This window comes from Carcharhinus amblyrhynchos, unplaced genomic scaffold, assembly GCF_965287045.1.
Source record: "Carcharhinus amblyrhynchos unplaced genomic scaffold, sCarAmb.v2.hapA scaffold_37, whole genome shotgun sequence".
Lineage (NCBI taxonomy): Eukaryota > Metazoa > Chordata > Chondrichthyes > Carcharhiniformes > Carcharhinidae > Carcharhinus > Carcharhinus amblyrhynchos.
The window spans coordinates 9046942-9098537 of record NW_027649778.1 but is presented as its reverse complement, the minus strand read 5'-3'; the positions used below and the strand labels follow the sequence as shown (position 1 = coordinate 9098537).

The 51596-nt window shown below is 47.2% G+C and overlaps 3 protein-coding genes across 4 annotated transcripts; 1 reads left to right on the top strand and 2 right to left on the bottom strand.

The window, feature by feature from the left end:
* Positions 1-1939: 1939 nt before the first annotated feature.
* Positions 1940-13610, bottom strand: LOC145362208 (melanoma-derived growth regulatory protein-like). Of its 2 annotated transcripts, none has more exons than XM_080218270.1 (5): positions 13164-13610; positions 10159-10325; positions 5350-5483; positions 4035-4145; positions 1940-2087 (listed from the first exon to the last, which is right to left on the bottom strand). In XM_080218270.1, the coding sequence occupies exons 1-5, from the start codon at positions 13238-13240 to the stop codon at positions 2067-2069; spliced, it is 510 nt and encodes a 169-aa protein (XP_080074396.1). In that variant the 5' UTR covers positions 13241-13610; the 3' UTR covers positions 1940-2066. The 2 variants fall into 2 exon arrangements, with proteins under 2 accessions (XP_080074396.1, XP_080074397.1); XM_080218271.1 differs by lacking the exon at positions 13164-13610 and adding an exon at positions 11419-11813.
* Positions 13611-14989: 1379 nt separating this feature from the next.
* Positions 14990-27439, bottom strand: snrpa (small nuclear ribonucleoprotein polypeptide A). The gene is made up of 7 exons (XM_080218220.1): positions 27352-27439; positions 26180-26265; positions 24021-24193; positions 20431-20598; positions 18706-18879; positions 16969-17057; positions 14990-15727 (listed from the first exon to the last, which is right to left on the bottom strand). The coding sequence occupies exons 2-7, from the start codon at positions 26250-26252 to the stop codon at positions 15568-15570; spliced, it is 837 nt and encodes a 278-aa protein (XP_080074346.1). The 5' UTR covers positions 26253-26265; positions 27352-27439; the 3' UTR covers positions 14990-15567.
* Positions 27212-48285, top strand: actmap (actin maturation protease). Its single transcript, XM_080218219.1, has 7 exons — positions 27212-27227; positions 33012-33374; positions 36421-36489; positions 38530-38654; positions 41547-41676; positions 42885-42955; positions 46414-48285. Exons 2-7 carry the CDS (start codon positions 33136-33138, stop codon positions 46752-46754), a joined length of 975 nt encoding a protein of 324 aa, XP_080074345.1. The 5' UTR covers positions 27212-27227; positions 33012-33135; the 3' UTR covers positions 46755-48285.
* The last annotated feature ends 3311 nt before the right edge of the window (positions 48286-51596 follow it).

Genomic DNA, 51596 nt, shown 5'->3' with positions numbered 1-51596 from the left:
CAGAATGGGGGGCAAGTTATAGAGGACTGAAATACGAAGGAAGCTCTTGCTCAAAGGATATTCATGATGGCACTATGTTGTGGATTTAGCTAGTTAAAACTCTCGTCAGTACCCGGTCAGACCCTCCAGCTCATGCCCCAAGCTCCCTGGATTTGGGTACATCAGGGTAGAGACAGGGTACATCCCTGTAGAAAGCTAACATTCTTACTCCTGTCTGACCCTCTCCAATGCTGTTCAAACAGCTGGACCCAAAACCCCAAGTTAGTGTGAACATCTCTGCCATCTTGTGACACAGTGTAAGTACTACAATGAAGAGACACTACTTCGACCTCCAAGAGTATCCACAAACCTATCACAGCGATCTTCAATTGGAGAGGACAGGCCACCATTGTCCTTGGCAACAATAGTCTGCACTGAAATAACTCGGGGCCAAGAGACTTTGCCTGGGGACATCTGCTATAATTTACTGAAGTGCAGAGTCTGAGAGGGCAGAACAATGAGATAGATTCATAGAACTGTACAGCAGAGAAACAGGCCCTTCAGCTCACAATGTTGTGCCAAACATGATGCCAAATTAAACAAATCCCTTCTGCCTGCCCTTGGTCCATGTCCCTCTATTACTTGCATATCCATGTGCTCACCTAAAAGCTCCTTAAACACCCCTGTCATATCTGCCTCCACCCCCACCCATGGCAGCACGTTCCAGACACCTACCGCTCTGTTTAAAACGTGCCCCTCACATCTCCTTTGAACTTTCCCCCTCTCACCTTAAGTGCATGCTCCTTGGTATTAGACATTTCAACTCTGGGGGAAAAGGATTCTGACTGTCAACCCTATCTATGACCTTCATAATTTTATAGGCTTCTATCAGGTCTCCCCTCAGCCTCTGCCGCTCCAGAGAAAATAACTAATTTATCCAGCCTCTCTTTATAGCCAGTAGCCTGTAATCCAAGCAGCATCCTCGTAAACCTCTTCCGCACCCTGGCCAAAGCCTCCACATTCTTTCTGTAATGTGGCGACCAGAATTGAACGCAAGTGCAGCCTAATCAAAGTTTTCTAAAGCTGCAACTTGATATTCTGATTCTTGTACTCAATGTCCTGACCAATAAAGGCAAGCATGCCATATGCCTTCTTTACCACCTGCTCTACCTGTGTGATCACTTTCACAGAGCTCTGGACCTGAACCCCAAGATCTCTTTGTATATGAATGCTGTTCAGGATCCTGCCATTAACTGTATACTTAGCTTTAACATTTGATCTTCCAAGGTGCAGCCTTGATGACATTTGTCTGGATTAAACTCCATCTGCCACGTTCTCCACTCAAATCCATACCCCACCATATCCTTTGACAACCTTCTACACTATCCACAACTCCACCTACCTTAGTCTCGTCTGCAAACTCACCAACCCACCCATCTGCATTTTCATCCAAGTCATTTATGTATAATCAGTGGGAGGAGGTTGGCTGTTGCTTACGAGGCTCACTCAACTTCCAATATCAATCAAGGACACAACAGCATGGAATACACTGGCTTGGATCATGGGGCAATGCCCTCCAGGTGATTCCCACTGGGATTATGAAGCGATAACCATGGAATTACCACTGGAGCAACATATTTCAGGGATTTCCACTGCGATTATGGAGCTATAGCTCTCCCAGAGAATTCCCATTGCGATTACGGAGCTATGACTCTCCCAGAGAATTTCCACTGGGGTTATGGAGCAGTGGCCCTCCCACAGAATTTGTACTGGAGTAATAACCTCCAGGAATTCCCATTGGGATTATGGAACACAACAGTTACTGCATTCCCTGCGCCTTGAAGTGCTTTGAGACACTGAGTAAGGTGTTCTATAAATACCTCCTTTCGAACAGTTATTAAGAATGTAAACAGAGAAATATTAAATGCAGACGTGAGCAGCCTAGCGATTCTAATCCTATTTATTTGAGCAGTTGTTATCAGTTATTGGCAATGCAGCTTACAGAGTATTCGATTCATAACGCAATTACTCCATAGTTTTTCTCTTGTCGGGAACACGATTCCTCTCTCTCTTCCTCTTCTGATTTCCTAACAGAAGAAATCCCAGTCCTACAAAAACACAGATATTCATTGTCAAACAGTCTGTAATCAACTTAAAAACCCCCCTTTGAGGACAGTGACTCCCACACACTCATCCGTCACCCTCTGTTCACACAGGCTTCATCTTTAGACCAGGAGAAAGTGGAGACAGGAGAGAGATCAGATCAGCCAGGGGTGCTTCTGATCACAGCCCAGTGAAGCCCCAGCTACTGAAGTTTACTTACTAGTGGATTTACATTAACACTGCAATGAAATTACTCAAAATCCCCTAGTCGCCACAATCCGGCGCCTGTTCGGGTAACACTGAGGGAGAATTTAGCACGGCCAATGTACCTAACCAACACGTCTTTTGGACCGTGGAAGGAAAGCAGAGCACCCAGAGGAAACCCATGCAAACACGGGGAGTACGTGCAGACTCCACACAGACAGTGACCTAAGCGAGGAATCGAACCTGGGTCCCTGGTGCTGTGAGGCTCTCCTCTCACCCAAGTAATCATTAATGTACGAGCCCAGATCTGGTGTGGCATTAATATTGAAATGTAAGCACCATCATAATGGACAATGGCCTTGTGGTATTATCACTAGACTATTAACCCAGAGATCCAGCTAATATTCTGGGGACCCGGGTTCGAATCCTGCCACAGCAGATGGTGGTATTTGAATTCACTTAACAAAAAATCTGGAATTAAGAATCTACTGATGATCATTGTCAAATGTCGGAAAAACCCAACTGGTTCACCAATGTCCTTTAGAGAAGGAAATCTGCCGTCTTTACCTGGTCTGGCCTATGTGCACCTCCAGAGCCACAGCAATGTGGTTGACTCTCAACTAAGCCTCTGGAATGGCCTAGCAAGCCACTCAATTCATGAGCAACTAAGGATGGGCAATAAATGTTAACCCAGCCAGCAACACCCATGTCCAATGAATGAATAAAAATAAAATCCAATACTCGGTGGCACAGTGGTTGGCACTGCTGCCTCACAGTGACAGGGACCTGGGTTCGATTCCCAGCTTGGGTCACTGTCTGTGTGGAGTTTGCACATTCTCCCCATGTCTGCACGGGTTTCCTCCGGGTGCTCTTCTTTCTTTCACAGTCTGAAAGACGCGCTGGTTAGGTACACTGGCCGTGCTAAATTCTCCCTCAGTGTACCCAAACAGGCGCCAGAGTGTGGTGACTTAGGGGATTTTCACAGTAACTTCATTGCAGTGTTAATGTAAACCCACTGTGACACTAATAAATAAGCTTTAGTAGCTGGGGCTTCACTGGACTGTGATCAGGAGCACCCCTGGCTGATCCCTTTCCTGCCTCCACTTTCTCCTGGTCTAAAGACTGAGGCCCACTTGTTTGCCACTTACTCGTGCCCTAACAGAGACCAACTTGGATTTAGGGCAGGTCTGGGTGCCTTCCACATCCCTACAGCCCCGTCCCACAATGGGTGTGGCATTAGTGGAGGAAGAACAGACCATGCAACGCAAGAAAGGCCCTTAGGACAGAAATATTAATTTGGGGTGGCATAATGATTAGAACTTCTGCCGCACAGTGCCAGGGACCTGGGTTTGGTTCCCAGCTTGGGTCACTGTCTATGCATGTTCTCCCCGTGTCTGTGTGGGTTTCCTCCGGGTGCTCCGGTTTCCTCCTACACTCCAAAGATGTGTATTGACCATGCCAAATTGACCCGAATATCTGAGGGATTAGCAGGGTATGTGGTTAGGGCCTGGGTGGAATTGTGGTCAGCGCAGGCTCGATGGACCAAATGGCCTCCTTCTGCATTGTAGGGATTCTGTAAATCCAGACAGGAAGCTGATTTCTACATATAAATTGCATTGTACAAGGCTTTGACTCTTCTACAGTGAGATGTATTGCCCCAGTGTGCCATCTCGCACCAACCATGGCAGCAGACATGAATAAGCAATCATAATAAAAGAAATATGTGTAACAAAGACAAATGTCCTTACCACAGTTGGCATTTCCACAAGCTCGGTCCCCAGATGTTGGATCTCCTCCAGAATCGACTTTGGGAAAAATCCAAGTGTTGTCGACTGTTCTCCAAAATAGTCACCTTGAACCTAAACACAGGCACTGGTCAGACTAAGAACACAAGAAATAGGAGCAGGAGTAGGCCATCTAGCCCTTCGAGCCTGCCCCGCCATTCAATAAGATCGTGGCTGATCTGAAGTGGATCAGTTCCACTTTCCCGCTCTCTCCCCATAACCCTTAATTCCCTTGTCTGTCAGAAACCTATCTACCCGTGACTTAAATATATTTAGCGAGTTAGCCTCCACCACTTCAACGGGCAGAGAATTCCAGCGATTCACCACCCTTTGAGTGAAGAAGTTCCTCCTCAACTCTGATCTAAACTGCCCCCCCCCGCATCTTGAGGCTGTGCCCTCTAGTCCTGCTGTCCTTTCTAAGCGGGAAGAATCTCTCTACCTCTACCCTATCCATCCCCTTCATTATCTTATACATCTCTATAAGATCCCCCCTCATCCTTCTAAACTCCAGCGAGTACAGACCCAGTCTATTTAGTCTCTCTTCATAGTCCAACCCCCTCATCTCCGGTATCAGCCTAGTGAACCTCCTCTGCACTCCCTCCAAGGCCAATATATCCTTGCGTAAGTGCAGCGACCAAAACTGCACACAGTACTCCAGCTGTGGCCTCACCTGTACAGTTGCAGCAAGACCTCCCTGCTTTTATATTCTATCCCCCTCGCGATAAAGGCCAGCATCCCATTCGCCTTTTTGATCACCTGCTGCACCTGCAGACTGGGTTTTTGCGACTCATGCACAAGGACCCCCAGGTCCCTCTGCACCGTAGCATGCTGCAGCTTTTCGCCCTTTAAATAGTAATCCCACGGACACTGGTCAGACTCACACAGGCACTGGTCAGACCCACACGGACACTGGTCAGAGTGAAATAGGAACTGGTCAGTGTGACCTAGACGCTGGTTAGAGTGGTCAGTCTCAATCTCACACAGGACTTAATTCGGATTCACGTGGACATAGGTCCGACTCACATGGACACGGGTCAGACACACTTGGACACAGTCGGACTCACGGACATGGGTCAAATTCTTATGGACACAGGTCAGACTCACAAAGGACACGGGTCGGATTCACTAAAACCAGACAGACAAACAGTCCAAACACTGAGGACGGGAATCCAGAGCGCAGTGGTCAGTCCCAGAGCCAAAAGCCGGTGAGGGGGCAGCACTCAATCTCAGCACAGAACACCCAAAGCAAACATTGTGGGGAGCGGTGTCTCAGACTCACAGTCCCTTGCCAGTAGTTGCGTCCCCTTCCTTTGAGCTTTCCGTAAATATAAACGATCTGTCCTTGGCGGATGTTGATGAACCTGCAGTCAGGAGCTATGTAATCAGCCAGAGCCCGAGCCATAGAAATTGGATCTGCAGGGAAAGCAATATTTTTAACAGAGCGTACTGTGTCTACACTGGGCACCTTTAACTCTGAATAATTGAGGCATTGTTGATCGGTGCTTTTTTTGGGAGGGAATGGAGCCTGCCAACATCCCTGCTCTTGGTCCCTCTCCAAATCCCAGTGTTTGAATGCAGGAGTGGGTAGAGGATAAGGTGGCATATCTTTAACAAGAGTATAGACCTGCCAACGTTCCCCGACTGGGCACACACATCAGGAATGGCAAGGGCGGGCATCTAAACAAAGAGCCAGTGATAAGTGACATTTCCAGCAAAGCCCCTGAGCGAAAGTTGCCTCACTTCATCCAGGAACACGACAGGGGGGAAAAAAAAATCCCCAAAAGGATTCAACGGATGCATTCAAAATAACATTAGATGATTATAGAACATTACAGCGCAGTACAGGCCCTTCGGCCCTCGATGTTGCGCTGACCAGTGGAACCAATCTAATGACCCTCTAAGCTAAACTATTCCAATGTTATCCATATGCCTATCCACTGACCTTACAGTTGGCGAGTCCACCCTCTGAGTCAAGAACCTACCTCTGGCATCCGTCCTATAATTACCACCCCTCAATTTACAGCTATGTCCCCCCGTGATAGCCATCACCATCCGAGGGAAAAGGCTCTCACCGTCCACCCTATCTAACCCTCTGATCATCTTGTATGCCTCAATCAGGTCACCTCGTAACCTTCTTCTCTCCAACAAAAATAACCTCAAGTCCCTCAGTCTTTCCTCATAAGACCTTCAATACTGTATTTGAAGAGAAACTATGTGCATTAGTACGGGGTAAATCATATATCCAAAGATGTGCGGCTTAGGCTAATTGGCTATGCTAAACTGCCTGGAGACTAGCAGGGTAAATAAGTGGGTTTGCAGAGATAGAACCTGACTGGGATTCAGTCAGCAGTTAGGGAGGCAAATGCAATGTTAGCTTCATGTCAAGAGAATACAAGAAGAAATCTCACAACACCAGGTTAAAATCCAACAGGTTTATTTGGTAGCACAAGCTTTCGGCGCACTGCCCCTTCATCAGGTGAGTGGGAGTTCTGTTCACAAGCAGGGCATATACAGACACAAACTCAATTTACAAAATAATGGTCGGAATGCAGGATATGGCGCTCGACTCATCGATCCACAGTTCCGAGGTGCCACAGCGAAAAACCGCACCGACCTCCTCAGAAGACAAACACAGGACTTGGCGGACAAGAGTGCCCTTCGTCGTCCAGTACTTCCCCCGAGTGGAGAAGCTACGACATCTTCTCCGGAGCCTTCAACATGTCATCGATGAAGATGAACATCTCGTCAAGGCCATCCCCACACCCCCACTTCTTGCTTCCAAACAACTGCACAACCTCAAACAGTCCACAGCAAACTACCCAGCCTTCAGGAGAATAGTGACCAAGACACCACACAACCCTGCCACAACATCTGTAAGACGTGCTGGATCATCGACACGGTGCCATCATCTCACATGAGAACACCATCCACCAGGTACACGGGACATACACTTGCAACTTGGCCAACATTGTCTACCTGATACGCTGCAGGAAAGGATGTTCTGAGACATGGTACACTGGGGAGACTACGCAGACGCTATGACAACAGATGAATGAACACTGCTCGACAATCGCCAGGCAAGACTGTTCCCTTCCTGTTGGCGAACACTTCAGCGGTCACGGGCATTCAGCCTCTGATCTTTGGGTAAACGTTCTCCAAGGTGGCCTTCACGACATACATCAACGTTGAGCAGAGACTGATAGCCAAGTTCCGCATACACGAGGATGGCCTCAACCAGGATCTTGGGTTCATATCACACTATCTGTAACGACTTGCCTGGGCTTGCAAAACCTCACTAACTGTCCTGTCTGGAGACAATACACATCTCTTTAACTTGTGCTCAACCCCCTCTCCACTCACATTGTCTGCACCTTTAAAGACTTGATTACCTGTAAAGACTCGCATTCCAACTGTTGTATTGTAAATTGAGTTTGTGTCTTTACATGCCCTGTTTGTGAACAGAACTCCCACTCATCTGATGAAGGGGCAGCACACCGAAAGCTTGTGCCACCAAATAAACCTGTTGGACTTTTACCTGGTGTTATAGAGTCATAGAGGTCTGCAGCATGGAATCAGGTCCTTTGGCCCAACTTGGGGTTCTGAGCCTTCTTACTGTGCTTACCCCAGTCCAATGCCGGCACCGCCACATCATAGAGTACAAGAGCAGGGATGTACTCCTGAGGCTGTATAAGGCTCAGGTCAGACCCCATTTGGAATATTGTGAGCAGTTTTGGACTCCATATCTAAGGAAGGATGTGCTGGACTTGGAAAGGGTCCAGAGGAGGTTCACAAGAATGATCCCTGGAATAAAGAACTTGACGTATGAGCAACGGTAGAGGACTCTGGGTCTGTACTTGTTGGAGTTTAGAAGGATGGCGGGGGGGGGTGGATCTTATTGAAACTTACAAGACATTGTGAGGCCTGGATAGAGTGGACGTGGAGAGAATGTTTCCACTAGTAGGAAAATCTAGAACCTGAGGGCACAACCTCAGGCTAAAGGGACGATCTTTAAAACAGAGATGAGGAGGAATTTCTTCAGCCAGAGAGTGGGGAATCTGTGGAACTCTTTGCCACAGAAGGCTGTGGAGGCCAGGTCATCGAATGTCTTTAAGATCCCCATAACCCCATGCACTTTACCTTAGCTAGTCCCCTGAAACTAAGGAGCAATTTAGCATGGCCAATCCACCTAACCCACACATCTTTGGACTGTGGGAGGAAATAGATAGGTTCTTGATTAATAAGGGGATCGGGGTCATGGGGAAAAGGCAGGAAAATAGGGATGAGAAAAATATCAGCCATAATTGAATGACAAAGCAGACTTGATAAGCCAAGTGGCCTAATTTTGCTTCTTTGTCTTATGGATTGATACAGTAAGAAGTCTCACAACACCAGGCTAAAGTCCAACAGGTTTATTTGGTAGTGGATTGATGTCAGTGCAGGTTTGATGGGCCGAATGGCCTCCTCCTGTAGGGGTTCTATGATTCCATGAAGAGCGGGCACAGACATGATGGGCCGAATGGCCTCCTCCTGTAGGGGTTCTATGATTCCATGAAGAGCGGGCACAGACATGATGGGCCGAATGGGCTCCTTCTGCACTGTAACAGTTTTGTGAGGGTGGTCAAAGTGAAATCAGTTCCTGTTTCTGCCCATTCCTGTCACCAGTGGAAAGCCTCATCTTATTTACAGAATCACCGAATTGTTACAGTGCCAAAGGAGGCCATTCAGCCCATCATGTCTGCACCAGCTCGCCCACCGAGCATCTAACTTAGTGCCATTCCTTTGCCTTTCCTCCTGTATCCCTGCACATTATTTCTGTTCTGTTCAAGTAATTAACGGGTATCCTTTTGAGTGCCTCGATTGAACCTACCGTCGCCATAATTCCAGGCAGCTCATTCCAGACCCCCAACCATTCATTGCATAAAAATGTTTTTTTCCCTCAAGTCACATTTACAAATTATGAGGGGCTTTATTTAGTTTAAATAAGGAGAAAATTGTCTCCATTGAAGGAGGGGATCGATGAATGGAGGGAATCTGGGGTGGCACGGTGGCACAGCGGTTAGCACAGCTGCCTCAGAGTGCCAGGCACTCAGGTTTGATTCCTGGCTTGGCTCACCGTCTGTGCGGAGTTTGCACATTCTCCCCATGTCTGTGTGGGTTTCCTCCGAGTGCTCCAGTTTCCTCCCACAGTCCAAAGACGCGCAGGTTAGGTGGATTGGCTAAATTGCTCCTTAAAACGCGCTTAAACTGGACCAGATGCTGCGCAACACGACAGCTCAGTGACTATCGCTGATTGCTGTGCAGACACATGGATTTGGGCCGGTGTCTGTGGGAGTTTGCGCATTCTCCCCGTGCTTGCGTGGGTTTTCTCCGGGTGCTCCGGTTTCCTCCCACACCCCAAAGATGTGCTATTAGGCTGATTGGAGGTAATAAATTGTCCCTAAATTAGTTTCCCTCAATGTGGAATGCCATAAGCATAGATAAGGGTCATGGGTGGAGGGGGGGGACTGGTAATGTTAAAATGGTGGTGTGGGCTTGTTGGGCCGAAGGGCCTGTTTCCCGGGCTGTTTTTGTTCTTTGTTAAGGGGGCCTAAATAGGGTAAATACACTGGGTTATGGGGCTAGGGCCTGGGTGGGATTGTGGTTGGTGCAGACTCAATGGGCCGAATGGCCTCCTTCAGCGCTGTAGGGATTCTACGTGCAGGTTAGGTGGATCGGCCATGCCACATTGCCCCTTAGCGTCAGGGGGATTAGCAGGGTAAAATCGTGGGGCTACTGAGATAGGGGCTGGTTGGGATTGTAGTTGGTACAGACTCAATGGGCTGAATGGCCTCCTTCTGCACTGTCGGGATTCTATGACAAAAGGAGACTGTTTAACCTGGCAAATCTGAAACTCACTGCCCAGAAGTGGTGGAGACAAAGTAACTTTCGACAGGGAACTAAATAAATGCTTGTTTCAAATTCTAGTTAAACCTAGACATATTGCACAACCAACTGCACCTCAGAGGTGGCACTTCAAGCGATTCCTGCAGTGTCCCTCCTCGGCTGTGTTTTTGTTTGGGGAGGGTTTTTTTTTTCTCTCTTTACTCACGGCTGCATTCCTCGTCTGCACAGATCTTCCTTTCGGCCAGTTTATGCCTCGCCTGGCCCCTGCTGGATAAAACGCCAGTGGAGCAGAAGACGATCAGACAACAGGTCCAGACTGTCAGAGACATCTCCGGGCTGCTTCTTGTTGCACTCAGCGCCAACGTTCCAACCCTGGGAAGTCCAGGATAAATGAGTGAAGGCAGCTTTCGTTAAAATACCGAGCATGTGACGCACTCCCAGCAGGGACCCCCTGTTTAATGAATTTGAGTTTTGCAAGCCAAAAATAACCCGTGTGGAATGTCCTTCCCAACAGGAACTGGCTCAAAGCAGACTAACTCTAAGCACAGTACTGTTAAAGCTAGCTTACCTGGGATAAACATATTTTTCTCCATCAATGTTTGAGTTGGATTGAGCTTTTACTTGGAATGGTGCCTTGGTTTAAAAGCCTTCACCTTCTTTTACCTCACTCACTGCTAATTCCCCTTACACACGGCTGTCCCCTTGTCAGATGTGTGCATGGGAATAGTACAAACCATGTCAGTGTCATGTATGCACTCCCAGGACAGGTACAGCCCAGTGTTAGATACAGAGTAAAGTTCCCTCTACACTATCACCATCAAACACTCCTACGACAGGTACAGGATAGGGTTAGATATGGGGTAAAGCTCCCTCTACACTGTCCCAATTAAACAGTCCAAGGACAGGTATAGCACAGGGTTAGATACAGAGTAAAGTTCCCTCTACACTGTCCCCCATCAAACACTCCCAGGACAGGTACAGTACGGGGTTAGATACAAAGTAAAACTTCTTCTACACTGTCCCCATCAAACACTCCCTGCTTAGGTACGGATTAGATCAGTGGGGGAGTGGGCATGTATGGCCCATCTGGGTTCTGAGTGCAGCCCCTACCAAGCATTTTGTTGATTGTTGCCCACGTGCAGAGTAGCCATAATTCTGTTGATTTCTGTCTGGATAGATTTTTTTCCCTGCCGGTGTGACTGAAGTGATACACATGTAAGGCGAGGGCAAGTGAAGTGAGAGTCGTGCTGATTGACTGTGAGAGTCGTGCGCTCCCTCTGTGTCCAAAGTGTCAATATTTCTTTTGTTTTTAACCATTTGAAGCTGATTGAGTTCCATTGATATATAAATGAAGCATTTTCTATAACTCATAAAACATTTGCCATGTGTTGAATCTTAAGAGGTCATGGTTAATCTTAAGTCCGATTTCTAACATTGAGGAGGGCAGTTCTTGTGGCTTACTCACCAGCCAAGGTTGCCTATCACCGGATTAGATTCCCACTCCATGTTGGTTTAGTGTAACTCATTCACTGTTTCCGCACTCACAGCGCTGTAGCCGCTTAAAGTGCTAATTCCCAGTTGTTGGTCGAAGTTATGGCTAGGTGGAGATTTCCCACTTCCTGTAAATCAGCCAGCCATGCAAGGGCTGTTTAAGAAACCAATCTTTGCCAAAGTGCTTTCACACCTTCCGGGAGATCCCACATCCATCAGCAACAACTGGCAATATTAACTCTGTAGAATCATATGTCACAAACTTAAAGAGCAGAGAAGGATGGAAGAGGCTCAAAGTAACCTGGAAATAATCAGCAATACTGTCGGAACCAACTCAACGCTGTGACTAAGCTGTCACGTAAGAAGTCTCACAACGCCAGGTTAAAATCCAACAGGTTTATTTGCAATCACAACCTTTCAGAGCACTGCTCCTTCCTCAGGTGAGTCTTTTTCTAACCCCCCCTTTTTCCTGCATGCTCACCTGATGAAGGAGTAGCACTCCAAAAGCTTGTGATGCCAAATAAACTCCTGTTGGACTTCAATCTGGTGCGAGACTTCTTACTGTGCCCACCTCTGTCCAATGCCAGCATCTCCACATCTAAGATGCTCTGGGTGCGTGCACATACCCTCACTGAGGTTCACAATTTATTAAAACTGCATTGAGAAAAGTAGCAAAAGTATGCTTGATTTACAAATTGCAGATATAGCTACAAACATACATGTTTCTTGCTACCTTTTCTCAACTTAATCGCACAATCTGGAAGCTTGCTACTAATGTTGGACATCGTTTGAACTGAAGCTATAGCAGTAACCATGAGCAACTTATACCCAAAAAAACAAGATTGATCAGAACAGGAATGGGAACATCTTGTTAAAGTTGTATAAGACATTAGTAAGGCCACACTTGGAATACTGTGCACAGTTCTGGTCACCCTATTATAGAAAGGATACTTTTAAAGAGTGCAGAAAAGATTTACTAGGATGCTACCAGGACTTGATGGTTTAAGTTACGATAGACTGCATAGATTGGGATTTTTTTCCCCCTGTCTGGTATGTAGGAAGCTTAGTGGTGATCTTATAGAGGTCTATAAAATAATGAGGGGTATAGAAAAGATAGATAGTTAATATCTTTTCCCAAAGGTAGGGGAGTCTAAAACTCGAGGGCATAGTTTAAGAAAGGAGAGATACAAAAAGTGTCCAGAGGGGCAATTTTTTCCACACAGAGAATGGTGGGCGTCTGGAACATGCTGCCAGAGGCAGTAGTATAGGTAGGTACAATTTTGTCTTTTAACAAACATTTTGATAGTTACATGGCTAAGACGGGTATAGAGAGATATGGGCCAAACATGGGCAATTATGACTACCTTAGTGGTTAAAACAAAAACTGCATGGCACAGACAAGTTGGGCCAAAGGGTGTTTCTATGCTGTAAACCTCAAGATTAGAGTGCAGGAATCATGCTCAAGAAAGATAGGGATAAAGGGTTGGTGCCACATTTCAAAGCATACAGGCTACTCATTCTTTCCTACCTTATTTATTGTATTATTCCAGGTCCCTTCAGCCAAAACCAACAATGCTTTTCCCAGTGGGTTAATCACCCAAATAAACCAGTCCCAATATTCTGACAAGTCAATATCATTCACCATTCTGTTAGCTTCTGTATCGGCAGCACTGAAGTTAACACTTGCTGCCTCATTACTAGCTATAGGTGATGTCATACCTGGAGTTTGCATGTTCTTCTGTCTGCATGGTGTTCTTCTGGGTGTTCCAGTTTCTTCCTACACTCCAAAGGTGCATAAGTTTGGTGGATTGGCCATGTTAAATTGCTCCTTAAGTGTCCAAAGATGTGCAGGGTTGGGGGGATTAGCCATGGTAAATGCAGGTTACAGGGACAGGATTGGAGGGCAGGGCCTTGGTAAGATGTTCTTTCAGAGTTAGTGCAGACTCAATAAGTCAAATGGCCTCCCTCTGCACTGTTGGGATTTGATGGATCTGTACAGCACGCAGTAAAGAAAAGCAATGTTTATTTGCATCTGATAGATCCATGGATTGCATCATGCCAGCTTTATACCTCATGATTAAAAAAAAACTTGACCAAGCTGTCATTGTCGAGAGATGGTGGCATAGTGGTATGTCACTGGACAAGTAATCCAGAGACCCAGGGTAATGCCCTGGGGAAACCAGGTTATTTACTACTAACCATAATACAAAGGCTTGGTCAGTTTTTGACATAAAAACCCATGTTTCACCAATGTATTTTAGGGAAGGAAATCTGCCATCCTTACCTGGTCTGGCCTATATGTGACTCCAGACCCAAAGCAAAGCAATGTGGTTGACTCCACCCTGAAATAGCTTAGAAACCAAGGGCAATTAGGGATGGGCAACAAGTGCTGGTGTTTACCAACAGCGTCCATATCCCATGAAACATCATTCCGAAAGAGTTAACAGAAAATGTTTCCAGTTCCTGGGAGGGAGTGACAAACATATCATCAGCCAATAAATGCAAAATGGGAATTCAGAATTTTTTTTTTAAACCGAGCAGTCAGAATGTGGAACTCTACATGGAGGAAGGGCAAATAACAGGGTTAGAGTGAAAGGGCTGGAAGGAGGCTTACCTGACACACCAACACCATAGAACTTCCAAAGAATCCCTACAGTGCAGGAGGCCACCATTCGGCCCATTGATACTGCATTAAAACAATCCCACCCAGGCTCTATCCTCGTAACCTCCATGTATTTACCCTGCTAGTTCCTTGGATACTAAGGGGCAATTCAGCACTGCCAAGCCACCTAACCTGCACATCTTTGGACTGTGGGAAGAAACCAGAACACTTGGAGAAAACCCATGCAGACATGGGGAGAACATGCAAACCCGAGGCCCCTGGCGCTGTGAGGCAGCATTGCTAACCACTGTGGTTGAGCCGTATGGCCTGTTTGCATATCTCTCGCACATCTTGTGTGGGCAGCCTCACAGGGCTAAGGACCCAGGTTCAATTCCCAGCTTAGGTCATTGTGTGGAGTTTGTACATTCTCCCCGTGTCTGTGTGGGTTTCCTCTGGGTACACACAGTAAGAAGTCTGACAACACCAGGTTTAAGTCCAACCGATTCATTTGATAGTAAACTCTCAAACTTTCGGGGTTTGCCCCTTCATTAGGCAAATGGAGAACTCTCCGTTTACCTGATGAAGGGGCAAACCCCGAAAGCTTGCGAGTTTACTATCAAATAAATCTGTTGGACTTAAACCTGGTGTTGTCAGACTTCTTACTGTGTTTACCCCAGTCCAACACCGGTATCTCCACATCATTCCTCCGGGTACGCCAGTTTCCTCCCACACAGTCTGAAAGACATGCTAGTTAGATGCATTTACCCGAACAGGTGCCAGACTGCGGCGACTAGGAGAGTTTCACTGTAACTTCATTGTAGTATTAATATAAGCCTTACTTGTGACTAATAAGTAAACTTTACATCCTATTTGTGAAAGCTAAGCAGCCATTAGCTTGTAAAGCAAGAGCTCAGGTGATAAATAAACACATTTGACAAGGCAATTAAAAAAAAAATCTTTTTATTCATGTTAGTTCAGTAAGTTTGAAAGCTCCAGGTGCAATGTCACAGAGACTCTGGGTGAACAGCTTTCTTACGTGTGATTAAGTCAAACTGTCACTTGCCGCTGCCTGTCAGACATACATTCACTCACTCACTCACTCAAAACATTGTAGCCAAATGGAGGCAGCCAAATCAAAAATACCCTCAGTGGCAATCTCTTTCTTCAGTCAGGACAAGGCCGTATCTGCTCCTCAACATAATTCTCAGTAGGAGTGAATTAGTTAATTTGATAGACCCAGGGTGGCATAGGGCAAGGGGCTGGTACAACACCCTCAACCTCAACAGCCCACAGGAAGCTCGCCTCACCTGCATGACCCCACAGCTCCTGTGAAGGGCTCACTGGGGTGTGAATATTCATCTGACGGGCAGGGCGAAGCAATGAGTCTCCTCACTCAACACTTACCTGAAGCATCAGAACTTTTAATTCTTAATACAGACCAGTTACTGCACAGTTTTGAAAAAGAAACAAACAGCTTTTGAAAACAAAGCCAGAATTAACCAGTTCGATCCTCCCGACCCCTCATTTCTTCGCAAAGGAGATTTTCATTGCATTTGACTGCGTTATTTTAAACCCTTGGAGTGCGTCGCGTGCTGCCCCCGCTTGGACCTCATTGTCAAACTCCACAAAGGCGATATCATGGCGGCCAGGTACCAGACGAACCTCCTTAAATCCAGGGAACCTGCGTAAATGCAGAGAGATCAGCATGAGGATAGCGCGAGGGCCAGAGGGAGAGAGCGAGCAAGTGCAAAACACACAGCAATCAAGAAAACTAACCAACCAGTAAGCAACTGTTTTCTAAATTGTCCCAATTGTTTGTATGTTGCACACAGAGGAGGCAGTGTCATAGTGCTATAGAATCATAAAAACCTCATAGTACAGAAAGAGGCCATTTGGCACATCGAGTCCGCACCGACCACAATCCCACCCACGTCCTACTGCCATATCACTACATATTTTACTCACTAATCCCTCTAACCTACACATCTCAGGACACTAAGGGGCAATCAACCTAACCCGCACATCTTTGGACTATGGGATGAAACCGGAGCACCCAGAGAAAACCCACGCAGACACATGAAGAACGTGCAAACTCTACACAGGCAGTGACCCAAGGCAGGAATTGAACCCAGGAGCCTGGAGCTGTGAAGCAGCAGCGCTAACCACTGCTACTGCACCACCCTATTGTCACTGGAGTAGTAACCCATGAACAGGTAACGCTCAAGGGACCTGGGTTTGAATCCACCACAGCAGATGGTGGGATTTGTATTAATGTGGAATGAAAAAGTCTTAATGATAAAACCATTGTTGGAAAAAGCCACTTAATTCCTGACGTACTTTAGGGCAGGAAATCTGCCATCCTTCCCTGGTCTGGCCTACATGTTACAATACTGGTTGACTTAAATGCTGCCCAGTACAGTGGCATTTAGGGATGAGTAATAAATGCTGGCCCAGCCAATGGTGCCCATGTTCCATAACGAACTAAAAACATGCTTTACATGAGATACCACAGGCAGCTTCTGTGGATAAGGCGAGTGGATTTCTGAGTTCTTCACCCTGCACTGACATTGTCAAGTCTGTTTGACCCTCACCCCCACCTTACGACCAGCATGAGATTGTTCCCAGGAGACAGACAGACTACAGTGGGAGTTGCTGGTTAGAAGGGAGTACATATCACAAACACATCACAGTTCTTGACAAGGCAGGCAGTGAGTGGAAAGACTCTGCAGCCTGTCTGCATCCTAAGTAACAACACTCAGGAAATGAGAGCCCCAGGGAATAGCCCCCACCCAAACTATGCAGCTGAGTTGAGGTGTCTGGAATATTTAGCCCTGTTATCCAGCAGGAACCTCAAGAATATTTATGCAGTAAGCCCACTCCACCCCAGCTGAAATTCTAGCTCCCCACCCCCTCCATACTCACTGATTGAAAAGCATGGACAGCATCAGCTCATTGGTCTCCTCAGGCAGATTGGTTAAGAACAAGATGTGATTGGGCGGATTCTCAGGCACCTGGAAATCAGAACGACTCAGTTAAACATTGCAGCCCCACACCATTACAACACCAATACATCCTACTCCATTACAGCCCCAATCGTAGATCTAGGGGTACATGTTCGTAGCTCCTTGAAAGTGGAGTCACAGGTGGACAGTGGTGAAGAAGGCATTCGGCATGCTTGGTTTCATCGGTCAGAAATTGAAGACAGGAGTTGGGACGTCTTGTTGAACTTGTACAAGACATTGGTAAGGCCACACTTGGAATACTGTGTGCAGTTCTGGTCACCCTATTATAGAAAGGATATTATTAAACTAGAGAGAGTACAGAAAAGATTTATTAAGATGCTACTGGCACCTGACCGTTTGAGTTATAAGACAGGCTGGATAGACTGGGACTTTTTCCTCTGGAGGATAAGAGACTGAGGGGTGATCTTATAAAGGTCTATAAAATAATGAGAGGCACAGATCAGTCAATATCTTTTCCCAAGGTTGGGGAGTCCAAAATTAGAGGGCATAGGTTTAAGGTGAGAGATACAAAAGTGCCAGAGGGGCAGTTTTTTCACACAGAGGGTGGAGTGTGTCTGGAACAAGCTGCCACAGACAGTAGTAGAGGCAGGTATAATTTTGTCTTTTAAAAAGCATTTAGACAGTTACATGGCTAAAATGGGTATAGAGGGATATGGGCCAAATGCAGGCAATTGGGATTAGTTTAGGGGCCTAAAAAAAAAGTGCGGCATGGACAAGTTGGGCTGAAGGGCCTGTTTCCATGCTGTAAACCTCTGACTCAATACCCCTTACCCCATTACAGCACCGATAAGTCCTACCCCATTACAGCCGTGCATCATTACAGCACCAATACACCATTCCCTCATTACAGCCTCACACCATCACACCAGTACTCCCCATCCCATTACAGCCTCAACACTACGCTCCCTTCCTCATTGCAGCACCAATGCTCCCTACCCCATTATAGCCTCAATATTCTCTACCCCATTACAACACCAATACTCCCTATGCCATTTTAACCCCACACCATTACAGTCGCACCACTCCCTTCCTCATTACAGCCTCAAACCATTGCAATATTCCTCACCATCACTACTTACCTTCTCTCCCTCCTCCCTACACCCACCTATTCGTACTACATCCCTCCTTCCCCTCACCCCTCCTTCCCATACATATCCACCCACCAAACATTACAACACTGTCCACCCTCACCCTAAACAGACCACAGCTCTGTTCCTACTCAATATCAGCCCTACAAATAGAGTCTCACTGTCCACACTAATGGACACAATGTGAAACCTCCCCCCCTTATAATTGCATACACATCCCAGGTACCATGGCTGATTCAGACACTAATCACACAGCTCTGAAAGCTACATCCCAATGCTACGCGGTGATTTAGCTTAGAGACAGCGTACTTACCGAGTGCTGGACTGCCATGCGTCAATCCAAGCCACATAGTGACCCAATGAACTGCGTCACTCGGAGATTTCTGCAGCTTTATCAGAGGGCACACTCTCCTGGGCAAAGACACCCAGTATACGGAGGACATTTCTCCAAGTGCCCGTAAGTAAAGTAATAAGCACTCACAAGGGTTGATTAAATTCCCGGGTTACAGATGCAGTGCCACCAACCCCACTGCCAAATGAACACTTACCGTCTGAGCAGGGGGCGGCATCTGCCCAGTCATCATCTGGCCAGGAGGGATGGAACCTGGTGGCATCTGGCCAGGTGCCATCCCAGGTGGGGGCATCATCCCAGGCGGTGGCATGTAGTGAGGCTGTCCTGGCATCTGCATCATCCGCGGGGCCTGGCTCATCATGGGCATACCCTAGAATAAGCAAACCAGTGAAGAAACAATGGTTCAGTCTAGACAATGACAAAGAACTAACAGCAACCATTTTATGTTTGCGCCACAGAAACCGTTACCATGGCAGCACCCAAACCGCTCCTCTTCTGCCCCCACAAGCTGATGCAGTACAAAGAACAACACAGTAGCTAGTCCCCAAAGCAAATCCAATCTGAGTTGCAACAGACTGCTCAGTGATAGCCGCTGAAGAGACTCCTTTAATGTATAAACATCAAAGGCATGAAACAATGCAAGAGACAACCTCAACAAGAATGGGGAAGTCAAACAGTAGAGTGTCTAGGGGGCTGAAGACAAATCAGTGGCAGAGTGGTTAGCACTGCTGCCTCACAGCGCCAGGGATCCAGGTTTGATTCCTGGCTTGGGTCACTGTCTGTGCAGAATGTGCCGTGTCTGCATGGGTTTCCTCCGGTTTCCTCCCACAATCCAAAAGGCACGCAGGTTAGATGCATTGGCCACGCTAAATTCTCGCTCAGTGTACCCGAACAGGTGCCGGAGCGTAGTGACTAGGGGATTTTCACAGTAACTTCATTGCAGTGTTAATGTAAGCCTACTTGTGACTATAATAAATAAACTTTAATTACATGGGGGTGGAATAAATGAGAGGAGAGAGGTGGCAAAAACAGTGACAGCACGACAAAGTGAAACTACCAACTCAATTGCCTTTGACAATTCAATTGGCTTGACTGTAGAAACAAGAAAACTGTAGAAATTCAGCAGTGTATGTGGAGAATATTCTCCAGCAGGACAGATTATTTTAACCGTAAAGCAGGGCGAGTTCTTGTAATGGAATTATACAAAGTTCAGGGGATGTGCTTTAAAAACCAATTTTTAAAAAACATTAATTTGGAAAGTGTCTAGATGAACGAGTAAGGAAACTAAATACCAAATGGACTAGGAATCACAGAGTCTCTACAGTGCAGAGAGGAGGCCATTTGGTCCATCAAACCTGCACTGACAACAATCCTACCTAGGCCCTATCCCCATAACCCCTGCTTGTCCCCCTGACACTAAGGGGAAATTTAACATGGCTAATCTACATCTTCCGGACTGTGGGAAGCAACTGGACCACCCGGAGGAAACTCACAGACACGGGGAGAACGTGCAAACTCCACAGTGACCCGATGCTGCAATTGAACCCAGGTCCCTAGGTATTGTAAGATAGTATTGCTAACCAGTGTGCCACCCTAATATACGCCTTCATTCAGCTGGCTGAGAGCAACTGTAATCAAGACTCCACCTTAAGGTTTACCAAACAGGTGAAGACAGCTCATCAAAATTCATTGCCAGAATCCCTGATGCTGAACTGCAGCTAGATGATCTAGTCAATATCTCCTTGTGGTTGTACCTACATGAGTTACCATCTCAAGAGTGATGTAAAGATCAGAGACCTCACTTAACACACATGCCTTCTCCCTTCCCTGAATAAGAAAGGTTATTTCATTTTCAGTCAGTTGCTCCTTTATATGCAGATACTGTTAACCGCATGACTAGATCAGCGACAGCCACACTTACCGAGACAGGAGGGGGCACAGCATTGGCTGTTGGGGGTGCCGAAGCCTTCTTGTTGCCAGAAGGTTCGGGAGCCTTCACCTTCCTCTTCTCCTTCTTGCGGTCTCGCTCCACATAGGTGCCCTTCATCTTAGCAATAATATCCGAATCAGTCTTTGCATACTGAATTCGCTGTGGACAAAGGGAAAATGTGTTAAAACACTGAAATACCACAGGCTATTTATTTCCTGGCGAAGCATTGCCTCATGAGATGGTGATCTGTGTATAAAACATGAAAACTAAGATCAAATATGACTAGGCTCAATGGATATCAATATTCAGAGTCAAATCCTCTACAAATTACAAAGTCTTAGTAGCCCAGGACTTGAATACTGTTGAAGAAAAAACTTCCAAGTTGCGCACAAAAATGCCCTGCCTCACTTGGAGATTTCTGCAGCTTTACCAGAGGGCAGAACCCAGAAACTTGTCAACCATAGCTCCGTCACTTTGCTCAGTATCACTTCCCCAGTGACACTAATTTCACCAAATGCCTTGATTTACAATTGCGCCTGGAATATTTTTTTATCTGCCATAATGAGGACAGAAGCAAAATATTTATTCATTTCATCCGCCATTCCCTTAATAGCGATTATTAATTTCCCACTGTCACTCTCTAGAGGACCAACATTCACTTTTCTTTTGTAAATATTAGTAGAAACTCTTGCTATCCATTTAATGTTTCTAGCCAGCTTCCTCAGAATCCCTGCTGTGCAGGAGGGGCCCACTGGGTCTGCATCGACTCTCTGATAGAGCAACTTACCCAAGCCCTATCCCCACAACCCTACACATTTCCCATGGCTAATCCATCTAACCTACTCATCATTGGACACTAAGGAGCAACTTAGCACAGCCAATCCACTTAAACTGCACATCTTTGGAATGTGGGAGGAAACCCACGCAGACATGGGGAGAACTTGCAAAGTCCACACAGGCAAAATACCCGAGGCCTGAATTAAACCTGGGTCCCTGGAGTAGTGAGGCTAACCACTGTGCTATTTCAGATTCTTTACACTCTGATCAATCATCTGACATGCCACTCAATCTTGCAGTTGCCACAAGCTTGACCATTTCCCTAATTTCTTTAGTTACCCACAAATGGTGGGTTCCTGCCTCTTAGAATTTTGCTTTAAACAGTAGAAATATACTTATTCTGAAACATTCCTTTATCTGCCATTCTACTGATGTACCCCCTTGTTTCACGTCCCAGTTCACCACAGCTCACTCAGCTTTCACACCCACAGTTTAAAATACTACTGACAGGTCCACTGTTCCCTTTCAACGGGACAATGTTCAATCACATTGTGCTTACTGCTACATATGACGCCTTTCCTCTTGAGATCATTAATTAATGTCACATCACACAACACCAAGTTTAATGTAACTTGCTCTCTGGCTGATTCCAGGACGTTTCTTAGAGCAGCACAATCTCAAAAGCATTCTATGAAATCCTCACCCAGGTGGCCAATTTGAGTTTTCTAGTTCACACATAGATTAAAACCATCCATGATCACTGCTGTTCCTTTATCACAAGTGCCCAATATTTCCTCTTGTAAACTTTGTCATACATTATGGTTACTGTTCCGAGTGCCTGTAGGCCACTCCCTCTAGTGGCTTCTTCCCTCTACTATTCCTCACCTACATCCAAACCGACTCTACACACTGATCTCCTGAACCAAGGTGATCGCCAAGTATTGCAACAATGTCATCCTCGATCAAGACTGCCACCCCTCCACCTAGCTTCCTATTCACAGGACCAAGTCCTGGACATCCTGTAGCCAAGACACCGTAATGGTTATTATATTTATTTACTTCAAAATGCACTATTAATTTACTTTATTCTGAATGCTGCACATGTTCAGATACAGAGTCTATAGTTTTGTCTTGTTAGCACGTTCTCCCCATATCTGTACAGGTTTCCTCTGGATGCTCCGTTTTCCTCCCACAATCCAAAGATATGCTTGTTAGGTGCATTGACCATGCTAAATTCTCCCTCACTGTACCCAAACAGGTGCGGCATCTAGGGGATTTTCACAGTAACTTCACTGCAGCGTTAATGTAAGCCTACTTGTGGCAACAATTAGTAAATAAACTTTTAACTTCTAGTCTTGGTTATTGCTGCATTCTTAGGTTTTATTTCCATTTCCCTCATTTCCATATCATCTGCTGCCACTGAATCTACCTTTGATTTGCTGCATTTACTCAAGTTTGATCCCTCAATCCCTTTAATTAAAAAGCTTTTACTTCCTGAATTTTGCAATTTGTAAGAACACTCATCCCATTACAGTTCAAGCAGGACTGTCGCAATGGTACAGTGGCCAATTTCCCCGGTAGAGGTGCGTGCCATCTTGCACACCAGTCTTTCACCCACACGTTAATCTCTTTAAGCTTACTTGCCCTGTGGCTCTGGTAATAATCTAGAAATGATTACTCTCTGCTTAACTTGCTACCTATCCTCTCACATTAACAATGCAGAACCTCTTTTAGCATTCATGTCAAAAGCACTAGAATACAAGAGCAAGGATGTACTTCTGAGGCTCTGACAGACTCCATTTGGAGTACTGTGAACAGTTTTGGACCTCATATCTAAGGAAGGATGTGCCCTTGGAAAGGGTCAAGAGGAGTGAACGATCCCTGGAATGAAGAGCGTGTCACACAAGGAATGGTTGAAGACTCTGGGTCTGTGCTCATTGGAGGTTAGAAGGATTGACGGAGGTTGGGGGAAGAAAACAAGAGTGAGAGTGAGAGATCTTATTGAAACTTACAGGATACTGCAAGGCCTGGATACAGTGGATGTGCAGAGGACGTTTCCACTAGTAGGGAAAACTTGAACTAGAGGACACAACCTCAGGCTAAAGGAACGATCCTTTAAAACAGAGATGAAGGGGAATTTCTTCAGCCAGAGTGGTGAATCTGTGGAACTCTTTGCTGCAGAAGGCTGTGGACTTCTTTTAAGGTCAAACCAAATAAACAAACGGGCAGCTCCCCAAAAGGAAGAAAGGCTGTGGAAGCCAGGTCATTGAGTGTCTTTAAGAAAGAGATAGATAGGTACTTGATCAATAAGGGGATCAGGAGTTATGGGGAAAAAGCAGGAGGATAGGGATGAGAAACATCAGCCATGATTGAATGGCTGAGCAGACACGATGAGCCGAGTGGCCTAATTCTGCTCCTGTGTCTTATGGACCATGACAACTGGATCCTCTCCTGTATTAATTCCCCTTTAGCCCTGAGCAGATGTCAAGGCCCCTGGCACCAGAGCCGTCTGGACTCTTCTCTGCAGAGAACAGGGTCTATCCCCCTTGCTATACTGTCCCCAAAAACCACATTCCTATTTGCCCCTCCCACTTGAATGGCTTCAAGAGGGAGAAAAGAACTGAATATGTTGAGGGAATTAGATGAAGTAAGGTTTATTTGAGAGAGGGCAGGAGTGGATATCATGGAAAATAAATGCTGCATGAACCTGTTGGACAGAATAGCCCGTTTCTGCGCTGTAAATTCAACAATTGCAGCCCAACCACATCAATGGAACATCGAGATCAATAGAACATAGTGCTCACCATAGGTTTGTCATAGAAGGGAAAACCTTGCATTGACCGCAGGGCATTAGTGGCACTGCTGACTTCTTTGAAAATCACAAAGGCTTGTCCTCGCATCTTTAGGTTCCTGGAGACAAGGATGTCGAGAATCTGGCCAAACTGGGAAAAGATGGCGTACAGCGATTTCTTCAACTCTAATGGAACACACAAAGTTAAAAAGTTAAAGTTTATTATTAGTCACAAGTAGGCTTACGTCAACACTACAATGAAGTTACTGTGAAACTCCTCCAGTCGCCACACTCCAGCACCAGTTCGTGTACACTGAGGGAGAATTTAACACGACAAACACAATGAACTTTTAGCCAAAAGCTCCAAGAACTCTGACGAAGGGTCATCCAGATTCAAAACGTTGGCTCCACACTCTCCCCACAGACGCTGTCAGGCCTGCTGAGATGTTCCAGCATTTTTCTGCTTTTGTTTCAGATTCCAGCATCTGCAGTATATTGCATGCAATTCCAAGTACAGATCAGCCATCGCTCACTGGTGAAAATCCAGTAAATCTGATTGAGCACAAGTATTTTTGTTTATGCATGGTCCTGACCTTCCTACTACAGAAACAATACAGGGGCACGAGAGAAGGTGCAAAGATGATTTACAATTATCCTACAATGCAGTAGAGATCAGGAAACAAGAACATGTGCTCTTCCCCAGAAGAGAGAAGGTGGAAGGGCTAACCTTCAATATTATGGTCTTCAACATTATAAAGGAGTGCAATCATGTTTCCAATTGTTGGAGACTCCAAATCAGGGGCCACAAACATTGGATAATCACTAATAAATCCAAAACGGAGAACTGGTTTTGATGGTGAATGATCAGAATGTGTCATCACAGTGAATAACTGAACAAAATAACCACTAAGGGCCTAAGCAAGTATGAGGAAGAATAAGAAACAGTTTTCTTTTAAAATCATTCGTTGGATGAGCGTTACTAGCAAAGTCAGCATTTATTGACCATTTCTAATTGCCCTGGAGAGGACAGTGGTGAACTGCCTTCTTGAACTGCTGCAGTCCATGTGGTGTAGGTGTTCTCACAGAATTGCTGGGAGGATGTTCCAAGCCAGATTGGGGTGTGACTTAGAGGGGTCACATCTAAGGTGGCATCAGGTGAAAATCAGGGGCAGCACAGTGATTGGCACTGCTGCCTCAGTGCCAGGGACCTGGATTCAATTCTGGCCTCGGGTAACTGTATGTGCGGAGTAGGCACTTTCTCCCCCTGTCGACAAGGGTTTCTTCCAGGTGCTTCAGTTTCCTTCCACAGTCCAAAGATGTGTGACTTAGGTTGAGTGGTTATGCTAAATTGCCCCTCAGTGAGGTGAGGCCGCAACTGGAGTACTGTGTGCATTTTTGGGCGCCGCACCTGCGCAAAGATATTTTGGCCTTGGAGGGAGTGCAGAGGAGGTTTACTAGGCTGATACCGGAGTTGAGGGGGTTGAGCTATGAGGAGAGGCTGAATAAACTGGGCTTGTACTCGTTAGAGTTTAGAAGAATGAGAGGAGATCTCATTGAGACGTATAAGATGATGAATGGGATGGATAGGATAGAGGTGGAAAGACTCTTCCCGCTCAAAAAAAGACAATAGGACTAGGGGGCACAGCCTCAAGATAAAAGGGGGGCGGTTTAGAACAGAGTTGAGGAGGAACTTCTTCACTCAAAGGGTGGTGAATCTCTGGAATTCTCTGCCCGTTGAAGTGGTGGAGGCTGCCTCGCTAAATATTTTTAAGACGCGGGTTGATGGGTTTTTGATAGGATAGGGGATTAAGGGTTATGGGGAGAGGGCGGGAAAGTGGAACTGAGCCACGACAGATCAGCCATGATCTTATTGAATGGCAGGGCAGGCTCGAAGGGCTGGATGGCCTACTCCTGCTCCTATTTCTTATGTTCTTAGTGTCAGGGGGATTAGGAGCGCTAAGATGGCCTGGCTGGGATTGCAGTCAGTGCAGGGGTCGATGGCCTCCTTCTGTACTGTTGATTCCATGGAAAGATAGAGGAAGTTCATGTGGAGCTTAGACCAGTTGAGTCAAATAGCCTGTTCGATCTGTTTAAGAACTTTGTAACCCACATTTCCAAATGCTCTCCTGACCAACCCATTAGCTCAACACACCCCTGTCCCCAAACGCTTACCATCTTTTTTGATCTTCTCGTTCAGATTGTTGATGTAGATGGTGTGATTCGGACGGGATTCTTGAACAGACATGGTTCTTCACTGACTGAAAACGAGAAGGGAAAAAAGTACAAATAAAAGCCAGTCTCAGCAGTCACTCTACAAAATAAAAATGCTCAATTCCATCAGGGCAAACACAAAGCATTAAAACGCAAATAAAATCATGAATTCAAATCCAACTGCAGCAAAGCATGAAATTCAAGAAATCTGATTTTGTTTTGATTCAGAACAAGGGACGAGTGACCTAAAGGAAATCAGTAAAACTTAGCCAGTGCACTGAAGCTCTTCAGAGAAGGAAGCCCCCTTACACTGGCCACCACTGCCATTCACGTATTGATACAGACACATGTGAAACCAGAGTAGACAAGGGGAGCCAGGCTGCCAGCTGACTTACACTACTCCCAAGGTTCAAAGAGCTGCAGCAGACAGTGGATCAAGAAAAGTGAATGCGGGCAATCCCCACCTCTAGACACAGGGCAGGAACCCCTAAACAATCCACACCCAACCCAGAGATAGGAAGGGGGCCCCAGCCCACCACAAGAGGGAAGACCTTTAAACTCATCCAGACCACAGATATGACTTCCTAACCACCCCCACCAAGACCTGCTACCCCACACTCTTCACCCCACCAGCCCAAGATAGGACCTCTTTTCCCACTTCGCTCAGCACCTCTCCTCCCCCGGTAGGCCCTCCCCTCCCCCGGTAGGCCCTCTCCTCCCCCGGTAGGCCCTCTCCTCCCCCTCCCACCGCCATAGAATCGCCACCCCTACCCTACAGCCAGAGACTGGACCCCCTAACGCCATTTCCCGCCACATTCCATGAGGGCCCTTAACCCCCACCGCCAATGGACAGGGCCTCCTAACATATCCCCGTACCCCCTAGCCCCATTCCCCTCACCGACACAGGACACCCTAAGCTCAGGTGCCCCTTCTGCCCCGGATATGAACCGGAAGTTTTAACCTCCCCTGGTGCCGCTAGATATCCGCTCCGAACAAAACTGGCACGACGGTAAGATCGCGGGTCTCCGGGCGGGCAAAGGGGTTTGAGCCGCGCTATTAGCCTGTACCCATGGCTCAGGCAGCACGGAGGCAGCCGCAAAGACTGCAGCACGCCGATGGCACCGAAAACTAACCGATGGAAGCGGATTGTCCCGAATTCCAACCGCTAGAAAGCACCACTCGCCGTTGAGCCTGGAGCTTGACCGGATGTCCCGCCCTCCGTCCCCCCCGGATTGGTGAGCTTTGTCCAAAAGCTACCTCCTGATTGGTCGGGCGACCTGTCAATGGGTGAAGCGGCAGAGAGGCGGGGCAGTCCTGGCACCGCCTCCTCCCCGGCTGGCGAGGGCCCGGATCCTGGAGCCGTTGTTCTTGGCGGGAAAACTGCCTGCGCTCGTGCTTCGTAAAATCAGCCAATCCCCTGCCGCAGCTGCCCAAGGTGTCGGCTGATTGGCTGAGACTGGTCCAAATGGGCTGGGCCAATTGGCGGATCCCGGTGTCAATCAAATGTAGGGACTGTCGCTCCTGGCCAATGACAGGATGGATCCGATCATCCATTGTTGCAGCACAGAATTAGGAACCAGAACTGCACAGTTACAACCCCCACCCAGCCCCCTCTCAACACCCCAACCCCTATCATCCCCACCCAATATCCAACTGCACACACACTCCCAACCCCCCTCCCCTTCACCCCACTCCCAGCAGCCCCCTCCACCCTACTCCCAACCACCCAATATCCAACTGCACACCCACTCACATCCCCCCTCCCCTTCAGCCCACTCCTAGCAACCCCTTCCACCCTACTCCCAACCAACACCCCCCACCCAATATCCAACTGTGCACACACTCCCAACCCCCCTCCCCTTCACCCCACTCCCAGCAGCCCCCTCCACCCTACTCCCAACCACCCAATATCCAACTGCACACCCACTCACATCCCCCCACCCCCATCCACTCACATCCCCCACCTAATATCCAACTGTACACTCAGTCCCAGCTCTCCCTCCCCATCCCAACACCCCCTCCCCATCCCAACACACACCATCCCCACACTCTAACATCAACCTTTCCCATCCCAGGCTCAATAGCCAACTCCCCCCCTCATCCACCTAAAACCCACCCCACCTCCTTCCCTCCAATCCCACCCCAGGCCTTCCCTATCCACACTTAAAACCCACTACACCCTCTCTCCAAGTAAAATCATCCCTTCCCACTATTCAACTGCGCACTCATTCCCAACCCTGCACCCCAACCCCAACACCTCATCTCCCAACACATTATTCCCCCCACACCCCGTCACCTCATCTCCCCCAACCCCACCACCTCATTCCCCCCCCACCCCGCCACCTCATCCCCCCCCACCCCGCCACCTCATCCCCCGCCACCTCATCCCCCCCCACCCCGCCACCTCATCCCCCCCCACCCCGCCACCTCATCCCCCCCCACCCCGCCACCTCATCCCTCCCCACCCCACCACCTCATTCCCCGCCAGCCCCACCCCACCACCTCATTCCCCCCCAGCCCCACCCCACCACCTCATCACCCTCCCCACCCCACCACCTCATCGCTCCCTCACCCCACCACCTCATCGCTCCCTCACCCCACCACCTCATCGCCCCACCACCTCATCCCCCCCACCCCACCACCTCATCCCCCCCCACCCCACCACCTCATCCCCCCCCACCCCACCACCTCATCCCCGCCCACCTCACAACCTCATCCCCCACCCAATATCCAACAAGACACTCACCCTCAACTCCTCACATCCCCCACCCTCATCCCCCCACCCTCATCCCCCCACCCTCAATCCCCCCCACCCTCAATCCCCCCTACCCTCAATCCCCCCCACCCTCAATCCCCCCCACCCTCAATCCCCCCCACCCTCAATCCCCCCCACCCTCAATCCCCCCCACCCTCAATCCCCCACCCAGTATCCAGCTCCCACTCCCCCCCCATTCACTTAAAACCCACCACACCCTCTCCCCTCCACCTAAAGCACACCCCTTCTCACCCAACTCACTCCCCAACCCCACCTAATATCAATCTCCCACTCCTCTCTTCCTGAACATCCAATCCACTCCCATCTCCCACCGACCCCTAATCCACCTGATGCCCAATCCCATCTACTCCCCAACAACTTCCATTCGCCAACTCTCCACCCAACTCCTATTCTCCAACTCCCATCTTATCCCCATTCCATTTCCCAACCAATCCCCACAAAAGTCCCCATTTAAGTCACGGGTAGATGGGTTTTTGATAGACAGGGGAATTAAGGGTTATGGGGAGAAAGTGGGAAAGTGGAACTGATCCACTTCAGATCAGCCATGATCTTATTGAATGGCGGGGCAGGCTCAATGGGCTAGATGGCCTACTCCTGCTCCTATTTCTTATGTTCAAAACCTTACCCTTTCCACTACTTTTCAACCCACCCTACAACACAAACCTCTCCCCCACTTAACCCACACCCCACCCATTTCCCCTCCCCAGCGCTCAAACATTGCCTGACCCACCCCCTGCAACCCACACATCTCTTCCCCCATCCCCTGTTCACATTCACCGTTCCCTTCCACCAACTGTCAAATTTGCAGGGGGTTTATTTATAGCAAATTACTACATTCTGCACCCTCTCATTTCCTTCTGTATGAATGGTATGCTTTGTTTGTATAGCGTGCAAGAAACAATATTTTTACTGTAACGTAATACATGAAACAATAATAAATCAAATCAAAATTGGATCACACCAAAACTAAACGTTTGGGAGTGATGCCGCCACTTATAAAGGGGGGAAGCAAATCAAAGTACCTTTCTGCTTTGGGGAGAGGCAAAATCAGGGCTGTTTAGATTAACCCTCCTCCTGGGCTGGCACAGTGGTTAGCACTGCTGCCTCAGCTCCAGGACCCGGGTTCAATTCCCAGCTTGGGTCACCTTCTGTGCAGAGTCTGCACGTTCTCCCCGCTTGGGTTTCCTCCCACAGTCCAAAAGACGTGCTGGTTAGGTGCATTGGCCGTGCTAAATTCTCCTTCGTTGTACCCGGACAGGCGCCAGAGTGTGGCAATTAGGGGATCTTCGCGGTAACTTCATTGCACTGTTAATGTAAACCTACTTATGACAGTAATAAATAAACTTTAATAAAAAACTAAAACTGTCCATAACAATACCTCGTTGTAATTTTTGCTTCTATCTACACTGCAAACAATGCTCCCTATTTTTTATGTCAGTGGGAAATTTGAATACATGACTTTTTATCCTGTCATCTAGGACATTGATAAAGACACAGAGTAGCTGAGGTCCCAACACACATCCTGGGTGTGGGAAACACCAGGACCCGCCATACCTTGCCAGTTATAGTACCTGCCCATTATCCCGACCTCTGAGGACCAGCCAATTTCATAACCAGATCAATAACTGCTGTCAACTCTGAGTTTCCACTTCCACTAACCGTCCCTTTATGAAGGAGATTATCAAATGTGGCCTCTTGGAGTTAACACATTTACTCTGTTTCTGCAGAAGAACGTTTGTAGAATCCTAGAACCCTACAGTGCAGGAAGGGGCCCTTTGAGTCTGCACCGAACACAATCCCACCCAGGCCCTACCCCCATATCCCTACATATTATACCCACTAATCCCTCCAACCTATGCATCCCTGGACACTATGGGGCAATTTCTTAGCATAGCCAATCAACCAAACTGCACATCTTTGGACTGTGGGAGGAAACCAGAGCAAACCCACGCAGACACGAGGAGAATGTGCCAACTGCACACAGACAGTGACCCGCTCTGGGAATCGAACCCAGGACCCTGGAGCTGTGAAGCAGCAGTGCTAACCACTGTGCTACCGTGCCACCTCTCTCTCCTGATCTGCTGAGTTTTTCCAACATTTTCTGTTTTTGTTTCAGATTTCCAGCAGTCTTAGTCTTCTACTTGAATATAGACCAGGGGTTCACTAACTGGGGTCTGTGGGTCCCCAGGGGTCTGTGAAGTGTCTCCAGGGCTCTGAGAGGCTCACGGTTACCAAGTGACCAGTGGTTCAAACGTCCAAAATTTAAAAAGGATTAGAGAAATCAAATATACAATCAGAGCAAGATGCCGGAGCGCTGAAGGCTGTCTATCAGTCCATCAGCATCCAGTGCTCTGAGGGATCTTGCTCCGACTGGCCCATTCTATCTTGCTGTTCCTGGGCAGAATGGCCTGTAGCCACCAGTGAGGCTGGGGTGAGGCAGGAGCGGGCAGGAGACAAATTGGCCAGGAGCTGGTCTGTGAGGATAGGCTTCCAGCTGGTGGTTTGGGAATGGAGCGGTGAGGTTTGGGGGTCGAGAATGGTAGGGTAGCGGGGGCAGGTGTTTGAGCCTTGGAGAGAAGTATGCAACTGTTTTTGTGAGGGTGAGTATATGTGAACGGGAGACAGAGTCGCAGACATAGAATCAGAGAATCCTACAGTGGAGAAGAAGGCCATTTGGCCCATTGAGTCTGCATTGACAATTATCCTATCCCCATAACCCCATACTTTTACCCGAGCTAGTCCCCCTGATTCTAAGGAGCAATTTAGCATGGGCAATCCACCTAACCAGCACATCTCGTGTGTGTGAGAGAGAGAGAGAGATGTGTGTGTAGCTAGATGTAGCTAGAAAACACTTGTTTACATCTGTTTTCTGTGTTCTCACCTATTTCGTGGCAAAACCCAGGGTGCTGACATTATGAGAATGCTTGAGGTTTCCCAACGCTCTTGTTAAGTCACGAAGGGTTGTGTGGCTGGAAAAGTTTTGGAAACCTTGCTTTCCCTGTCCACTAGCCACCTCTTCAACAGATTTAACCTGGTTTGTCAGACACTACATTCCATAAAACGTGGAAGAATGTGCAAACTCCACACAGTGACCCAAGCCGGGAATCGAATCTGAATCCCTGGCGCTGTCAGGCAGCAGTGCTAACCACTGTGCCACCCAAGAAGAAATGCTTGCCCCAGCTCCTTGCCCAACACCACTTCACTCCTTTTCCCACTCCACCCCTCCATCAAATACTCCTCCACCTCCTCTCCCATGGGTCAGCACAGTGGTTAGCACTACTGCCTCACAGTCCCAGAGACGCAGGTTCAATTCCTGCCTCTGGTGACTGTCTGTGTGGAGTTTGCACATTCTACCGGTGTCTGCGTGGGTTTTCTTCAGGTACTCCGGTTTCCTCCCACAGTTTCAAAGATGTATAGGTTAGGTGGATTGGCCGTGCTAAATTACCTCTTAATGTCCAAAGATGTGCAGATTAGGTGGATCAGCCATGCTAAATTGCCCCTTAGTGTCCAAAGATATGCAGGTTGGATGGATTGGTCATGCTAAGTTGCCCCTTAGTGTCCAAAGATGTGTAGGTTAGATGGATTGGTCATGCTAAATTGCCCCCTAGTGTCCAAAGATGTACAGGTTAGGTGGATTGACCATACTAAGTTACCACTTAGTGTCCAAAGATATGCAGGTTGGATGGATTGGCCATGCTAAATTGCCCCTTAGTGTCCAAAGATGTGCAGGTTAGGTGGATTGGCAATGCTGAACTGTCCCTTGGTGTCGGAGATTAACAGAGTAAAAATATGGGGTTATGGGGATAGGGCCTGTGTGGGATTGTTGTTGGTTCAGGCTTGATGGGCCAAATGGCCTCCTTCTGCACTGGAGGGATTCTGTGATTCTATGACTCCATCAAATTGTCCCCAGTTTCCTCTCCCACTCCACCTCCTTGCCCTCCTAGCACTTTCCCCGTTAAAAATGCAGTTTTTGGAATTTGGAGACTTGACTGTGCTGTTTTTTTTCTCCCTTTGCAGATGCCTCAGTGTCTCTAACCCATGATGTCCTGATCACTGAGCGAACTGACCAGCAAAATCTTCGGGGTCGAGGGATGATCAAGTCCGAGGCCCAAAGGTGGATTGACAGAGGCCGGCTCCTGCCATGTCCCACATGGAAATGGTGCAAGCGATGAGGGGAAGTCCCAGCCAGGACAACGCTGATGGTTCAGAGTGGTCGACGTTGCCCCCTCCTCCTCCTCCTCCTCCCCTACCTCCGCCATCCCTGCCCCTTCCTTCAACCTCACCGAGAAAGAAACTGTACCAGATTCTTGCAGAAGGGCCAATGCCCGTGATTGGGGACCGGGAGGAGGTGAAGATGTTGCTCAAGAACAGACCGGACAAGTACGTACAGTGCAGGAAAGCGCGAGCCAAGTTTATTATGGGTTTCCTGACTCTCTGGCAGGTTTCAGGAATGATGTGGAGGCATTGGATTGGGGTAAACACAGGAAGAAGTCTCACAAACACCAGGTTAAAGTCCATTGGGTTTATCTGGTAGCAAAAGCTACTAGCTTTTGGAGCACTTGTTGCCCCTTCATCAGGTGGGTGGGAGTTAGTGCTACCAAATAAACCTGTTGGACTTTAACCTGGGAGACTTCTTATGAGGTTTCAGGCACACAGACCTTGCAGGATGAAACCTTGAAGTTGATCAGTGAGGATACACGTGAGAACAGCTCAAGTGTAATCCATACCCTGACATTCAGTGAGTTCATGAGTGATCTGAGGCCTAACTCCAAGTTCTCCCCTTTGCCCTGTATCCCAAAGGTATTCAGGGATCTGGGTGAACGCAGTGAGTGTGGAGTTAGGTCACAGATCAGCCATGATCTCCCTGAATGGCGGGATGTGCTAAAATATCAAGCTGCCTCACAGCGCCAGGAACCCGGGTTCGATTCCCAGCTTGGGTCACTCTCTGTGCTGAAGTAAGGAAGAGGTGAATGCATTTTGTACCTGAAGGGAAAGCCTAGTGCTTCATGTCGTTAGTGTGTGCCTAAACTGGACCAGATACTGGGCAAGACGACAGCTCAGTTCTCCCCGTGTCTGCGTGGGTTTCCTCCAGGTCATCTGGTTTCTTCCCACAGTCTCAAAGATGTGTTGGTTAGGCACATTGGCCGTGCTAAATTGCTGATTGCTGTGCAGACACATGGAGGGGAGGGAAGAGGAGGGGTGTAATACAGGGACACCCAGATTGGGAAATTATTCTCCCCTGGTCACTAGAGAGTTAAAGTTAGAAATTGGGAAGTTTGCGCATTCTCCCCGTGCTTGCGTGGGTTTTCTCCAGGTGCTCCGGTTTCCTCCCACACCCCAAAGATGTGCTGTTAGGCTGATTGGCAGTAATAAATTGTCCCTAAATTAGTTTCCCTCAATGTGGATGGCCATAAAACATTAGACAAGGGTCATGGGCGGAGTGGGGGACTGGTGGTGTTAAGATGGCGGCGCGGGCTCGTTGGGCCGAAGGGCCTGTTTCCCGGGCTGTTTTTGTTCTTTGTTTGTTCTTTGTTAATGGATTTTGTACCTAGAATATGTCACAAACGTAACCCTTCCTCATGGCTGATCTCCTTCAGCTTGTACTGTTCCTGGCATTAATATAAGTTACTTGTTCATGTCTTACATGCTTTAACTCTCATTTGTGTAAAGACAGATAGATTAATGTGGCTGTGATTTTGTAGACTTTGCCATTCTTACCTATTTGTGTTAGTAGTCATCGTTACACAGATGGTAGTTTACGATACTGGCTTTTGACAGCTGCTGATGGCAGATCGCGATCCCGGCTTTTAACAGGAAGAGTCCTGCTAGGACATCCGCGATCGCACAAGTAACTTCAAAGATAGGGATGCCGGTACTGCTGCAGAAGGGGTTTCCTGTGTCCTAACTGCAGGACTGTAATTCCTGATTAACTCTGGGGCTGCATCACAACCCAGGAAGGAAAAACTGGAGGTCTGGCAGGTGTTGGAACTTTGAATCATGATTCCTGCTGGAGCTCATAATATATAAATGTCCACTTGTGTTTGTGTTCTTTGAGAAGTCTGGTAGAGCTTCTCCCAAAATTCTGGAATGTACGCCAGAGTTTTGAAATAAAAACCACTGTATTTTGACTCACTTACAGTCTGAGGTATTATTTTACCTACAACAGTGCAGAGTTTGCACGTTCTCCCCATGTCTGCGTGGGTTTCCTCCGGGTCATCTGGTTTCTCCCCACAGTCTCAAAGACGTGTTGGTTAGGCACATTGGCCGTGCTAAATTCTCCCTCAGTGTACCCGAACAGGCGCCGGAGTGTGGCGACTCAGGGATTTTCACAGTAACTTCATTGCCGTGTTAACATAAGCCTACTTGTGCCACTAATAAATAAACTTGAACTGCTCTGAGCTGCCTCTATGTGTTATCGTAGGTTCCCCTAGGTAAATTATGACATCGTCTCCACTAACAGGCTTAAGGGAGATGTTGGCGTAGTGGTAATGTCACTGGGCGAGCACTCCAGAAGCTGGAACTAATGCCCTGGGGGCATGGGTTCAAATCCCACCACAGTGTAATTTAAAATTCAATGAATAAAATCTGGAATTGAAAGCTAGTCTCAGTAATGGTGACCACGAAACTATCATAGATTGTTGTAAAAAAACCATCAGGTTCACTAATGGTCTTTAGAATCATAGAATCCCTACAGTACAGAAAGAGCCCATTCGGCCCATTGAGTCTGCTCCAACCTTCTGACAGAGCATCTTAACCAGGCCTATCCTCGGAACTCCACATATTTACCCTGCCAATCCTCCTCTAAACCCTCGGAACACTGAGGGTCAATTTAACATGGCCAACCCACCTAACCTGCACATTTTGGGACTGCGGAAGGAAACCAGAGCACTTGGAGGAAGTCGGCGCAGACACGGAGAGAACATGCAAACTCTGCCCAGACAGTCACCCAAGACCGGAATTGAACCTGAGTCCCTGGCACTATGAGGCAGCAGTGCCAACCACTCTGTCACCATGTCATCCTTTTAGGGAAGGAAATCTGCCATCGTTACCTGGTCTGGCCTACATATGACTTAGATCTGCAGCAATATGGTTGACTTTTAACTGCTCTCTGAAATAGTCTCGCAAGCCACTCAGTTCAAGGGCAGTTAGGGATGGGCAATAAGTGGTGGAACGCACTTCCCACAAAAGATTTTTTAATAAAGCACTCTGCTGTGTGTGCTTAGCTTCAGAGTATACATCTGTATGCGATGATAGAGTAAAGAGCATATTCCGCAAATGATATGAGAGGTTAATGGCTTTGCCTGGTAACTGTGCTATTACAGGTAAAACAGTGCATGTGTGTGTCATTATAGAGTTAGCAGCTAATGCAGTTTAACAGCTTGCTGTAAAGTTTTACTGCAATGACTGAGTTTTTTTTAAATTTCAGTTTTAGCAAAGAACTGAATTGGCTCCTTATTAATAAACATGTTCCCTCGCTGATCCAGGATGGTCCACAGTGAGTATCCAATTCTGTTTTTATTCTGCACCAAAGTACAACAGTGATGAGCAAACTAGTGAGATGTCCACGCAAGTGACCCTTCTTCATCTCAGTGGCCACAAGATAGAAATCGGGCTCGTTCACTAAAGGTCATCCCATGAATAAAATTAAACATGTTTAATACACATTGAATATTTCATAGCGAATTACAAAAGATGCTTCATCTATATATTTATAGAACTGTCATCAGCTTCAAATGGTTAGAAGCAAAAAGATTTATGCTTTGATTGGACACAGAGGGAGCACACGGCTCTCGCAGTCAGTGTCGTGAGCAATCAGCATGCACCTCACCTCACCCGCCCTTGCTTTGACGTGTGAATCACGTCAGTCATATCAGTGGGAAAAAAAAAACTACGTGGTGAAAACCAGAGGCAACCCTGCATGTAGGTCACACTCAGAACCCTGATGGGCCTCATGTGGCCCGTTACTGACGCGCACTGTTAAAAACAGAAAATGTCGTAAATATTCAGCTTCAGCAACATCTGTGGTGAAACAGGTGGGCGGCACAGTGGTTAGCACTGCTGCCTCACAGCGTCAGGGACCCGGGTTCAATTCCGGCCGCAGCTGACTGAAAATGTGGAGTTTGCACATTCTCCCATGTCCACATGGGTTTTCTCTCACAATCCAAAGATGTGTAGGTTAGGTGGATTGGCCATGCTAAATTACCCCTTTGCGTCCAAAGATGTGTAGGTTAGGTGGATTGGCCATGCAAAATAGCCCCTTAATGTCCAAAGATGTGTAGGTTAGGTGGATTGGCCATGCTAAATTACCCCTTTGCGTCCAAAGATGTGCAGGTTAGGTGGATTGGCCATGCAAAATAGCCCCTTAATGTCCAAAGATGTGCAGGTTAGGTGGATTGGCCATGCTAAATTGCCCCTTAGTGTCCAAAGATGTGCAGGTTAGGTGGATTGGCCATGCTAAATTACCCCTTTGCGTCCAAAGATGTGTAGGTTAGGTGGATTGGCCATGCAAAATAGCCCCTTAGTGTCCAAAGACGTGTAGGTTAGGTGGATTGGCCATGCTAAATTGTCCCTTAGTGTCTAAAGATGTGCAGGTTAAGTGGATTGGCCTTGTTAAATTATGATGTGGGTATGCCGGCGTTGGACTGGCGTAAACACAGTAAAAAGTCTGACAACACCAGGTTTTAGTCCAACCTATTTATTTGATAATATTGAGTAGGTTAGGTGGATTGTATTGATAATATTGAGTATATTATCAAATAAATAGGTTGGACTAAAACCTGGTGTTGTCAGACTTTTTACCTTGTTAAATTACCCTTAGTGTCCAAAGATATTCAGGTTAGGTGGATTGGCCATGCTAAATTGCCCCTTAGTGTCCAAAGATGCGCAGGTTAGGTGGATTGGCCATGATAATTGCCCCTTAGTTCCAAAGATGTATGGGTTGGGGGATTAGTGGGATAAATATCTGTGTTTATGGGAATAGGGCCTTGGTGGGATGCAATGTTGGAGATTGGTACAGATCAAATTGGCCGAATGGCCTTCTGCATTGCAGGAATTCTGTTCTATGAAACAGAATTAACATTTCTGAGCATAGGTCTACATCCTGAAACGTTAGCACTGCTTTTCTCTCTCTCTACCAGTTGATCTGGTGTACTGATAGGCAATGGACTACCCATTCGTTCTCGTTTCTGTAGATGGAATTGCACTTTGCACAAAATTGTCATTGCGTCCATCAAACTGACGATTTTGGCTGCCTTCAGAGTCAGTTCACACCGAGTGCTTTGAAGTGTGATCCATAAAAACAAACCTTTGCATCCAAATGTGATCCAAAATCGGCACAGTTCTCAAATCTCCCACTCACGCCCCATCAGATGAAATTTTAACAAGAGCTTGTTTCTCTGTTGGAATTAAGGGTTCATTTCCCACCTGGACTCCAATCTGTTGGTGAACTCCAGTCCAAGTGTGGACCCCACTCCCGTCTGTAAACTCAGCCCTTCCATCTGAGGGCTACTGCTTGTTGTGTTTTCTTGTTCTTCAGGTGTGGCCTGGTCGCTCTGTGGATGGCCGGACATTTGCTGAACATGCGTGAGGTGAAGGATCTGGAGGAGATTGTCGGCTGTGCGAAGGCCAGAGGCTACACCGTTCAGGGAGAGATGTTCTCAGGTATCTTCCAACACACAGCAGCGAGATATGTGCTGACTCTGTCCTTCTGTTGCTCCACGTTCTCTTTATTGTCTATCCCTATCTTGCTTTCTGTGTCATTCATAGAATCCCTATGGTGCAGAAGGCCATTTGACCCATCAAGTCTATACCAGCAACAATCCCACCCAAGCCCTATCGCTATAACTCTGCATATTTACCCTGCTAATCCCCCTGACACTAAAGGACAATTTAGCATGGTCAATCAACCTAACCCACACATCTTTGGACAGTGGGAGGAAATCAGAACACTTGGAGGAAACTTCGGGTGACACGGTGGTTAGCACTGCTGCTTCACAGCTCCAGGGTCCTAGGTTCGATTCCCGGCTTGGGTCACTGTCTGTGTGGAGTTTGTACATTCTCCTCGTGTCTGCATGGGTTTCCTCCAGGTACTCCGGTTTCCTCCCACAGTCCAAAGACGTGCGGGTTAGGTTGATTGGCCATGCTAAGAAATTGCCCCTTAGTATCCAGGGATGCGTAGGTTAGGGGGATTAGTGGGTATAATATGTAGGGATACGGGGGTAGGGCCTGAGTGGGATTGTGTTCGGTGCAGACTCGATGGGCCGAAGGGCCTCTTTCTGTACTGTAGGGTTCTATGATTCTATGAAACCCACGCAGACATGGGGAGAATGTGCAGCCTCCACACAGGCTGTCATCCGAGGCTGGAATTGATCCCTGGCGCTGTGGGGCAGCAGTGCCAACCACTTTGCTACCATGCCACCTTTGTGGCCTAATGGGTAACACTCATGCTTGAAGTGTAAGAAGGTCAGAACACTGGGGGTTCAAATCCTACGCCAGAGACGTGGGGCAGGTTTTGAGCACAAAACCTAAGCTGACATTTCAGTGCTGTACGAAGGGAGTGCTGCACTGTTAGTATAAAAGCAAATTACTGCGGATGCTGGAATCCGAAACCAGAGAAGAAAATGCTGGAAAACCTCAGCAGATCCGGCAGCATCTGTGAGGAGAGAAAAGAGCTGACGTTTCGAGTCCAGGTGACCCTAACTGGACCAGATGCTGGGCACCACGACAGCTCAGTGACTATCACTGTTTGCTGTGCAGATACATGGATTTGGGCCGGTGTCTGTGGGAGTTTGCGCATTCTCCCCGTGGTTGTGTGGGTTTCCTCCAGGTGCTCCGGTTTCCTCCCACACCCCATAGATGTGCTCTTAGGCTGATTGGTGTAACAAATTGTCCCTAAATTCTTCTCCCCTCAATCTGGTTTCCAATGTGGAGTGCCATAAGCATAGACATGGGTCAAGGGTGGAAGAGGAAAAGCACAATGTTAAAATGGCGGTGCGGGCTCGTTGGGCCGAAGGGCCTGTTTCCCGTGCTGTGTTGCTCTTTGTTCTTTGAGATTTTCCAGCATTTTTGCTTTTGGCTGCACTGTTAGTGATGCTGTCTTTCCTTTGAGAGCTTTAAAGCAATGTCCTGACTACCCTCTAAATTGGATATAAAAGATCCCATGGCATTACTTGATGAAGAGTCATAGAATCCCTATTGTGCAGGAGGCCATTTGGCCCATTGAGTCTGTGCCACCAATAATCTCACCCAGGCCCTATCCCCATTACCCCACCTATTTACCCAGCTAATCCCATGATTACTGAGAGACAATTTAGCATGTCTAATCCACCTCGCCTACACATCTTTGGAAACTAAGGGCCAATCCACCTAACCTGCACATCTTAAAGTAAAGTTTTAAAGTTTATTTATTTGTCACAAGTAAGGCTTACTTTAGCAGTGCTGTGAAGTTACTGTGAAATTCCCCTAATCGCCACACTTTGGCATCCGTTCGGGTCAATGCACCTAACCAGCACGTCTTTCAGACTGTGGGAGGAAACCCATGCAGACACGGGGAGAATGTGCAAACTCCGCACAGACAGTGACCCAAGCCAGGAATCTAGCCCGGCTCCCTGGCACTGTGAAGCAGCAGTGCTAACCACCGTGCTGCCCCCAGTCTTTGGACTGTCGGAGGACACCGGAGCACCGGGACGGAGCCCATCCAGACAGGGGGAGAACGTGCAAACTCCACGCAGTCATCCGAGGCTGGAATTGGAACCGGGTCCTTGGAGCTGTGTGGCAGCAGTGCTAACCACTGTGCCACCATGCTGCCTTGGGAGTTCTAGACTCTTACAATGCAGAAGGAGGCCATTCAGCCCATTGAGTCTACATCGAGCACAATCCCACCCAGGCCCCATTCCCATAACCCCATGCATCCACTCTAGCTAGGCCCCGTAATACTAAGGGACAATTCATCATGGCCAGTCCACCTAACCCACACATCTTTGGAGTGTGGGAGAAAACCCACGCAGACATGGGGAAAATGTGCAGACTCCACACAGACAGTGACCCAAGCCGAGAATCGAACCCGGGTCCCTGGCACTGTGAGGCAGCAGTGCTAACCACTGTGCTACCGTGCTTCCCAGACAATAGTCACCCCCTCAACCAATATCATTCAAACAGATAATTAGGGTATTATCATATTCAATCGAGGCATCCAAGGTGATTATTTGCATAGAAGCAATTTGCAGGGATATGACGGAAAAGGCAGGAGAATGGCACTAAGTCATGATGCGCGTTTGGAGAGCCAGTGTAGTCAAGATGGGCCAAATGGCCTCCTTCTGCACCATAACGATTCTGTGATATTGGTGTGTGTGTGTGTGTGTGTGTGTGTGTGTGTGTGTGTGTGTGTGTGTGTGTGTGTGTGTGTGTGTGTGTGTGCGCCTTGCTGTATTCAAATTGGTGGCTGCATTTCCTGTGTCACAACAGTGACTACACTTCAAAAGTATTTAAATCGACTTGCAATACTCCTGAGGTTGTGCTATAATTAAATGTAATTTCTTTCTCTTTCCATTCCAGGTGCCGATATAGTGAAGCTGGCGGAGGAGGTTTTTGAATGTCGCGGTGAGCTCCTCCACGAGGGCTTAACGGGATGTAACAAAGCCACAATAATGCACCACCTCCTCGCTGGTTACCCTGTGTTGTTACCGTATCCTGACGACAGTTAATTACACTGACATTTAAGACGGTCTCTTCCCGAACAGCTCCAGGCTGCAAATCGGTGACGTTGGTTTGGATTGCTGGCTCAGGCTTCTCGAATTACACAACTTGCTTCGAGTTCCTGGTTCTCCGCTTGCAAGGAAGCTAAGGGTACATTCCAGGGGTTGGTTGGCCTCCCATACCCCACTCAATTGCCATTCTACATATTTACGGGTTTTTCTGACCACCACCCATTGCTCCCCGCAGCATATTTTTCAGTGGCAGAGGGTGGCCTATTATTGGTCAGTGGTGGGATCTTCCTGGTCCCCCAAACGTCTATGGAATTTTGTGTGCCGTGCCACCGGGGATATCACCGACGGCAGGACCGGAAGATCCTATGGGGAGGGGGGAAGAGATGGTGAACAGGAGCTAGAATCCTGGATCATTTGCACCATCCATTCATGAGTGGTTGGCACTGCTGCCTCACAGCGCTAGGGAACCCGAGTTCGATCCCAGCTTAGCTCCCTGTTCTGTGCGGAGTCTGCATATTCTCCCCATGTCTGCGTGGGTTTCCTCCGGGTGCTCCGGTTTCCTCCCACAGTCTGAAAGACATGCTGGTTAGGGTGCATTGGCCAAGCTAAATTCTCCCTCAGTGTACCCGAACAGGTGCTGGAGTGTGGTGACTAGGCGGATTTTCACAGTAGCTTCATTGCAGTGTTAATGTAAACCTACTTGTGACACTAATAAATAAACTTTACTTTACATCTACGCTTTCTTTAACTGGGAGGTCACTGGATTGTGATCAGGGGCTGGAACTCTGGTTGATATACCCTCTGACCCATGGTCACTGGAATACAATCGGGGGCTGGAATTCTGGTAGATATAGCCTTCTCTGTCTAAACCGAGGGTCACCGGTTGGTGATCATGAGGATTCTTGACAGATGTCCCCACAGGGGACTAAGGGCAACTGTAAAAACTCCTAATAGTGTTTGAGCTGAGGGCCGGTGACCATACTGATCTCTACCATTCAGTCCCTGCAAGCTTCTCCCAAATGGTTTAAGCCAGCTCCACTGGAGAACACGCCAGACAGAGTTCAATATTGAATGACTGAGTTACCCGAGGCAGCAGCTGTTGCTGGTCTCAGTCAGCCTGGGTTAGAGAGAGAGCACATTGCAAACGCCTGGCACTCAAAGTGAGAAATTCCTTAACCTCAAGAAGGTACGATGAAGATTTCAACCATGAGCCCTGCTTGCGGAGAGGACACAGAGCTCACTGGGCAGTCGTTTCAGGTAGGAGCTGAATACTGAGTGGATTTTTGTTCAGGGGTTTATCACTGTCAGTGTATTGGCCCTACAGTCTAAGATGGCACCGGAGAGAAGCTGTCCCCGGTATATCGTCTAACTTTATTTTTCACTCTGGTTCTATGCTTTTAAAATTCTACAGTAAGAAGTCTCACAACACTAGGTTAAAATCCAACAGGTTTATTTGGTAGCGTGAGCTTTCAGAGTGCTGTTCCTTCATCAGGTAAGCATTGCCCCTACATCACCTGATATTTTGGCCTTGGAGGGAGTGCAGAGGAGGTTTACTAGGCTGATACCGGAGTTGAGGGGGTTGAGCTATGAGGAGAGGTTGAATAAACTAGGCTTGTACTTGTTAGAGTTTAGAAGAATGAGGGGCGATCTCATTGAGACATATAAGATGATAAATGGGATGGATAGGATAGAGGTGGAGAGACTCTTCCCGCTCAGAAAGGACAGTAGGACTAGAGGGCATGGTCTCAAGGTAAAGGGGGGGGCGGTTTAGAACGGAGTTGAGGAGGAACTTCTTCACTCAAAGGGTGGTGAATCTCTGGAATTCTCTGCCCGTTGAAGTGGTGGAGGCTGCCTCGCTAAATATTTTTAAGACGCGGGTTGATGGGTTTTTGATAAGCGAGGGGACTAAGGGTTATGGGGAGAGGGCGGGAATGTGGAACTGAGCCACGACAGATCAGCCATGATCTTATCGAATGGCGGGGCAGGCTCGAAGTGCTAGATGGCCTACTCCTGCTCCTGTTTCTTATGTTCTTATGAACTGGCAACCCTGCAAAAGCTCGTGCTACCAAATAAACCTGTTGGACTTTAACCTGGTGCTGTGAGACTACTTACTGGGCTTACCCCAGTCTAACGCCGGCATCTCCACATTATGGTTATCTTTAAAATTGTATTCTAACTCTTTTAAATTGTCTAATAATATTCTATATATTAAGTTGATCTTTCCCTACAACTAGCTATGACTACAACATGACATTCTGCACTCTCCTTTCCTTCTTTCCTCTGTACTCTATGAATGGTATGTGTTTCTTGTGCACTACACAGACAAAAATGTCCCAATACTAAATTGACAATAATAAATAAAACAAAATCCCACCCAAAATAGAGTGCAACCCCACCCTACTTTGCTTTATATAAAGACTGTGTCAATGGCTATTCATTAGAGTCACACACTTAGTCATGACACACTATGTTACATGGTTGGACACACCATATGTGGTTGGATACACCAAGGTGCATTATGTGTACCTTTAAGGACACAGGATCACACCACTGTGTCTCCCACAGGTTGAGGTTCAGTGAACACCATTAGGAAGAGACTGGCATTCTTTCTATCCCTTCACAGTCACGCCGCGTGCTACCCTCTAACCTCATAGGCCATCCTGGCCTCCAAGCCTCACTGCTCTTCCAACTCTGGCTTCTTTGTATCTCTCTGCAAGAATCCTGCATGGGGTTTTCTTGCTAACAAACAGAAACTAACTTAAGTACTGTGACTGACTGAACTGCTTTAATATCATGCTACACCCTGGTTAGAAGTAGCTTTGAAGTGACTTGATAGGGAATTGTGTTTTGGGCCTTCATTGATTTGATTTGATTTATTATTGTCATGTGCATTGGGATACAGTGAGAGGTATTGTTTCTTGCGTGCTATGAACATCCTGTTTATAGAGTATATAAGGGAGAAGAAAAGGATAGTGTGTAGAATAAATGTGGCAGTCACAGGTTGGGTGAAGAGAAAGATCACCTTAATATTTATTAGGACCATTCAGAAGTCTGATGGCAGCAGGGAAGAAGCTGTTCAGTTGGTTGAGATGTGATCTCAGACTTTTTCCCAACGGATGAAGGTGGAAGAGAGTTTGTCCGAGGTGCATGGGATCCTTGATTATGCTGGCTGCTTTTCTGAGGCAGCAGGAAGTGTAGACAGAGTCAATGAATGGGAGGCTGGTTTGCGTGATGGACCGGGCTACATTCACAGCCCTTTGTAGTTTCTTGCAGTCTTGGACAGAGCAGGAGCCATTCCAAGCTATGATAAATCTGGAAATGATGCTTTCTATGGTGCATCTGTAAGAATGTTTTATTGGCTCACAAGATGTAGAAGTTAACTTGTCAGAAAGTAATGATGAAAACCTTGGCAGAAATCTAGCAGAGAATGAAAACAGACAGCTGTTCCTGGAGCTCTCACACCCATATTCTATTTTTTTGTTCTTAAGTGAATAACCTCTCACTTTCCCACATTGTACACCATCTGACGCACTGTTGCCCACTCACTTAACCTGTTGATATCTCTTTGCACCTTCCTTTGTGTCCTCCTCACAGCTCACATTTCCACTTAGCGATAAGCCCTCAAGTTATAAGACTCTTACTGTTGTCTTTTAGTTACTCCCTGTAGTGCAGTTGGTTAGCGGTAGAGGGGAAACAGTTTAGGTAACCTTTCTTGTACAAATTCTATGAAACAGATGGGTTGCTGATCAGATGATTAGGTTTAAGACAGTTGGCAGAGGGACCCAGAGGGGAGGTGAGAACTGTTCCTATATAGTGAGTTATTGTGATTTCGAATGCACTGCCTAAAAGGGTGGCAGAAGCAGATTTAGCAATAACCTTTAAGAGAAAATTGGATGAATACTTCAAAAGGAGAAATTGGCAGGGCAGTGGAAAATAAGAACATAAGAATAGGAGCAGGAGAAGGCCATTTGGCCCGTGCAGCCTGATTTCCCACTTGGTATAGTCATGGCTTGTCCACTTGTGGCTTTAATGCGACTTTCCTGACTGTCCCTGTAACCCTTGACTCTCCTTGAAGTCAAAAATCTGTCTCACTGCCTTGAATATATTCAATGACCCAGCCTCCTCTGCTCTCTGTGGGGGAGATTACCAAAGACTGATGACCCCTGTATAGAGATGATGGGCAGCACGGTAGCACAGTGGTTAGCACTGCTACTTCACAGCTCCAGGGTCCTGGGTTTGATTCCTGGCTCGGGTCACTGTCTGTGTGGAGTTCGCACATTCTCCTCGTGTCTGTGTGGGTTTCCTCCGGGTGCTCCGGTTTCCTCCCACTGTCTAAAGACGTGCGGGTTAGGTTGATTGGCCATGCTAAAAAAATTGCCCTTTAGTGTCCAGGGATGCGTAGGTTAGAGGGATTAGTGGGTATAATATGTAGGGATATGGGGGTAGGGTCTGGGTGGGATTGTGTTCGGTGCAGACTTGATGGGCCGAAGGGCCTCTTTCTGCATTGTAGGGTCCTATGATTCTGTGATCTAAACATGCCCCAAGGTTAATCCATTTAGTTGTTATTTAATGGGTTTGTACTTCAGAAAAGGGCACCGTAAAAATAGAGCTTTGGCACTTTTCAGTAATAATGGATACATCCAAAATGTTAGTAGGTTGATTCAGTGCTTGTTGACCATTCAGCAGTTTATGTGTTGTTTCTGATTGCTGTGTAGGGGTGCTGCTGGGACTGAAGTGTGGACTGCCAAAAGATCTCTACGAAGAGGACCCTGATACTCCTGGGCTCTTCTATCGGCGTGCGAACATGCCTGGATCCAGCTACCCCGAGGACTGTGTCGTCGAGACCCACCTGCTGGCAAAGCAAGGGAAGAGCTTGAAGTACCAGTTGTGGCAGTACGAGCGAGTGCATCAGAGTAACATGCAGCTGACAGAGTTTAGCCCCAAGCGAGAGTGCGACGGAACAGTCTACATGGTCCCTGACGGCGGGGTGGGCTCAGGACTGTGTGGGGTTGTGGTTCTTCTCCAGCCCTCGCCTCAGAAACAAAACAAGAGTTAGCTGCTTCTGCTAGTATCGACCTCAGAGAGGAGCTTTTGACTAAATCGCACCTTGCAAGAACTCAGGACATCACAAAGTGCTTCCTAATAGTAAAGTATATTTTGTAACTGTTGTAAAGTAGGAAATGTGCTAATCATTTTGTTTATACAGCAAACTCTTGCTGTGTAAATGAGATGGTGACCAGATCATCTGATTTAGTCTTGTTGTTGACAGATAAATGTTGACCAGGACACTAGCATCAATTAGGGTGGCATAGTGGTTAGTATTCTTGCCTCACAGCGCCAGGGAGCTGGGTTCAATTCTGGTCTTGGGTGACCTTGGTTCTCCCCATGTCTGCAAAGATTTCCTCTGGGTGCTCCAGTTTCTTCCCAATCTCCAAAGATGTGTAGGATTATGTGGATTGGCAATGATAAATTGCCCCTTAGTGTCCCAAGCTGTGTAGGTTCAGTGGATTGGCTATGCTAAATTGCTCCTTAGTGTCCCAAGATGTGTAAGTTTAGTGGATTGGCCATGCTAAATCGTCTCTTAGTGTCCCAAGATGTGTCAGTTTAGTGGATAAGTAACCCACTTATTTACTTCACTGATCCCCCTAACCTACACATCTTGGGCCACTAAGGGGCACTAGGTGCTCCAGTTTCCTCCCACTCTCCAAAGATGTGTAGGTTAAGTGGATTGGCAATGATAAATTGCCCCTTAGTGGCCCAAGATGTGTAGGTTAGGAGGATCAGTGAAGTAAATAAGTGGGTTACTGGGATGGGGTCTGGATAAGATGTTCTGTTGGAGAGTCAGTATAGACTCGATGGACCAAATAGCCTCCTTCTGCACTGTAGGGGTGCTGTGGAAACTCCCCTGCTATTCACCAAAATAGTGCCGTGGGACATTTTATTGCGCCTGAGAGTGCAGACTGTGCACCATGTTGCATCTGTAAGATAGCCCTCTGATAGTCAAGCACTTCAACAGTACTACACCCAAGTGCCAGCCAGTCTTGAGGTGCTCAAGTTTAGCTGACAAACCACAGATTTAACTTGCTCCACCGCAGGGAAATTCAACATTTAGAATTGAATTTGCCTTAACCCATGTATAGACTCCTTTCTTGGAAGAAATGGCAACATGGGGGCTGCATTTTTAAGGGGATTGTGCCAAACACGTCAAACCACGCAGAACATTACTACTGTACAAGTTACCACTGTGCAGTACCTTTGATCCAGTTCAGACCCTCTTACACAAATAAGACAGCTGCAGTAAAGCAGTGCTTCTCCTGATTTGTTCTCTCACTCACTCCCTGTGGTTCATTCATAAGACCATAAGACATAGGAGCAGAATCAGGCTATTTGTCCCGTTGAATTTGCCCCACCATTCAATCATGGCTGATAGTTTTCTCAGCGCCATTCTCCTGCCTTTTCCCCATAACCCCTGATCCCCTTATTAATCAAGAATCTATCTCTGTCTTAAAGAAACTCAATGACCTGGCCTCCACAGCCTTCTGTAGCAAAGAATTCCACAGATTCACCACTCTCTGGCTGAAGAAATTCCTCCTCATCTCTGTTTTAAAGGATTGTCCCTTTAGCCCTCTGTGCCCTCTGGTTCTAGTTTTTCCTACTAGTGGAAACATCCTCTCCACGTCCACTCTACCCAGGCCTCGCAGTATTCTATGTTTCAATAAGATTCCCCCTCATTCTTCTAAGCTCCAACGAGTACAGACCCAGAGTTCTCAACAGTTCCTCATATGACAAGCTCTTCATTTCATGGATCATTCTCGTGAACCTCCTCTGGACCTTTTCCAAGGTCAGCACATCCTTTCTTAGATACAGGGCCCAAAACTGCTCACAATACTCCAAATGGGGTCTTACCAGAGCCTTATACAGCCTCAGAAGTACATCCCTGCTCTTGTATTCTAGCCCTCTTGACATGAATGCTAACATTGCATTTGCCTTCCTAACTGCCAACTGAATCCACAAGTTAACCTTAAGAGACTCTTGAACAATGACTCCCAAGTCCCTCTGCGTTTCTGATTTCCTAGGCTATTTTCTAAATGAGAAAATGCTTATGTCTCCATTCCTCCTTCCAAAGTGCATAACTTCTCACTTTTCCACATTGTATGCCATCTGCCACTTCTTTGCCCACTCTCCTAACCTGTCCAAGTCCTTCTGCAGCCCCTCTGCTTTCTCAGTACTACCAGTCCCTCAACATATCTTGGTATCATCTACAAACTTAGCAACAGTGCCTTCAGTTCCTTCCTTCAAATCATTAATGTGTCTTGTGACAAGTTGTGGTCTCAACACTGACCCCTGAGGCACACCATGAGTCACTGACTGCCATCCTGAAAAAAGACCCCTTTATCCCCACTCTCTGCCTTATGCCAGTCAGCCAATCCTCTATCCATGCCAGGATCTTACCCTTAACACCATGGGCTCTTATTTAATAGTCTCCTATGCTGCACCTTGTCAAAGGCCTTTTGGAAATCTAAATAAATCACGTCCACTGCTTCTCCTTCATCTAACTTTTGTTACCTCCTCAAAGAACTCTAACAGATTTGTCAAACATGACCTCCTCTTGACGAAGCTGTGCTGACTCCATCCTATTTTGTCATGCACTTCCAAGTACTCCGCGATCTCATCTTTAATAATGGACTCTAAAATCTTGCCAATGACCAAAGTCAGGCTAACCGGCCTATAATTTCCCATCTGCTGCCTCCCTCCCTTTTTACAGTGGTGTTACATTAGCTACTTTCCAGTCCTCTGCGACCCTTCTTGATTCCTGAAAGATCACCACCAATGCGTCCACAATTTTCTCAGTTATCTCTTTTAGAACCCTAGGGTGTAGTCCATCCAGTCCAGATGATTTATCCACCTTCAGACCTTTAAGTTTCCCCAGAATTTTCTCCTCAGTGATGACCACTACACTCACCTGTGCCCTCTGACTCTCCTGGAGCTCTGGCATCCCACTGCTATCTTCCACCACGAAGACTGATGCAAAGTAATTAATCAGTTCCTCCACCATTTCTTTGTTTTCTATTATTACCTAGTAAAAATCACCTAGTCACCACACTCCGGCACCTGTCTCGGGACACTGAGCGAGGATTTGGCACGGCCAACCTATCTAACCAGCACATCTTTCGGACTGTGGGAGGAAACCGGAGCACCTGGAGGAAAACCAAGCAGACACAGGGAGAACATGCAGACTTCCCACAGGCAGCGACCCAAGCTGGGACTTGAACATTAGTGCCAGTGGGCCTTTGGTGATCTAGCCTAGGATCACATCAGAGTTGATCCCTCAAATGCAAAGCAGTTGATGGTGGTGACGTTAAGGCGTTGCAGTTAACAACTTGCCAGGTTTCTCTCTTGTCTTTCTCTACACGTCCTCAATGAGCCTGACTAGTTGGGAGATACAGGTGCGTAATTTCAAGATTCAGTGAAGTCGTAAATTCTTCTGTGGTCAAGTAATCTAGTGACGTTTGCAATTCAAGATGAGGAGTGACGAATGCAAAGTGGGAGGGACACAAAAAAAGAGGGCTCAGACGCTAGAAATCTTCTCTTTTTCAAATTAGCACCCTTGTGTTGGGAGGGAGCTAGCTGACAAAATTAGGAGTGAAAATATGGTCACAGGTCATCAATCTATTCCAATCTGAAGAGACTGAGAATCAATCCAGATATTTTCAGGAACAGAGATTGACCCATGGGCCATTTCACCTCATGGTCTCTGGGGCAGGAGGAGGCCCTGTCCCCCCCACTTACTGGTGTGAATCTCTCTGAGGCACTCTAATGCACAGAGTGCTGGACATTCATTAAACTAAGTGCTCCCAAAAAAATGGGCAAAAAATTCTCCCATATATCCACTCATTGGGCATTTAGTTTTCTTTTGGGAGAGTCCCAGCCCATGCATCTGCTTCCACCAGCCTTTCAGGCAATGTGTTCCAGATCACAATTACTTGTTGCCCAAGAACATTTTTAATTTCTTCTTTGGCTCCTTGCCAGCTACCTGAAACTTTCATCATCATGCGGCTACTGATCCATCTATCAATGGATTTTATAGGATTTGTATAAGATAGTTGCTACAGCTGGTTTTCAAACTGCCTCAACCAAGTGGTCCAGAGACGAGTAACTGAAAGACAACAGGTAGGAGTACAAGGGTCTTACTGGCAGCTTACAGGGAATGTAAGCTATGAGGACGACACAAAAGATGTTGCATAGAGATATGGACAGGTTAAGTAAGTAGGCAACAAGTTGGCAGAGTGGGGTGGTACCTTGGTAGTAAGAATGCAAAATTGGACTAAAAATAAAAGTTGAGAAACTTGTAAAGATTGATGTTCAGAACATCAATACTCATAGGTAACAGAAAGTTAGCTTGCAGGTAGAGCAAACAATTAGGAAGGCAAACAGCCATGTTGCCCTTTATCGCAAGGAGTTCCAAGTGGAAGAATAAGGAAGTCTTGCTACAGTTGTACAAGGCTTTGGTTAGACTACAACTGAGTACCGTACACAGTTTTGGTCTCCACTTTAAGGCAGGGTATACTTGCAGTGGAGGCAGAACAGGGAAGGTTCACTAAATTGTTCTCTGGAATAAGGGGTTGCTCTGATGAGAGGCTGAGTAAATTGGGCTTATGCTGGCTGGAGTTTAGAAGAATGAGGGGCAATCTCATTGAAATGCAGAAGATTCTGAAGGGGCTTGACATGGTAGACACTGAGTTTGTATCCCTCTGGCTGGGGGTGGTGCACAGTCTCAGGATAAGGGTCAGCCATATAGGACTGAGCTTGAGGAGAAACCTCTTTACTCAAAGGGTTGTGAATCTCTGGAATTCTCTACTTCAGAGGATTGCGCATGTTTGAGAATATCAAGGAGGAA

Excerpts from the sequence above, each read along its gene's own strand:
- actmap (XM_080218219.1), top strand. The coding sequence starts at position 33,136 with ATGTCCCACATGGAAATGGTGCAAGCGATGAGGGGAAGTCCCAGCCAG. Across the intron at positions 36,490-38,529 it reads CTGATCCAGGATGGTCCACA|GTGTGGCCTGGTCGCTCTGT; the intron begins GTGAGTATCCAA and ends CTTGTTCTTCAG. Across the intron at positions 42,956-46,413 it reads TCACTGGGCAGTCGTTTCAG|GGGTGCTGCTGGGACTGAAG; the intron begins GTAGGAGCTGAA and ends ATTGCTGTGTAG.
- snrpa (XM_080218220.1), bottom strand. The coding sequence starts at position 26,252 with ATGTCTGTTCAAGAATCCCGTCCGAATCACACCATCTACATCAACAAT. Across the intron at positions 24,194-26,179 it reads CGAGAAGATCAAAAAAGATG|AGTTGAAGAAATCGCTGTAC; the intron begins GTAAGCGTTTGG and ends GTGTTCCATTAG. Across the intron at positions 15,728-16,968 it reads CTGTCCATGCTTTTCAATCA|GTTCCCTGGATTTAAGGAGG; the intron begins GTGAGTATGGAG and ends GCATTTACGCAG.
- LOC145362208 (XM_080218270.1), bottom strand. The coding sequence starts at position 13,240 with ATGCACCTTTGGAGTGTAGGAAGAAACTGGAACACCCAGAAGAACACC. Across the intron at positions 4,146-5,349 it reads GCAACTACTGGCAAGGGACT|GTTCAAGGTGACTATTTTGG; the intron begins GTGAGTCTGAGA and ends GCCTGTGTTTAG. Across the intron at positions 2,088-4,034 it reads TTGTGGAAATGCCAACTGTG|GACTGGGATTTCTTCTGTTA; the intron begins GTAAGGACATTT and ends GTGTTTTTGTAG.